This window comes from Eschrichtius robustus, chromosome 2, assembly GCF_028021215.1.
Source record: "Eschrichtius robustus isolate mEscRob2 chromosome 2, mEscRob2.pri, whole genome shotgun sequence".
NCBI lineage: Eukaryota > Metazoa > Chordata > Mammalia > Artiodactyla > Eschrichtiidae > Eschrichtius > Eschrichtius robustus.
In genome coordinates this window covers 5,104,447-5,176,535 of record NC_090825.1, presented here as the reverse complement: position 1 = coordinate 5,176,535, position 72,089 = coordinate 5,104,447, and the positions used below count along the sequence as shown (strand labels likewise).

General features: G+C 47.6%; 1 protein-coding gene across 1 annotated transcript; it reads right to left on the bottom strand.

Annotated features, from left to right (window-relative positions):
* Positions 1–13,392: 13,392 nt before the first annotated feature.
* On the bottom strand, positions 13,393–57,895 carry UBE2QL1 (ubiquitin conjugating enzyme E2 QL1). Its single transcript, XM_068531868.1, has 2 exons — positions 57,078–57,895; positions 13,393–14,602 (listed from the first exon to the last, which is right to left on the bottom strand). Exons 1-2 carry the CDS (start codon positions 57,873–57,875, stop codon positions 14,471–14,473), a joined length of 930 nt encoding a protein of 309 aa, XP_068387969.1. The 5' UTR covers positions 57,876–57,895; the 3' UTR covers positions 13,393–14,470.
* Between the last annotated feature and the right edge of the window lie 14,194 nt (positions 57,896–72,089).

Here is a 72,089-nt window from a genome sequence, read left to right as displayed (position 1 = left end):
TCGGGATTCGGGGTCCAGCCTTATTTGTTTCTTTTTTTTTCTTTTTTTAAAATTATTATTTATTTATTTATTTATTTTATTTATTTATTTTTTTGGCTGTGTTGGGTCTTCGTTTCTGTGCGAGGGCTTTCTCTAGTTGCGGCAAGCGGGGGCCACTCTTCATCGCGGTGCGCGGGCCTCTCACTATCGCGGCCTCTCTTGTTGTGGAGCACAGGCTCCAGACACGCAGGCTCAGTAGTTGTGGCTCACGGGCTTAGTTGCTCCGCGGCATGTGGGATCTTCCCAGACCAGGGCTCGAACCCGTGTCCCCTGCATTAGCAGGCAGATTCTCAACCATTGTGCCACCAGGGAAGCCCTTATTTGTTTCTTCTAAGAACTTTCCTTACTTTCTCATCTGTTCACTATGAATCTAAACATGAACAAAATTTTAAAAATATATATAAAACCCAGGCTTTAAAGGCCCATTGGAAAGGCAGGATTTTCAGATTTCTCACTTCTCCCAGATTTTGTCAAGCAGAGAAGTGTGGAGTCTGGAATTAAAATCATTTCGCTTCTTGTGGTCCCAGCAACGCCCACATGGCGGCCGTCCCCGGACGGCCACGGATCTAAATGAGGCTGCCTGCATTGGCGCTGGTGGCAGCAAGCGTGTCACCGCGTCGAATCCCGGATCCTCTTCTTCCGTGAATTAGAGAGAAAGCCTCTCCGCCTCTATCTGTGTAACCCGGATCCAGGATTCCACAGTGGTGTTTGTCCAATTTCACCTAGCTTGTTTTGGCGAGCACTTCAGCCTGCTGACTTCGCCTGTGGGCCTTCAGTCCATGATGTGTGGAATCACTTTCCCTCCTGACTCTGGCCTTCTGCAAATCTCATAAGCATTCCAGCCATAGCTCACCCCGGCCACCGGCCAAGATGCTGGCCAGGGGAGACAATTGCAGAGGTGATTCTCAGGGCATGGCTCCGTCCACCCCTCTGGTGTCCAGGGCTCATCCTGGCGTTGGGATGGAGAAAGGTTCCGGGGCACGGGCATCTCAGCTGTGGACAGCTCGCGTCGGGTGGACGTCTCACCAGTGATCAACACTCTCGGGGGACGGTCGTCCAGTGGTTTGAATCTACGGCACGATGTTACTGCCCACTCTGGATTCTGTAATTGTGCCCACGGGACACGGTGAGAGGCTTGGGAACGATGCTGCAGAACCAGATGTGCCGCGCTGGCCTCTGCTCTGCCCCGGACGCATGTCCCCTCGAGGAGAGGAGGCCGTGTTGCCCTGACACGTTGCTGGTCGACCGCACGGACCTTTGGGAGATCAGGCTCGACGGTGGCAGGGCTGGTTTCAGAACTGTGCTCTGGACCTGCAGGCAGCCGTTTGCAGAACGTAACTGGGGGACCTGAGGCAGGGTGCCCTCAGCTTCTCCCTTTCCGGGACGGCCTCTCCCGCTGCTCCTGATTCTGGGGAGTTCCCTGAGCAGCACGGAGGCTCTTTGGAGACCCTCGGTCCCAGGGTGCTCCGGCAGTGTGAGGGTCCTGCTGGGAGGCCTAGGGTGGCGGGAGACCACGCTGGGCTAGGGGTGTGGGGGCCGTGGGGGAAATCGCAGCCCCCCTGGGCAAGAAGAGACTCAGCCTCTCCGCTGCTCTGCTCCCCAGACGCTGCCGAGGGCTCGGTTTCCTGTCTCCTGCCGACTTCCAGGGCTGGGGGTCTCCGGCGCTCCACCGAGGGCAGGCACCGCGCTGAGGGAAAGCAGGGCTGGTGCTAACTTCTGCTCCCTCGCCGGCACTCCGCTCCAAGCGTGATGAGTCAGACACTCCCCTGAGTCATCCACAGCCTCGTCTGAGAAGCACTTTCATCAGCCGCATTCATTGGAAACAGAGGCTGGGGACTTGTCACGAGTCCAGTTTCTAGTGGCTCCTGTTTCCCTCTCCTGTGACCGCTTCCAGAGCGATCGGCTTCTGCTGGCGGGCCTCACATCTCCTTCTCTGGCGCTGACCCTCCTGGCTCCCTTTTATAAGGACCTGTGATGACACTGAACCCACCCAGATAGTCCAGGATCATCTCCCGTCTCCAGGTCCTCCACCGGATCACATCGGCAAAGTTGTTTTTGCCGCGGAAGGGAGGTCACACGGTCACAGGTCGAGGGGGTTAGGACGCCCATTCGATGTCTTCGGGAGCCATAGGTCTGCCAGCCACACTAGTTCAGGCCTAGGTTTTCACCACCTGGTGCTGGCTCTCCATCTGCGGGCAGGTCACGCCTGACACGTGGTGCAGGTGTGTCCTCTGCCAAGCCCCACCCCCTCCTGAGTGAGCCCAGCCCTCGCTCGTAAGCCATCTTGTCTGATTCGTCCTCATGGCTGAGTTCTGCTCCTGGGTCACCTGAAGGCAGTGCTCCTGGGTCAACGGGGCACTGAGACCTGTGGGCCCTAGGCCGGCCTGAGCCTTCAGTGTGGGATCTGAGGAGACACCCCCGGGTTGACCGCACGCCCTGAGAAGGGCACACAGAGAGGCGGGTGTGGGCGCCCTGGCTGGAGGCTTCCTGTCCGTATGCCCTGGTCCCACCCCGCCCCCAGCCTCCAGGTAAACCCGGCGTCTGCCCCCTCGATTGGCCTGATGTAGCCACAGCACCTTAAATATTTTCATTTCTGCCCCCCCTTCTTGCTCACAGCAACTCTCTCTGACCATGCATTTCCCTTTTCATCCCTGCTTTCTCCTCTTTTTTCTAAGTAAAGATTATAGGAAATATATGGCTTTCCCTCCCTACCAAGATGGAAAAAAAAAATGATAAAAAAAGAACCCACACAAATAGAAGGAAGCTTAGGAAGCTCGAGTGGGCAGTTTGGACCAATCTGTGTGAATTCTATGCCTTCTGGGCCCAAGCAGGCCACCCCCCAGCCCCCAGCCCGCCGAGGCCTCTTTGTTCTGATGGCCCCGCTGGGCCCACTGAAACGTGGATCCTGGCCAGGCACTGGGGCAGGACAGGAATCTTTTATTGGTGCATCTCCTGGTTCCGTCCAACATTCAGAATTATGGGGAAGGGAAGGAAGTTCTTGCAAGAAAAAAATATGGTTCTCCCCATGACAGAGAAAGTAAATTATAGGGTGAACCCCAGACGGATATTTCTGTGCAGGTCCTGCCTGGGTTGCTGGTTGGTGTCCTATTTGTGGTTGAGAAATGCCAGTCTTCTGTTTCAGGCTTGGAATCGGAAGGGACAAGTCCTCCTGCAGGCTCATCTCACCAGCTGACCCCCGAATCCTTTGCAGCAAACTCGCCCCTACCCCGGGGCTCTGAGGGGGCCTGGTCTCCAGGACCATCGGTTCCAGTGGAAACCGTCAGAATCAGGTCCAACTAATCCCCGTAGAGAATCTCGTCTGAGTGCAGATTGATTATTTCGCACACCGCTTGGTGTCTCACTGAGTCCCAGCCTGGAGGAGCTCTGGAAGGGAGAGGAATTACATCGCGCGGAACCCCCCACCCGTTTGAACATGCCGTTCAGAAGCTGCCAGCCCGGAAAAGGGGGTGACGCTGAGCATCTAGTCTCTGTTCCCCATCTTCCTCTAATTAAAACACTCTCTCTTTCTAGTTAACCCGCCAGTAGACCTTACAGCCTCTGCTCTGCACCAGTCAGACGCAGCAGAATTGGGGCTGAACCGTTGCGGCTCAGGCTACAGGAACAACCAACACGGGGAAATGTAGTGCTGGGGGTAACTCCCATACAGACTCGTTCGGGAGGAGTTTGAACCTCCAGCCAATGGAGAGAGCGGAGGGGGTACCCAAGGTGACCAGGAGAAGCTGAGGGAAGGGCGGGGGGCTTCCTCTGTCGGCTCCAGGCAGAGCTGCTTCCCAGAGGGTGGTGGTGTTTCTTCACAGTTGTTGGTGATGAATTTACAGGGCTGGGGGTTCCCCTTCCTGGAGAAGATTTGCCTTTTTATCCCAAGACCAATCTTCCCTTTCTCTTTCTCATGCTCTGTGGTCCCGGAAGACGTCCGTCTGTTCTCAGCCGGGAGGGCGGAGGGCGATGAGTCAAGACTGCGGGGAGGCGTCTGCAAGACCGAATGGCAGGATGGGTGTGTCAGCTGGTGACTCAGCGCACAGCTCCCCGCAGGTGTTCATTATTCAGCGCTGATTTGAGAGAGGAAAATCCAGTTCAAGGGGAAAGGTGCAGTTTGCAAGTTGTGATTGCCTCTCCCAGAGGAGTCAGCACGGGGTTTCCTAATGAGATGTGCTGACCCAGAGTTGTCCTCTGTGGATCTGCAGACCAAGCGGAACCATGGCGGCCTTCCTCTTGCTTTCTCCCCAAGGTCTCACTTGGAGAAGCAGCGGACCCCCTGTCCCTCCCGCTGCAGGGCCTTGGGTGCCCTGGCCTGCCAGCTCTGCCCCCGTCCCCTCCCCCTCCCCAGGCCCAGGATGCTGAGAAGAGGGACCCGAGAGCTCCGGCTTCCAGTGCCGTGTGGGCTGATGGAGGAGCAGGCAGGACGGTGCTCTCGGGAGAGGGTGATCCGCAGACTCAGAGGAGGGAGGCTGTGCCCCAGAGTCAAGGGCAGACAGAGCTGGGATATGGCGTGCGTGTGAATTTCAACATCATAGGCAGAGATGCCTGGAGCGGGTTGACTGGCAGCTCCCTGAAAGATATGTCCGTGTCCTAACCCCTGGTACCTTATTTGGAAAAAGTGTCTTTGCAGGTGTAATTAAATTAAGGATCTTGAGGTGAGGAGATCATCCTGGATTATCTGGGTGTGCCCCAAATCCAATGACACGTGCCCAGATAAGAAAAGGCAGAGTGGAATCTGGCACAGATAGGGGCAGAGATTGGCAAAATACAGCCACAAGCCAGGGAATGCCAGGAGCCACCAGAAGCTGGAAGAGGCAAGAAGGAGCCTCCCCAGAGCCTTCCGAGGGAGCGTGGTCCTGCCAGCACCATGATCTTGGACTTCTGGCCTCTAGAGCTATTAGAGAATACACTTCTGCTGTTTTAATCCATCTACTTTGTGGTGGTCTGTTATGGCAGCCCCAGGAAACGACGGCGATGCCCAAGGGCCCCAAAGAAAGCATCACTTAACATCTGGGCAAGTGCAGGCCCGCTGTCCTCTACCAGAACCTTCCCTTCACCACGGAGTTCAACGTCTCTCAATCGGGGAAGAGGAGGACAAAAACGTGAGGTTCACCTGGTATATTAACTTTTTATTGCTATTTTTATTGTAGGTGTTCGCCGTTAAAATAACATACGTCTGTCGTCTCAACGTTGTGCGGTGGTGCGGGGTCCAGGCAGAGCTGGGCTTGATCCTGTGCCCGGCGTCTCGCCAGTTTGCAATCAGGGGTCAGCCAGGCCGTGTTCCTTTCTGGAGCTGGGGGTCTTCCCCCAAGCCCAGGCCTTGCAGCTGTAGGACTGGGCCTCTTGTTTCTTGTAGGTGTCAGCTGGGGGCCGCTTCCAGCTCCTAGAGGCCCCTGCAGTCTCCCGCCACGAGGCACCCTCACAACTTGGCAGTGGACTTTTTCAAGGCCAGCAGGAGAATCTCTGCTTTCAGGTAAAGACTAGACTCCACTGCTTCATTCTTGCCAGGGAACGGAACGTAATCAGGGGGTGTACCCCGTCACTTCTGCCATGTTCTGTCGGTCTGCCCCACCTCCACCGTGGGGGGGGGGATTGTACGAGAGTGCGACTCACTGCAGTGTCGCCTTCAGGGGTGGCTGACGCACCTGGAGTGTCTTCCTTCCTGGGTCTGCTCTTCGCAAGCTTTCCGTTTCTTTCCCGCTTGCTTCCTTCCATACCTGCCACCCCGGCACCATCACACCACTGTGATCTTTGCCCCCGAGGGAAGAGAGTGCCGATGTCGTGAACGTCTTGGCACTTACATTTTCGGAGATTTAAAGAGAGAAGCTCAAAGGGACGGCTTTTAGTAGGACGGCATCTAATAATCTGCCAACCCATGAAGTCCAAACGTGGGTTTGGTTCCTTCCGGAGGCTGTGAGGGAGAATCCCTCCTCCGCCTCCCTCCTAGCCTCTGGTGCTGCCGGGCACGCTTGGCATTACTTGGGTGGTAGAGTAATTATTTCAATCGCAGCCTCCGTCTTCACATCACCCCGCCCCCCTCCCCCCCAATGCCCGCCCCCCCCACCCCGGCCTGTGTCTCAGTTTCTCAAATCTCCCTCTGCCTTTCTCTTATAAGGACACCTGCCATTGACTTTAGGGTCCAGCCTAAATCCAAGGTGATCTCATCCTGAGATCCTCAACTTAATTACATCTGCAAAGACTTCAAATAAGGTTGCATTCACAGGTCCTGGGGTTTAAGACTTGGGCATATCTTTTGGGGGACCACTATTCAACTCACCACTACGTATATATTTATATATATATATATTTTATATGTCTATAAGCATATGTATATATTTTTTTATGTTCCAAGACAATGCCTAGTTCTTAGATGCATCACACATACGTGCGAGTGTAGATATATTTTGCACATCTAAGACAATATGACCGGAATAGCAAGGCCCTCGTCTCTGGTCCCAGCTTCACGATGTGTTGGATAAGGACCTTCACGATGCTCTGAATTTAACTTCCTGTGCCTTAAAAACACCCTTCTGAAAAATGAGGTCCCTAGGTTACACTTCTTTTGTTGTAAAGAGTTCTTTCACTAGTCGAAGTCATTGGGACAGGCTAGTTTTAAAACCCCCTATGTGATCGGAGGGAAGTGTTTGAACGGGCTCTGAGCTGAGGACTCAGCCTGGGGCCGACTGAACCAAATTAAATGCCGGAATCATTCCCAGTGACCGCTGAGGTCCTTTCCAGTTCATTTATTAAATAAATGATTGGCATGAAGATTAGAATTCAGAGCCTTTGCTTTTATTTCCAACACTAACTTTCTAGAGTAAATATGAGCAAGCTCCAAGCTATCATTTACTAAAAACAGTTTCTATTCCCACGATTTGAATGTGGGAAAGTTGGACCCTGGATACCACGAAGTCCAGGTCTCTGAGGACAGCCGACAGAGGACACAAGCCCCCCAGCAGGTGAGAACGGAGACCCCCAGAGGCTCCAGATTGTGGAAGAGAGGAGGTGGCGAGGCATGGAATTGTGTACTGTTTCAGAAATTAACATGTTTTACGGAAAAGCAACACCATAAAATGGAGAAACTAGAGTAAAGGAAGAAGAAAACCTGTGAAACAATGAGAATAAGATTACATAAATCAGGTGCGTGCATGTGTGTGTGTGTGTGTGTAGACACACAGAATTTGGTAAAAATAAGAAGTACTGTCTAATGCAAAATGATCTGTATCATTTAAAAGCAGTAAACTTTGGAAAGTTGTAGCTAGAAATATCCTTTGAAATTAGAGATTTAAGAGTTGCTTTAGGATTAACTTAATGCAATGTTTAAGTGACACAGGAAAGTAATTGACCACGTTTAAGTAAAATCAGACTAGAAAAATCAATTAAGCTTTTCACCCCTGCTTCTTATCTGTAAGCCTGGCATAGTACTGCCTATAAATCTACCTCAAAGTGTTGCCTAAGGTGATGATATGAGAAGATAGTTCTAAAAGGTCTTTAAGAAATTAAAAACTTTGCAAATGTAGAAGAAGAGGAAGGAAAAAAAAAAGGAATAGTTCCCCATGGGAAAGTTTATTCATGTTGTTTAGAATTATTTGATTGGATTTAACCTTCAAAATTATTTATTAAAGAAACTTTTCATGACTCAAAAAATATTTTAAAAAATGCTATGGGATAAGTTTAAACAAAAAAGTTTTGCTTTCAAAACTCACCATATTCTGACCCTGTTGCTTCTATAAGGACCAATCCTTGCAAGATTATACACAATCCCTACACCTGAAGGCTGACCAGACTAAACACGATTGATTTAAACTTCATTTTTGCCAACAGATTGTGTACACATCTACCTCAATATCTCTACCTTATCCTTGTGTTTAAGTAAAAGTAACTTGTTTCCATTGACATGTAACAGTTATTCTAGCATGGAAATAGAACTCAAGACAAACACTTAAGTGACAAACATAGCAGAGGTCAAGAGCATGCATTTTATGTAGTTTTGACCAGCCCCTATCCTACGGACACAGACCACACCTTGACGTCTTAGGGTGATGGGTCAGTTGTAATCCTTCTGGGTCTTTAACTTTTGCCTTAAGGAAACCGTGTCCCTGGACACAGGTTACCCAGGCCACCGCAGTCAACTCCCCCACCAGCTGGGGTTGGATACGCTTCAGGGAAGAGTGTGACTGGACACACGTCCATCTCCGTCGTGAAGAGAAAGGCAGAGTCAGTGCCCAATTAATGGAGGACCTTCCATGCCTTTGCCCAAAGGAAAGGGTGCACATTCACTTGGGATGAGGTGAACAACTTAAAGTAGATCCTAACAGCCAACTCAAGCTGTCAGCTCGACCGTACCAGATCAATTTCTTTGTTGTTTCCAAAAGAATGTATTGAGTGTCAGTTACGTGCCAGGCACAGGGCTTCAAGACTTGCTGCTTGTCTCATCACAGCAGCCTCAGCTGTAAATAGTAACTTCATAATTTTAGTTTAGAAAGTGGAAACAGTGTCTGAGTGGCCAAGTTCCTTATCTACATGTGATGAGAGGCAGACGGGATTCAAGGCTGTTTGATTCCAAAGCCCGTGCCTATTCAATACCAAAATAGTCATATTTTCAGATTTTAAAAGAAAAGTATGCTCTTGATTGGAAAACAGTTCCAAATATTGACACAGGGCTGAGAAGTTTCTCTGATAAACAGTATAAAATAAAAACTGAAAGCCAACTAGTGTGAAAAGTTGGCTGAAGTATCTTTTAAATAAATTGAACTTAGGTTTTGTGAAAATTGTTGCTTTCTAGAATTACTACTCTATAAGAGTTTTCCAGAGAAGTATCTCTGTAATTCAGTATTAGTTTAGGCTACAGTATTGTGCTAAGCACACAACTTCAATTATGTTGAGAAACTTCAATGGGAATCATCAGCAAACATGTTTACAAATCTTTTTAATGCATATGGCAGCTGAAGGAGAAATCTTCTAAATCACATGAAAGCTTAATTAGATTTGGTTCAATTACATTTCATTGACTTTTATAGAGAATACCTGTGACATGTTTCAAAGTTTTCATTTGGCAAACCACAAATAAATCAAAGCAAATCAGAGGGGACCACGTGACAGAGAGCTGCCCACAATGGACCACAGAGGATAACACATATGGAAACCCAGAGAAATTCTGACAAATCCTGAACACAGACTATGCAAGAACACAACCAACATTCTGTGGAAAGACATTTATTGGTTTTAAAGTCTTTTCAGCACCATTGTTTTCCCCACGAGGACAATGCCTCTAGATTATGTGACCCGTGCATTCACCTCCTTTCAATAGTCAATATTTCTTTCCTATTTATTTTATGGCACATGCAATTCCACACCCCCTTTTGAGCATCACAGACTAGGACAACTGTGGTGATAGTTTGAAAGTTTCCAGTAGCCTACGGCATGTAGACTAGCATCCTACCATGGTCAAAATGGCGACAACGTTCATGAAAAAAATCACTTCTGTAAAAGAGACAAGCAGGAAGTGAAACCAAGCATATCAGTTTACAACGGTTCTATTTTAGCTCAGTTAGTGTCATCACAAGTGATTGCCCAAGATCTAGAGATACAAAGTGATTGCGTGTCTATAAAGCAGGACAGCCACTTAATTTACCTCCCATAGAAGAAATGGGGACGCACCTCCTTGTTTTAACTCTGCAGGACAAACAGGGTGAATCTGCAGTGAGAAGGAGTACAGGTATTTATTTTCTCACCGCATACTGCCTTCATGACCCAAGAGGATGACCTTGGAACCAGACTCCTCAAGGTCCACTCTACAATTTGTTTAGCACTATTATGACCTTGTGATAAAATCTGGGTTACTTTTGGATCTACACTTTTTTCAAATACTCTGCCTTGATTATGTCTCTTTGGCTAGCACACTTTGCTCCTGTGTTTCTTCTGGAACAGAGCTAACATTGCTTATTTCCTTACCTATGACAACAGTGTTTGGCTCTCCCAGTTCGTTGGTCACATACTGCAGGTCAGATGGGCCCTGGCATTGAGTGATATTCAATACTATGTAAACTGGAGGCTGCAAAAATCAGACAGATAAGATAGAACATAGCATCATAGCATAAAGTTAAGGAATGAAGCTGTATATTATTTTAATGTCTTTGGAGGGAAAAAAAAAAGTATTGATCTTGGCCACATGGACTGAGCTCTAAGCCCCTCGCCATGGCTTCCCAAAACAGTAGGGAGTGAAAACTGCCCTTTGCACCAAGTTGCTTTCAACGCAGAGTGGATGACTTTGGGTGATTCCCAGCCAGATTGGAAGACCTGTGGCTCTTCTGACCCAACAGGGGGCTAAAAGGTGTGCTCTTGGCTGTGGTCCATGTGAATTGCCTAATGGTCCATAGGAAGCATCAAGGAGGACTAGAAAGCACCACCCAGACAGTGGGCTTATCTTCACCTCTCCAGTTGACTTTGGAAAAGCCACTCAACCTCTCTGGGTTTATGGCCTCCACTGTAGGGTGTATGAAGTTAGACTAAATGTCTCCTACATTCAATGGGTCTGCCCTCACTGCAGTTGGGAAGCAGCCCTGCTTCTCTAGAAAGAAAATTCCATGAAAATTCTGCATGCTCTTAGGAGGGTTCAGATAAAACATGGAAAATCCAATTCTTAGGGAAGGAGCCAGCCCCACAAGCCATGTTAGGCTGTGGGGTTGGACTCTGTCCTGCCTCCTGAAATCAGATCTGCAGACAGGGTCCCTGCATGGGAGAAGTGACAAGTGGCTGCCCAGTTCCCCCCTCCAGGGCCAGTGTGGATGGAGACCGTGTCCGACCCCTGTCCTTCCCGCTCCCCCAGCCATAGCTCAAACCTGACTCACTCTGAAATCTTTCCTGGTTATCAGTCAGGGAGCCTCTGGCCTTGCACCACGTCGACAACTGCTGCAACGCAATTTAGCATTTAGCTGTCTGTGTGTTATTCTTGTCTTATGAGTTTCTCCAGGAAGGAGCCATGTCTTTAACGTCTACATTCCCTGTATCTGAGTGGGTAGAGAGATGCTCATTAAGTTTGGTTGATTGACTTAAAGTAAGGGATTGGGGACAGAAAGCCAGTGTAGGGTTACAAGATAATTGTATTTGAACCATTGTAATTGCTCAATCTGAGTCTTTATCCAAGTATGTTCTAGTGAAATGCTGTTGTTATTATAATTTCCCCATACTATAAAAATGACACATAAAGTTCATATGACAATTTTTGGTTCCCAAGCACTTTCCCTCATTGTTTAAGTCAATTCTCACACCAACCTGGTAGGAGTTTACGGCCGAGGAAACTGGGGCTCAAGCAGGTGACGTGACTTGCCAGTATCACACAGACACTGTGGGCATTTGTCCTTCTATACCGGGTCCTTCTCACGAGGCCACGGATTTTCCTCTCATGAGATAAGGCTGAATTGTGAAAAATGGAGTAAATTTGGGGGCTGAAAAATTGAGGCCTAATTTGGTTTTGAGTAATGAATTTTAGATATTGTGAGTCTTCCAGGGACTGTGTGTGTGTGTGTGCATGTGTGTGCGAGTGTGGAACCTTACTGCTCACAGAGAACTTCCTAAGCAGAAGTAATTCTTGATCTTTATGGAGCCGAGGAGCCACGTGCAGTCCCACGCACAGCCCTTGGCCCACTGTGGAGGGCACACCCAGGAGCAAGGGCAGTCAGTCCAGGAAAACCGCTGAATGGAAAGGAGGCACCTGTGAGTTTGTACTTTTCCCTTCCCTTGGTTCTGTGGCCACTGGCTGGATTCAAGTTCCTGTCCATAAGCGGGTGTGTGGAGCTGGTGGGCCGTGGACATCTGCAGGCCCGTCCAATTACTCCCCTGCTGTTGGCCTGGAGAGGGATGGATTTCTTGGCCTGTGTGGGAATGTGAGCCCAGCAAGACCCACATGCGGGGTCATCGGGAAACTTCCATGGCCAGCGGGCTCTGCTGTTTGGCCAACACTGCCATGTTTTTCTCCAGCCCCCAGAAAGGGAGTTGTTCCTGCTTCAGACTAAGAGTCAAAGCAATAGTTGAGTTTTAAATTATTCTCTGCTGCTTTTAAAATAAGAAATTCTTACCAATTTCAGTGAAAAATAATATTTCTTTTACTAAAGAGTATTTTTTTCTATAACTTCCAGTTTCTAAAAAGCCTATTGGAAATGCCATGGAAAAAAAGTCAAGTTTAGGGTGTACAGAGAGGTTGGAATTGAGCCAATGGTCTCCCTCCCCCTTGCTGTTGGCAGTAATCTCTCCCACCTTTAGGTTATAAGTCACCTCCTGGCTACACCTGAACCAACTCTTGGCCAAGCTCTTCAATCAGCTAATAAGCAGCACTGAAGTGACCCAGCTTTGGCTATATAGACATATGTCCAAATATATACATACATTCCTAAAAGAAAGTTGTTTTTATTTTAAAATTTGGAAGAGGAAACTATCTGGAAAGAAAGAAACTCAGGTGCTCTGCCTAGCCGGTGTTTCTGCCCTAGATCTTCAACATCCACCGTGTAATTCCATTACAACCAGGAGCCCAGGGGCCCAAAGACCATGGGTTAAACGTCAGGTTTCCAGGATGGAGAATTCCGCTGTGGAGGATCAGGTGAATGGACAATTTAAGTTCATTGTCATCAAATTTCATGACTATTATTACTCACAGGGAACTTGAGCAGGAGGTCAAGCATTTTGGCTGCATGCACAAAACTGCATGTGTATCTGGGGCACATCAGAACGTTGTAAAAAAAAAAAAAAAAGTAGCAATAAAGGGTAGATTTAGGGGAATGACCAAACCTGCTGGAAGGAGCTGACCCCCGTCCTTTGAGGCGTGATGTCTCAGATCTCTGATCACCTGGGTGAGTGAACAGGTCCCTGAATACCCAAAACTGCCTGAAGAATTTAATATAGTCAGCAAAGAAAATTCCCCTTCCTTCATAGTGGCAAAATACAATTGGCAACATCCGAGTTTGGCCAAATCATTCCCTTAATGCTTCCAGTTAGTTTCTAATTGTCTCTCTGGTTGCTTCTGGGGGAGATTTTAATCCACTGGATTTTTGCAAAGACCATGGGTTCCTAAGACTCTTTTCCTGCACCTTGTTGCAGAATGCTGTTGTGGTGTTTGTAGTATTTGAAATATTAAATTTTGAAAATAGATTAAATATTTTAAATGGAAGGATAGCCCACAGTGACTGGATTCAGGTATGCATGATTTTATTTAAAATGTGTCCAATAAGATTTTTCCACTTGGAATGAACATTTTAACCTCTTTCCGCATATTATTATAAACAGTGTTTCCTCATTTCATGGTGTTTCTTAGAAAGTTCTAAGTAACTTAACAGAAGAGAAAAATGAAATTGTGGGGAGTTAAATAACAGAAGTTTATATCCTAGCAAGGGTGCTCACGCATCCCAGCCTCGGGGACACACAAGTGACTACTGGGCCATGCAAATCATCGTACGGTCACTGGGTCTCCTTTGGCAGTTCTGGCATTCCCTGTCACGAGCACACAGAAGAAAATGAGTAAGGTGACTTCAGTGAATGGGACATTGTCTTTTGCTTTTGGTGGTGGGTTGACCAGCAGAGAGAAGACAGGAACACAAATGTCGTAGGAGCATCTCAGGATATCGGCAGAGACTGTCCGCATCTCACCACCGTTGCTCTGAGCCCCAGGGTGGGCGCCCCTGGCGTCTGCACCGTGTGTGCCCCATCATGGCCACAGCACACCTGGCTTCACCCACGGGCACGGGCTGAGCTGTGGACAACACACACACACACACACACACACACACACACACACTGCAAAATCAGCGTTGGGAGCACGGTTTAACCAAGTGGGCAGTTGTTGTTTTAAATCACTAGAACCTGGCGATGTTAAATTTTTGTTTTCATGAGCCAAAGGTCATAGCACAAATGAGGTCTACATGTCATGACATGGGGCCACAGGAAGACAGGTCTTCAAGTTATGTTGACCTGCCAGGGAGAGAAACAGAGATACAGAGCACAGCAAACAGGTACTGGTGATGCAGGGCGTCCCTGTTACCTACGAACGGCGCCTTTTACATGTAAACGGGTCGAGTGTGGGGGCACTGAGTCTCCTGCCTGCTCTTCGGAGGTGCTGTCATGGAAAGAAGCTAAGGGCCAAAGTGATGGGGCGGGCGGAGGGGCAGGCGGGCTGGGGAATGTCACCATCTTGACGCTTGTTCTAAAGTGACTTAGAGATGATCATTCATTTATAATCGAAACCTAATCCCGAAGAGTGTTGGCTCCCTCTTTCTCTCTGTAAACACATCTGGTCATAAATAACTTAAACGTCTCCTTGGCATTCAGGATTCAGTTCCAGCTGGAGTGAAAAAGGATGAAGGATGCTCAGCGTGGAGGAGGAGATGTCGGGTATCCGTGTGTGTGCAGAGGCGGCTTAAGCGTCTAATGCACGTTGCAAACATCAGCCATCAGAGACGGGCGGGGTGACCCAGCCGTATTTTTCATGAGTCTTCACCAAACTCTTAAAGGTAGCTTCGGCTTCCTTGCGACTGAAGGACTTTTTTGATTTGCCCGCTTTTCTGCAGATCCGCCCCTGAATGAGAGGAAAAGATAAACCGGGTTAGGACCCGTCAGCAATCCCGATTCCCACCCGCGTTAAGAACACACAAAGTGGCGGGGATTTCTGATGTCTGAACCAGTGTGATGAAAGGAGAGATACGGAACATCACAGCTTTGTTACCAAATGGATGGAGGAGTCCAGTGGCGGGCAAGCTTTTTGGGGAGAGAGAGACACGCGGGCTGCTGGCGTGCTCAGAACGAGCTAATCCCAGGATGCTGGAAGGCGGCCACTGCTCCAGGTCCCGCGCCCAAGCTGGGAGGACCAGCTTTATCAAAGGAGCATTGATGCAATACGGAGCCCGTCATCCCGGAGGCAAAATGCTGTTCTAACTTCCCTTCCCTCCCACCACAGAATGCCTTTAATGATAACTTAGAGACACATGTTTATGTATAGATGTGTATATTTATAGATTCACGCACACACTTTAAAACTCCAACTTTTTATGTTCAAGCTCAGCAGCGATGAGTGACTTTCTTGTAATTCATGCCATGAGGGAACCAGTTCCTGAGAAGATGGTAGGGCCATTTACACGGAGGCGGAAGCCTGTCCTCGAGTCCCCAGTGAGGGGTCCAGGGGAGGCCAGTGCTTCCTCACATGATCGCCGGTGGTGGGGGGCTGGTGCCAGGAGAGGTCCACGCCCCTCGCAGTGACCAGGGGTGCTCTGGTCTGAAGGACGGAGCCTTTGGGTCTGCAGTGACCAGAGGGTCTGCTTCAGCTCAGGATGGACGCAGGCTCTAGACCATGAGCGAGAAGGGACCAGCAGACACCGCCGAGGTGGCCGTGTCTCAGGCCATCACCACCCCTCCAGGGAGCCCTGGGGAATGAGGCTCACTTGGCCTCAGGGGGAATGGGCAGACAGAGGACCACGAGGAGGTGGGCGGGGCTGGACCCTCCATCAGATGAGTCGGCACCACTCTCACTGCTCCCGGCTCAGCCGCTCCCCACGACGCCCCCTCGCGGCCCATCAACGGACGCGCTCTCTTAGCCTCTCAGCTACAATTCCTCGCACTTGACTCCCCTTCGCCCGTCCTGGAAGATCTGCTTGTCTTCCCGAGCATCCCACGCACGTGTTTTGTGGGTGGGATGGAAACACCCTGAGTTTCACCCACTAGCAAATGCGTGCACACCGTTCTCAGCAGTCTCCTGTTGCTTATGAACTTTCACTAACAATGCTCTCCGGACAGGCCCTCGGCATGTAATATTTTTGTCACAGCACACTGCGGGCATGTGCCATCTGTGTAAGGGGACCTGAACGGGACCTGGACCTCACCCCCAGGGCCTGGCTGGGCTACACCGCATACCTGTTCCCTTGCACAGGAACTGAGGCAGCAGCCATCCAGGTGTGTGTGGCTTGGGGACCAAGGTCCTCCCATCTTAGGTCTCTCTGATAACCCACCCATAACTCCCCTGGGAAGACGTCTTCATTCACGAGGAAAATGGCACCGGATCCCTACCAACTGGGAATGGGAGGCTGTTTCACATATTTAAATTCAGAGCTTATGGTTCCTTTTTAACATTTGTCTTTTCAACAGTGGAGACTCAGAGCAAAGCCCAGTTGGCGGGGTGGGGGGTGGGGCGACTCAGAAACCCAGAGCTACTGCTTTGCTCTGGCTGCTCTGGACATCCCTCTGGCTGAGCTTTTCCATCTGCCAATCAAGGGCAAGACCACCTCTTCTAATTAGCTGCTTGGTGCACAAGAAATGAGCTGCTAAAGGGTGAAGGAAAACTGGAAAATAAGACAGGAAACCACCATTTATTGACTTACAGAAACTTCCCCCTGTCTCTCCTGCTTTGCTTATGTGGTGTAGTTACACTTATAAAAATGGACTATGAAAAGCTAATACATTTATGATCATCATCATGTGGGTCAAGATCAAAGTCCAACGTTATTTCATTAAACATCGGCAAATGCATCTTTGCAGGAATGTCGGCATCCGTTTTTACATAAGTGGGAGCAAGTATCAAGGGCTATTGTTCTGTATAAAATGCAAATTCTAACCATCTCTATCATTCTTTTCTATAATACTGAAAATTTATGGTATGACTTGAGAATTCTGAACTAAAAGCAGCCAGACAAATACAAGCTCACAATAATCTTGGAATATTCCAACGCTCTTGGCATGAACATATACTTTGCTAATTCTTTGTGAAAGTGTCAATTGTTACAAAAGACAACAGATAAACCCCCAAATGAACAGACCAGTCTTTGTTGCCTCTTCTTCCCGAGAAGAATTATGAACATAAAGCACCAGCACTCGGTCAATTCAGCAGCGGGAAGACAGAGACCGTGTGTGGCACTTGGAGGTCTTAACATCTTCACTGCACTCAGCTGGCCACAAAGCACTCCCCTCTCGCTCCCTGTCTTACGCCCTAGTTTGCAGCTAACAAATATCTTTCCATAGATCACCTGTCCTCCTCTGATGGGCTGTTTAAGCATCACCCAGTGACACACTGGGCTCGAAAACCGGGGCGGCTGAGCTATTCTTGCTGAAATGCCCTTGAGGTGCCCACTGCACCAAGAAGGGGAGGGTCACTCTGTCCACCCCGGGCCTCTGATGGGCCAGGGCCATTCTCACGTTGAACCAACTCCCATTCTTTTTTTTCTTTTTCTTTTTTGTTTTTTTGGCCACGCCATGCAGCTTGCGGGCTCTCAGTTCCCTGACCAGGGATTGAACCCTGGCCTCGGCAGTGAAAGTGCCAAATCCTAACCACTAGGTCACCAGGGAACTTCTTTATTTTTTTAATTGAAGTATAGTTGATTTACAATGTTGTGTTAGTTTCAGGTGTACAGCAAAGTGATTCAGTTATATATATATATATATATATATATTCCCAGAATATGTGTATTATATATATATTCTTTTCCATTATAGGTTATTACAAGATACTGAATATAGTTCCCTGTGCTGTACAGTAGGTCTTTGTTGATTATCTATTTTATGTATAGTAGTGTGTATTTGTTAATCCCATACTCTTTATTTATCCCTCCCCTGCCTTTCCCCTTTGGTAACCATAAGTTTGTTTTCTATGTCTGTGTGTCTGTTTCTGTTTTGGAAGTAAGTTCATTTGTATCATTTTTTTAGATTCCACATATATAAGTGATATCAGATGATATTTGTCTTTCTCTGTCTGACTTACTTCACTTAGAATGATAATCTCTAGGTCCATCCATGTTGCTGCAAATGGCAATATTTCATTCTTTTTATGGCTGAGTAATACTCCATTGCATATATATATCTATATCTATCTATCTATCTATCTATCTATCTATCTATCTATCTATCTATCTATCTCACATCTTCTTTATACATTTGTCTGTTGATGGACACTTAGGTTGCTTCCATGTTTTGGCTTTTGTAAATAGTGCTGCTATGAACTTTGGGGTGCATGTACGTTTTTGAATTGGTGTTTTCTCTGCATATCTGCCCAGGAGTGGGATTGCTGGATTATACAGTAGCTCTATTTTTAGCTTTTTAAGCAACCTCCATACTGTTCTCCATAGTGGCTGTACCAATTTACATTCCCACCAGCAGTGTAGGAGGGTTTCCTTTTCTCCACACCCTCTCCAGCATTTATGATTTGTAGACTTTTTGATGATGGAAATTCTGACTGGTGTGAGGTGATGCCTCATTGTAGTTTTGATTTGCTTTTCTCTAATAATTAGTGATGTTGCAGCTCCCATTCTTCCTTCCAGGGTACAGTCTCCTAGAGTCTGGATTTCGGGGAAACCTTCAGCCTAACTCCTCTGACCCTCTGTATTTTCCTCTATAAATCAGGGACAAAACCCACTTTACAGCATCATTATGAATGTCAGATAAGATATTGAATTTGAAAACATTTTGAGAATTTTAAGGTACGTACAACCAACTAAGAACAGTTTTTCTTATTTTCCTAACATTGATATTTCTCTCATCTATTTCCATGTAACTAATAGAGAGTCTTTTCTGGAGATTTTCCTTCAAATAACTCTTGTTTTCCCTAAAATACCTCTACTTGTATTTAATGCCAAAGGACCTGATGGGACAGTTTACTTAGCCCACTGTGATAGCTCTGTGCAAGCATTAAGAGGTTAGAAAAGTAAACTCTCTCTCCTGATTACAATCAATCTGTCTTGTTCCAGATTGTAAACGTAGGGTTATGTGCAACCATAGGATTCTGACCTAACAAACCTTAAAAATCTCAAAATCTCTCAGTAATAGTGATGCCAAGCAATTCTAATGATAACACAGTTCTCTGGGGCTGCATCTGTCAAACAAAATCATTAGTTGGTGCTTTGGTTTGACTTTTTTTTTTTTTCTTTTTGCTTATAGCTTTTTGGGGGGCCAATCACAATGATCAACATGAAAACATTTCCACACAGCTAACAAGCGACCCCAGACTCAGGTCCTCGGACAGGCCACCTGGTCTTACGTGGCTTTCATTACCCTGATGTGCACATTGAATTTCAGTCTGGCTCTGTCACTTCTTCACCTCTTGTTCATTCATTCATTTATTCATTCACTCACTCAGTATGTTGGGTGCTGGGTTTAGAAAGACAAAGTGATCCTGGCCCCTGCCTGTAGGGCCTTAGAATCATTATGGGGAGAGAATCGGGGGTGTTGTCGCTGCTGAGACAGCAGGGGTACGTCGGGGTTTCTCAGCCCCAGCACTGTTGACAGCGTGGGCTGGATAATTCTTTGTCGTGGGGTGTTCTGTGCACCACAGGATGTTCAGCAGCGCCCGTGGCCTCCGCCCACTAGATGCCAGCAGCACCTCCTGAGCTATGACATCCAAACTGTCTCCAGACATCGCCAAATGTCCCCTCAGAGACAAAATCACTCCTGAATGAGAGCCACTGGTGAATGGAATCAAGACGGCCCAGAGCAAGGAGGAGATAGTCCATCTCTATTCACCGCTACAAGTCCTCCCCGGGTTAGGAACTGTGCTGGTTACTGGGACTGCAGGGCTTTCTAAACTGGAAACGAGTTTGGTCCTCATGGAACTTACGGCTCAGAGGGGAGGATGGAATCTACCTTGTGGGAGAGGAAAAGAGAAGGGGTAGTGTTTGCTGTCTGTGTGGTCAGAAAGATTTCCACATTTGAAGACACTTGAACTGAGCCTTGAAATACGGGTAGTAAATGTTTATCAGGTCATGGTGGGTGAAGATAAGTGGTCCAAAAGTGGTGGCTGAAATATGCAGCTGTATTCAGAGGAGGATGGGCAGACACTTGGTGAAGCTAGGGCACAGTGTGTGTGTGTGTGTGTCTGTGTGTCTGTGTGTTGGGTGAGTGTACAGAATTCAATAGACCTGACTTCAAATCCCTGCTCCAACGCTTCCTGGCTGTGTGGGCCTGGGTGAGTTACTTAACCTCTCTGAATCTCAACTTCCTCATCTGTAAAATAAGCATAGTCACAATATTATATGACATTGAATTTTTATAGGGATTTAATATGTTAAAACGTATAAGATGCTTGGCACAGTGCCAGGCACAGGATGAACACAATAAATGCGGATTTTTATTTTTGAAACTATCACAGAGGATCTCATCCTTATTCTTTGGCAAAGTTAGTTTCATTCTGCCCTCTTGGAAAAAAAAAACACACAAAATTCTCTGTCTCTCGTGCGGATATTATGACTTGGCTTATTTGGTCACAAAAATCTTCAGGCAAATCCAGTACTTTGCATTTGTAGGGCTAATTTCTCAGCCTTTTTGATAATGTCATTTTAACTTGTTGACATAAACATATTCATTATTTGTCACTTGGTTAGATTGTCCTTCTCACTATTTTTTTCCTTTGCAAACATACTTTCATGACATTTTTGTGTTTCACTTGCCCGTGAATTACAGGCTTCTGCTCCTTTAAAACTAGTTAGAATTTCCAGACTCCTCATGTAAAATTTTGATGTTCCTCACTCATTTCCTGGGCTGAATTATAGAGCTGCTGCTACTTGTTTTTAAAGTCTTGGAAAGTGTAATTTTTAGTGTAAAAGCACTCGCGCACCCTTACCCCTCCGACGCCGGTTTCAGGCCCGTGCTGTGCTCAGTGTGGACCCCCTCCAGGACGCTGCCTGTGGAGGGGAAGCTCAGCTGGGTCACACACTCGGCTTGAGGAAAGCACAGGAACAAGCATCTCTGAAAGGAGGTCCGCTTGGAGAGACAGCAGTGATTTCGCCTCTCTTTTAAGGTCTGCTGTTCAAAGTAGATCAACTTACAAGTTCTGAAGGACAGATAAAACTCCACAACGGATGAGACTACTTCACAGAAACGCTTTCCCAAATCAAAACAACGACTCTGAAGCCACTGACCAGTGAGGGAGGGACTCCTGCTGGACCATCAAAGAGAAGCAGTCAGTGGCGGGTGGAAATGCATTGATGTGACTCTGCAGCCCTCACCATGGGTCTGAGAATGTGTGTATGTGTATATATGCTTGCGTGCATGCATGTTCACGTGTGCACATACCAGTGCACATATGCATGCGTGTGTTTGTATGTACATGAGCATTCACATGTGCGTTTGGATGTGCACACGTGTGTGTGTGTGTGTGTGTGCGTGACTGTAGTGTTGGGAGAGACGTGAGGGTCCTTGCGGTGACTGGAACCCAAGAGCAACCTTCCCGAGGGAAGCCCCAGGCCTCCTACGTCGATTAGGAGGACGGTGAGTTTACAGGGGGGAGACCTGCTGCCCGTCAGGGGTCCCACCCAGCACCAGCCAAGGTGGGGAAGGAGAAGCAAAGGGTGTTGAAAGAGCAGGAAGGGGAGGGGGCAGAATGACGCGGTGGGGACAGGCCGTCAGGCCAACTGAGCGGCTAACGAGCTGGTGTCAGGTTCCGACGTGAAACGCCCTGAATCTCCACGTGGCCTCTGTCCACAAGTGCAATGGCATCTGGTCCACGTCCGGTCATGTCTGCTGAAGTGCTGCAGTGGTGTGGCCACTTTCACACGTAGTATCTCATTAAACTCCCACAGACAACGCTCTACTTGGGCTTGATCATCAGGGCTGGTCAGGAAAGTGGGCTTCCACTGATCAGCTTAATCCCCCCCAAGCACAGCTGCCTCCTCCAGACCACCGGGTGATGACTGGAGGCCCCTCGAGGTCGAAGGACCAGGGAGAGATGCGTCATGGCCTGTCTCGCAGGAGGCACAGAACCCGCCAGGGAAAGGGCTTTGCTAGTGGGGGTGGGAGGGGCTTGGCGGGCTCCCCCCAGGCAATCAGTGTGTCCAAAGACACAGAGGCTCAGACCTTCCCTGTGTCCCATCCCTCTGCTGGGCATTTAGGTCCCTGTGCCCTCCTTGGGTTTTAAGCAGAAGCTCATGCTTCTATTTGCTTCCATTATTTCGACATCCTATAGCAAACTTATTTAACGCCATCCCCTCACCCCACTCTAACTATTTGTAATTTAGTTCCAGATCTTGTTTTTTTTTTTTTTTAATTTTTTTTTTTTGATGTGCACAATTTTTAAAGTCTTTATTGCATTTGTTACAATACTGCTTCTGTTTTATGTTTTGGTTTTTTGGCCACGAGGCTTGTGGGATCTAGGCTTCCCGACCAGGGATCGAACCCACACCCCTTGCATTGGAAGGTGAAGTCTTAACCACTGGACTGCCAGGGAAGTCCCCCAGATTTTGTTGATAAGATCTTTCATGAGATACAAAAAACTAAAAATGGAACTACCATACGACCCAGCAAATCCGCTCCTGGGTGTGTATCTGAAAAAAACCCCAAAACTTTAATTCAAAAACATATATGCACCCCAAATGTTCATAGCAGCATTATTTACAATTGCTAAGATATGGAAGCAACCTAAGTGTCCATCAACAGATGAATGGATAAAGAAGATGTGGTATATTTATACAATGGAATACTACTCAGCCATAAAGAAGAATGAAATATTGCCATTTGCAGCAATGTGGATGTACTCGGAGAGCATCATGATAAATGAAATAAGTCAGACTGAGAAAGATAAACACTGTATGATCTAAAAGATAAAACAAACTAGTGAATATAACGAAAAAGGAACAGACACAGATATAGAGAACAAACTAGTGGTTATCACTGTGTGGGGGAAGGGCAAGAGAGGGGTAGGGGTTTAAGAGACACAAATTATTATGCATAAAATAAGCTACAAGGATATATTGTACAATGCAGGGAATATAGCCAGTATTTTATAATAACTATAAATGGAGTATAACCTTTAAAATTGTGAATCACTATAATGACCACCCGTAACATACAATATTGTACCTCAACTACAATTAAAAAAATCAAACTTCTATATCCTCGTTACAAAATGTTGTAAGGATTCTACTATATATTAAAGGCCTTATTTTTATAATATAAATCACAAAAAAAGACTGTAAGGCAGATTCTAGAAATCGTCAACTCAAAATATTCACCTCAGAAACAAAAAGCTAAGTTTATCTTTCTGGAAGTTACACCTTGAGGACACAATGTCTGTTTTATAATTCTGACATTGGGCACTAATTCATAGGCACACACATAAAGGCTATTAGAAAAGCAAGTTTCAAGACAGACCACTAGAGCATTCCATAGGAACAAAGGATGCTGGGGACAGGGCACTTGTGGTGAGGAGCACGAGGGGCCGCACTGCCAGGTAGACAGAATGGAGCCACTCTTGGCTGGTTTTAGGTGGAAAAGGCCAGGATCCTCCATTCAGGGACCAGGATGAAAGCTTTGTGCACATGTACACGTGGATATACCGTCTGCTGGAGAAAGGCACTGCAGTTTCTCCTGAGCAGAAATGTTCTCACAGTGCATCGTGGGCTGCGTGCGTCCACCTGAGGCAGGCAGGGCACCAGCAGGTGATGCTGTGTTTTGGAAAGATGCCTGAGTGAACCCCTGGGGACACCCAGAAGGAAGCTGTGACTCTCTGCCCATCAGGACACAACCTTTCACTGCACACACATCCAGGGGCGTCACCCTTGTGGTTGACCCATCCTTAAAGACATGCTTGGGTCTATCAAAGTCGTCGACATGGAAGGGACTGTACCCAAGAGGTTAAACACTTACTTTCTCCCATGGATACCAACAAGGCTGTCTGATGTTATGACCTGTAGCCCAGTTATGAGAAGGGAGGTGATGCGGCGGGCAGAGCTGGGCCACAGCCGTGGGTGATACGGTGCTCCCCACCAGGACTGGGGTAGACAAGCAGGGAAACATACGATACATCTCCGCAGAAGCGAGTGTTCTCTAGATCAGAGAGTCCCAGCCCGGGCACTGGGGATGGCATCTGGGGATGGATCATTCTTGGTGGTCGGGCTGTCCTGTGCATTGCAGGAGGTCTGGCAGCATCTCTGGCCTCTAACCGCCGCATGCAATAGCAGCCCTGTGCCCGATGTAATAACCACAAATGCCTCCACATACCGCCAAGTGTCCCCGGGGATCGGGGCAGAATCGCCCCCTGTTGAGATAGCCTGCTCTAGTCTGTGCAAGGAGCGTGCTGTGCGGGGTGCAGATGGAGCGCCAAACCCGGCCTGGGGGGCCAGGCAGGGGAGACTTCCTGAAGGAGGTGGTTCGGGAGCTGGACTCAAGGACAAGTGGAATGATCCATCCAGAACACAGGGAGGGAGACCAGGGGGAGCACGGGGAGTACGTGTCCAGGTGCTCCCGGGAGGATAGAGAGGGAGCAGGCAGGGACGGGAGGTGGGTTAGTTCCTGGGGCTGCCGTAACAGAGTGCCGTACTGGCTGCCTTGAAAGGACAGAAATTAATTTTCTCTCAGTTCTAGAGGGCAGAAGTCCAATACCAAGGTGTGGGCAGGGCTGATCCGGGAGGCTCTAGGGGAGAATCTGTCCCATGCCTCCCCCTGGCTTCTGGTGGTCTGTTGTCAATTACAGGCGTCCGTGGGTTTGTGGACACATCACCCCGATCTCTGCCTTCAGGTCATGTGACCTTCTCCTTATGCGTCTGTCTCTGTGTCACACTTCCTCTTCTTACCAGGACACTCACTGGTCATGGCATTAGGGCCCATCCTGACCCAGGATGATCTCTTCTTTACTTCTGCAAAGACCTTGTGTCCAAATAAGGACACGTTCACAGGTGGGGGGGGGGGAGGCAGGGGAGGGAGGGGACGGGCTTCAATATACCTTTGGGGCACAACTGTCCCCACTGTAGGAGGTAACGCTGACAGAAAGGTCAGCACCTGCATCTCTCCTGGAGGGGACAGAGCACAGGGTCTGGGTTTCCTCTGGGATGGGTCACTTGGGAGGTGGGTGGCCGTCAAGTACGGGGTGGGGGCCAGCTGCGTTACTGCCACCGCCCCGAGAAGATGGGCAAGGGCCTGGCCCAGGACAGAGGCAACTCGGGGGGAGGGAAAGGGGCTGAGAGCAGCCGGGTGGGCGACGCCTGCGGGACTGGGAGGGATCTGTCGTTGAGGGAAGGAAGCCAGGTTCTGACCCTGGAGGAAACAAGTTTCCAGGGTAAGATATGAGCCCTTGGGAGCGGGTGGGAGGTGAGGCAAGAGGAGAAGCAGGAAGCGGAGGGCTTAGCAGCTGGACTCGGCAAGTGGACCTCGGGGAGGGGGGCACAGACGGCGGCCCACGAAGGGTGCCTGCGAGCGTGAGAAGAGCATCCGTGGTCCAGCCCTCAGGAAGCAAGAGTCATCTCAGAAGTGTGATCCTTGCTTGATTCGTAATAAAATCAGAACTTTAAAACTCTTCTCGACCTTATATTTTAGCAATCACTGCGTGTTAAAAAAAAAATCTGGTTCTTTGGAAAAGTGCAGCTTAGTTATGAGAAAGTCCCAAAAGAGCAACCTGTTATTTCCCAGATTAATAAGTGCTTGCCACGGAACAGACCTCGTGCGGGTTGCTGGAGACACCAGGTGAGGCCAGGTGAGGGAGATGTCCGGGGCTTGGCCCGGGCCTCGTGGGCGGCAGCCGTGGGAATGCATGAAGGAGTAAACACATGAGTGCCACGGGCCAGACTTGCGCTCCCTCCCCGGCAGGACCACAGGCCAGCTTTCCACGGCATTGACGCTCGTCTGGGCGAAGGATGAGACTAATGCCCAGGATGCAAAGCCATGGCAGTCAGGAAGGAATGTTTCCTTGGTGGAACATTCTAGAATTGTCCATTGAGAAACCTAATGTTTCCTTGGTGGAACATTCTAGAATTGTCCATTGAGAAACCTTATGGAAGGACAGACTCTCTGTGACAGTCTCTAAAATAGCTTCCCAATTATTAGGTGATAAATGTCCTCAGATATTTCCTTTTGATTTTTGTGAACCTCTCAGGATGACAAAGTCAGCATCAGTTTTATATAACCTGGATAATATTAATATTTAATAGAAATTCAAGTGAAACCACATTATTTAACCCAGTAGTCCCCCTTAGACACCGTTTCACCTTGTGTGATTTCAGTTACCCTCGGTTGACCATGGTCCAAAAATATTAAATGGAAAATTCCAGAAATAAACAATTCATGAGATTTAAATTGCACACTGTTCTGAAGAGCGAGACGGAATCTCATGCTCAGGCTGATCTTGGAGATATTTCAGGTTTGGTTCCAGACCATCGCAATAAAGCGAATATCGCAGTAAAGTGAATCACACAGATGTTCTGGTTTCCCAGTGCGTATAAAACTTATGTTTACACCACACTATATAATTAAGTGCGCAATAGCATTATGTCTAAAAAACAATTTAAACATTTAAAAACAGCATTAATTAAAAAATAATGTTGTTGAAAAAAAATGGCACTGATAGACTTGCTTGATGCAGGGTTGCCACAAACCTTGAATTTGTAAAAGACACATCTATGAAGTGCAATAAAATGAAGTGTGCCTGTCCCACTCCATCTCACCTGGGATGTAAGTCATCCCTTTGTCCAGCATCTCCACGTAGTATATGGGAAAAAACATAGTACATGGGTTCGGTACTACCCGCGGTTTCAGGCATCCAATGGGTGCCTTGGAATGTAATCCCCTGCAGCTACGAAGGGACAACTTCATTATCACTAAAAAATCCTCAAGCCACCGGCAGCATCAAAGACATACCTCATGGATATTTTTGATTCTTGCAAAACGTAAGCATCTCTTTCTTCTACACTTTAAAGAAAGTTCTAGCAATTATGGAATCTGTTTTAAGACAGATTATATTTTCTTGGAAGAAGCAAGCAGGGGAAAAGGAACTTTTTGCTAAAACTTTAAACTGTATCAGATAATCATTTCAAAATTATATTTTCTGGAGATTCCGCTAATACTTCTGCTTAAGTGGCTGGGTCCCAGTGGGTTCCACTAGCTGTGTGGGGACACAGGCAGTGGCAGCTGGACGTACTCTTTAAAGGCAGTCCTGGTGGTGGTGGCTTGTCCTTGCTGTGTGCTGGGCAGTGTTCTCAGGATTGGGCTTGAACAGACCCCTTAAACCCTCTCTGGAACCCCGCCAGCTGGGCTCCGCTACCGTCCACCCTGATTTACAGATGAGGAGACAGACACAGACAAGCCAATCACGTGCTCGAAGCCACACAGGAGCCCCACGCAGGACCAGAGGCCACGCTCTGAACCCCAAGGCCAGGTCGCCTCTCAGAACACGGAGAAGGTTCGCAGGTGTCAGCGAGAGAACAAGATACCGACCCTCCGCTGCACGGAACGCTGCCCGGCCTGGCCCTCCCTCACTGGATGTGGGCCCCGGGGTCACTGAACCCCTCTACCCCTCTGCACCGCAGACTCCTTTCAACGTGGAGCTCCGGGCCTCCATCCCCCATGGAAACCCCGAGCCGTTCAGCACCGAATCTGCCTTCACCACCAAGAGCCTGGCCCTCCGGCCACAGGCGTGTGGACCTCGGGCCCCTGCCCAACCCCGGGGGCCTCGCTCAGCGAGGCCTCCTTCAGCCACGCGCCCTGTTCCCTGGGACGCCGGCCATCTGTGGTTTCCGTTTGCAGGACGCAGGGGGAGCTGCTGGCCACAGGCTGAGCCAAGGACGGCGTGTTCCATTCTCAAGGCTGAAGTGCCTGTTTACCACAACAGAGCCGCCGCTTCCAGATTTTCTACTTGCGAGCTGAGTCCAGCCGCCGGCATGTGGTGTTCTAGAAAAGCTCCTGAGTGCACCCTCTGGGCCTTGCCAGACGATCCCCGCGGTGGCGGCCCTTCAGCATGGACACGCCTCCCCACCTGGCTCCACTGACAAGCACGCGGTCACTTAGCAGCCTTCTTACTGGGACAGCTCCATGTCTGCCCTGCACCTGGCGAGTGAACAGGGATCGGTGGTGCTTTCCTACCCAACTGGATTTCTCAGGTCCGAATCCAACCCTCCGTCCTACACAGGCAACCTTCCAAGGGCACCATGTTTTCCCTTCTGGGAACACATTTTGAGAAGGACGAGAATTGTGGTTCATCCCCCCAGCACCCCACTGGTTTTGGAGTCCGCCTGTCCATTCCCTGCAGCCCCCTGTTCTGGGGGTGGGACCCCACCGACTCCGACCTACGGCCACCCACCCACTGGGGCCCCATGACACGCGAGGCTGCCCCTGTCCGGCCACGTAGCCTTGATTTAAGGACCAGGCACTGGGGACGCGGATCCTTCCTGCTGCTGCCTGGGGGAGATGCAAGAAGGGGTGCACGGGCTGGGGTGGTGGGGGGGCTTTGTGGGAGAGGCCGGGTCTTCCTTTATCCCGCGGTGGCCAGAGCTCGCGGCTGCCAGCGGGAGGAGACACCCGCTGCCCACACCTCGTGCCCCCGTGCCCTCCCGAGAGGAAGCGGCCGTGCTGACAAGGGCCGCTCACCCCTGCAGCTTCAGCCCACGTGCGCAGGGCTCAGGGGAGAGAATCTGCTTCCAGCCGATGCCCTTCTGGGGGGTCTGCTGTTGATTTTATGACGCTCAGTAAGCAGGTGACCTGGACACTCTCGTTACCCACTCCCGTCGACAGAAGCAATTCTGTGTGAGCACAGACAGTAGTTACGGCCATGCCAGCAGTGGGAAGTCCCGAGAAATAAAGGAGGCTGAGACTGTCACTAGGAAAGGTGACAGGAATCGGCTCAGGGAATTAACCTGTCAAAACAGAGGGCAGCTGCCTTCTGCCCTCGGCCCTGCCAGCAGAAGCTTCAAGAGTTCGATGAAAGAATCCCAAACTGTGTTGTTCTAGAAAAATTACATCAAGAAGTAACCCAACACTTTCACAGGAAACCAAGGTAACATATGCTTTCACTCTCGGGATGGCTTGATGGTTTCTAGTTTCAGGAGGCATGTCTGTCTTTGCGATTTACGGTGACATCTCCCAGCATCAATGTTTCCCACGAGCAATGTGACATAGTTTCAGAGAAAGTTCCCACCGCACGACACAGTTGGTGCAGGAACGTCAAAATGCTAAAGGAAATTCTGCAACATTAAAAAAATAAATGAGATCTGGAATCACTGGAAGTCGCAAGAGGTATTTTCCGGAAAAATTCAAAGGTGAAAATGTTATGATTTGAGCACAAATTGAGCACAAATTCTCTAATATATATTACTTTTGAGAAAAGTCTGTTTTTGCTGAAAAAGCACAGCAAGACAAAGACTCTGTGTGGATTACTTTATTCTTTGCTACTTTACTGATTTTCAGTAAAGCAGTGGTGTTCAGAAAGATGTGAAATTTCGGCTCTGCCCACTGCAGAGGCCTCATTCCTGCCCTTCACCTGGTTCTAGTAGGACGGGTACAAGAGGGCAGGGTCTGTGGGCAGCTTGGTTTTCTTTCTTGAAGCACTGGGTAAAGATGGAAACCACTGTGATGGGACGTGGATGAAGCCTCGGACAATAGCCCTGAATGCGCAGTTTGTCTCTAAAGAGCCACACAGACTGGTCTCCTGTCCACAGGTCATGGTTCACACATGCCCTGTGCGGGGTCTCTGGAGTCCACAGCTCAGCCTCCCCTTCCCTCCAGATGCCGGTCACTTCCTGCTGGACACGTGCCGCAGGCCAGCCACTGCTGCCTCTGCGTGGACACTGCTAGGATCCAACTCATTACCTTCCTGATTAAAGAATTTCTCTCTAACGTCCCTAGTTTTACTTTGACCTTTTATTTCTACATAAATTAAAAAAAAATTTTATTGTTCATACCATTTTAAAGGTTATTTTCCATTTATAGTTATTACAAAATATTGGCTATATGCCCCGTGTTCTACAATACATCCCCTGAGTGTATCTTACACTGCATAGCTTGTACCTCACACTTCCCCAATTTGCACAAAACCCGCCAACTTTCTAGTCAACCGTTCCTCAAAGTCTGGAATGTCACCCAGAGCCCCTCCATCAGCCTAGGAGGATGTGACCTGAAACATTATTCCAAGCAACGAAAAGAGCCAGAAAAGTGTCACCAGGAACGTGTCACTCACGGGGCTCCTTTCCTTTCTCAGCATGTCCGCACACACTGATGTAGGTTTGGGGTGGGTTTTGCACACTTGTGAGATGCACCTGTGCCTCTTCAGGGGGCCCCCAAGTTTCCGTCCCATCCCATAATGAGTCAAAGCAGGGGCCTGCACCCCATCCTTCCTCAGGTTCCGCCTACACAGCCGCTCCCTGACCCCCGAGCACCCCCCATGGTCTTAAAATGGGGTTTTTCAAAATAGACCCACAGACAAAGGAAACAAACTTACGGTTACCAAAGGGGAAGCGGGGGAGGGATACATTAGGAGGATGGGATGAACACACACACAAATACTATATATAAAAGAGATAACCAACACGGACCTACTGTATAGCACAGGGAAGCCTACTCAGTATTTTGTAATAACCCATAAGGGAAAAGAATCTGAACAATAATATGTGTAACTGAATCACTTTGCGGTACACCTGAAACTAACACGACATTGTAAATCAACTATACTCCAATTAAAAAAATGGCGTGCCTTCCCCCCGTGGGAAAAGTGGTCAGCTACATGCTGGAAAGCATTTAATAAGCAAGCACTTTGTAGCAAACTTGAGCCACGCCTGGTGTGTTTGCCCCAGAACTGACTCTGACCGTCTTGTGCACTGGCTGTCAATGCCGTGCTAATGAGGGACAGGGCTGGGGGCAGAGCCAGTGCTCAGGGAGGCTGGACGGAGGGAAGCGTGAGCGCCACCAACACTCCCCCACCCCCTGCCTCCGAGGTTGCAGACACTCCCCAGATAGCCGAGCAGGCAGTTCCCCACCAGCCACGTCAATGGGTGTGAAGACCTTATACTAACACAGGAATCCTAGTGCACTTGATCTGAACAGCTACATGTGTTTCATCAGGCGTACTTTCTGGAGGGTCTTGGGGTGAAATGCAGCACCCATAACTGGGGCGGGTGCTGGAAGCCTGTGCATTTCTGCCCCGCGAGCATCCATCACAAGCCAGCATTTCACGTCCAAGGCTGGAGTCTACTGCTCCCTGCATCGTGCCCCTGCCTCCCCTGGCTTCCCCCACCCCACCTCCCTACACTGCCTTCCTTACATCATTTTCTTGTTAAATTAAGAAAGCACTAGGAGTAGGAAGAGCCCATTCAGCCATGTGCTATGAAGACCTGGATAGAAGTCAGGCATGCACACCATTTCAGGGCTACATACTGTCATCCGTATTTGCTGGTGTCATACAGGTGTTGGTCCCGGTGCAGAGGAAACCCAACACATGCTTTTTCTGTTTGCGAGAACAGGCAGGCCAACAATATGGCATGAAGTAGCTTGCTCTGTGTTGAGAAGCAAGGGGGTGGAGATCTTTCTGGAAAACGTGGTATTCTGTTCCCAGAAAATAGTCTCACGATTGTAATCAAGAAAGGAAGTGGGTTCTAAATTCAAATTTCTGGTCTCTGTCGGAAAAGCTTAGAAAACTGAGGGGCTGATTTTGGTTGACCTAATAAAAATTAAAAAGTGATTTTCTACAAGCACCTGGGATGGCTATTATTACTTTTAGGTCATTACTTTAGGGATGTTCTGATTTCAGTTCTTGTATTTGTGTAAGGGTGTTGTTACAGAATCTTTTCCTTTTGATGAAGTCAGAATCATAATATGAGTAGAGAAAAGAATTCAGTCAGTGATTTTTATAAACATCACTGGGAATCTTCAAACAACACATACTTTGTAATACAATATAGGTAAAACTTGTTCCGGTCACAGCTCTGAGGGATTTACATGTATGAACTCGCTCAATCCACACCACAAAGAGATCACTATACCCGCCATCATGATGAGGAAACTGAGGCTCGGAGGTAAACTGTCCAAGGTCACACAGCAGGTAGGTGGTGGAGCTGGAATTTGAACTCGCACAGTTGGATTCCAGAGTCCCTGCCCCTCAGTGCTCTGCTGTACTAGAGAAAGCAGCCATCAGTGATGGAAACATAAATACTGGGTGGTATACTGCAGTGGCTCACCTCCACATATGCCTAGATTATCAGCAGGTTTGCACGATATTGGTCCAATTTTTAATTGAGCATTTCACAACCGTATTTAAATGCTAAATAGAATTTTTAGGCAATATACCCAATTGTGCCAGTCCCTTTAAAAAAAAGATCATTTTATTTATTTATATCAGACTATTTATTTATAGCAGACCCTTAGGTCCTTTCCTAGCCCCACCACTTCCTCTCATCTCAATCAGGATTATATTTGTGTCATTTCATTGTTTCCCCAAATTAATTTTCCTCTTTTGTACGAAGGCACTGAGCTTTGGAGCCAGAGGAAGAAGTCTTTCCCTCCCTCCAGTCCTTTTCCATGGCATACGAACCTGCTGTTGCCCGTGACGGGTCGGGGGGGCTTGTCTTTTATCAAAACCTGTGTGAGTGCTGAGAACTGCAGCCACAGACCCGCAGGGATGCATGTGCGACACATCCTGCTGAAGGAGCACGCCAAAGCACAAAGGGCGGGTGTTGTAATGGAGACAGAATTGCCAGGTTGACTTATGATCGACCTGCGGGTTACTTCTGCTTTACAATGCTGTGTAAACGAAACCCGTTTTACAAATTGAGGACAATCCCTACAAAGCTTGCTATGGTTTCTACATCATTTTCAACTGACCTTTCTCATTTGCATCTTTGCTCCTTGGTGTGGCAGAGAGAGCAACTATTACCTTCCGTGATAAAAAGGGTGGAAGTGGGTGCTGGCAGGTGGGGAATGGGGTCACCCCATCCAGAAATGCTGGAATCAGGCCTGGAGCTGGGACCCCCATCGGATTCCTAAACATTCCTCCCACATTATCTAAGGCAGTAAGCAGCAGCTTCCTAGGTGCTACCAAACCCCACAGATTGGGGGAATTTTAGAAGTGAGACCAAAAGGAACCTCGGATTCATACATCATTAGCAACATAATCTCAAGGTCAAGACTACACCATGGCAAATCCAGTTACTTTAGTTTTCTTTATTAAGATCAAGTTGGGTAACTATTTGGTCAATATAATTGTACACAATAACAATTAATGTAGCCAAGAAAACTGATTTAGCCACAGAGAGCCCAATGGTGCCTCTATAAAGACACAGCATTTGAGAAAAAAATCCTAGAGATATGTTTGCACACACGATGCATACAAACTGTGTTTTGCAGATACATGAACTCTTTTTAAATGACAGACTTTATATTAAGCCTAATAAAAACTATATAAATTGAGTACCAATATATTCTCAAGACATCTAAAATGTAATAAAATTAAATAATGCAGTTTTTATAAATTAGATTTCTAATTAAACAACAGCATACATCAAATATTTTGAAGATTCTTACTTTTAAGTTTTTGAAACCGAGCTGGACACTGCAGGGCCCTCTGGGGGACAGACTTCTCTCCCCCAGCCCCACCTCTTGTTTATAGAAAAGCTTTATTAGCCTTCTAGGCCCTCCCCGAGTCCCAAAGAACAAATCTAATCAGAGAAGTGAAAAATGCAGAAACAAAGGAAAACAGTCAAGCAAGACAAAATACTAATAGTTTAGCCATAAAACAAAGTCAAGGACCTTTAGTTCCTTCTCAAGAGCTATAGATAACATCCTGAGCCATATCCTTGAGCTGTTTTGCAGATACTGAAGTCCCCACCAGGTAGAAGAAATTAACTGAATGTTGCCCACAAGCACCTAGACCCCAGACTGGTTGGAACCAGAAGGTTGATGATGTTGACTCCCGAAATACCAGCTGGTTACCTCACCTCCAACCAATAAAAAAATGTCCATGAGCTGATCAGGCACCCTTCGACCCTCACTCTTAACACTGTCTTTAAAAACCCTTCCCTGAAAGCCGATGGGGACTTCGGGTCTTTTGAGCATGAGCTGCCCGTTCTCCTTGCTCGGCCCCATGTTGGATGCCTTGGAAAAAACACGGTGCTTTCCTTCACCACAACCCGGTGTCAGTGGATTGGCTTTACTGCGTGTGGGTGAGCAGACCCAAGTTTGGTTCGGTAACATTTGTGGGAAGAATGAGAAAGCCATGCTGGCTGTCAGCTGCTCGCCTACTGTAAGTTAAGGGAATTATATTTCAATTTTGGATACTTAATTTTAACCATGGATATAATGTATGGATTTAGTCTCTAAGGCAAATTCAGGTCAGCTATGATTATGTATTTTATTCCCACAGTCACCTGTTTTCATATGCCTGTGAACATAGGGCACAGGCTGGAGGTGAACAAAACCACTTCTCATTATGTGTCAGGATGAACATGTGAGGCTATGGCATCTCTACTCACTGTTTTGGGTACCCAACGCCTCAATGAAAGCATCACACAACTACATAACCGGCACCCAGCGTGTGCACCGGCACACTCCCTGAGGAGGGAATGAGGAATCTTATAGGATTATCAGCACTGATCTGAAGGCTCCTTTATGTCCCAGCCAGAATTCCAAAGAAAAGGTAGTACACGGGTTGCCATTTCCCAAAACCTGTCCCATGCGGTATTTCACACACTGGCTCATCTAATCCTCACCTGGGAGGTGGAAACACTCGTCCTCTGGCAAATGATCCAGTGGAGAATGAAGGGGCAAATCACTTCTTTGTGGCAGCAGAGGTAGTAAACGGCAGTGTGCCTCAGCAACTATTGCTGGAATTAGACTTGAAACCCACGATGCCAAATTTTGCATCGTAGAACCGCGTCTGAACTTTCACAAGAAATATCACCATGTTATTGGCTCTAAGAAGTTTTAATGGCTCTGAGTAAGCCGGGATATCCCAACCTTATCTGACCACAGTATACCCCGTTCCCACCATACTGCCCCCTGCTTGCACTAGTCGTTAGTAAGAGCCTAAGAACTAGCGTTCCATGCTGGATGGGTGATCTCCATGGAGTCACAGATTGCGGTGGTGGATGGTACCAGCCAGATACTGTGAGCACAGACCAACATCCATATTAGCCCTGCAGACTCAAAACCAACCAGCGCGCCAGTTCTGATCAGAGCTTTCCAATAGGAATCTTTAACAAAGTCGACATTTTCAGAAGACAAATTTCAAAGTAAAATCTTTCACTTTTACTGAAAGTACCTCATAAAATGGGTTGACATGTTTACAGTCAATCATTTGGGGGAGGGTTTATTTTGGAGGCACTAATCACATGTCAAAGGGAGTGAAGGAGTAAATCAGCAAAACTGCCCTTTTCCCAGTAATGGGAAAGTTAATCCCAGGTATATTTTGCAGTGATATTTTAAATGGTACAAGGGCAATTTTTCAAAACTTCCTGGCTTTGTTATGTAATATTTACGTTGGCTTGTGTTGAGATTCAAATATACAAAAATCAAGCTTATTCAATCTTTTTTTTTTTTTTTTTTGATTGCATTGGGTCTTGGTTGCTGCGTGTGCGCTTCTCTTCTTTGTGGTGCACGGGCTTCTCATTGCGGTGGCTTCTCTTGTTGCGGAGCACAGGCTCTAGGCGTGCAGGCTTCAGTAGTTGTGGCTCTCAGTCTCAGTAGTTGTGGGTCGCGGGCTCTAGAGCGCAGGCTCAGTAGTTGTGGCTCACGGGCTTCGTTGCTCCATGGCATGTGGGATCTTCCCGGGCCAGGGCTCGAACCCGTGTCCCCTGCATTGGCAGGCAGATTCTCAACCACTGCACCACCAGGGAAGCCCAAGCTTATTCAATCTTGATATTTGAAGCGGCAAAAACAGTCGCTTCGCTCTGGCTTTGTTTGCTGCCTCTCATGGTATTAAGAGGTTTTCTGTGCCATGGGATGCAATATTCTGTTGACCTCATTATTTGTAGATGATAGAATTGCCTACGCAGAAAATCCTAACGGCTTAGCAATATTTTTCAACCACTTTGAGGCATGATTGACATGCAAAGAGCTGTACGTATTTAAACGTGTACAACTTGGTGAGTCTGAGACATGGCTATTTTTGAGGAACTTGATGTGGTAGAGAGCACTGGTTCTCCAGAAACAGCCACATGCTTCTCCTACATTCCCATCTCCTTGGCATCAGATTGTGGCCGTGTGGCTAGTTCTGGTCAGTGGGCGGTGAGAAGTGGGCATATCCGTTCTGAGTGTGGGCAGTAAGAGCTGCTGGGCTCACCCATCCTCAGCCTCCATTGCTGGGCATCTGTGAATCTGCTTCACGTGCTCCAGATGGAGATGCTACAAGATGGAGAGGGGCGCCAGCCCACATCAGACTGTGTGCAGGAAATACACGTTCATTGTGTGATACTGATGTGTGATGTGCGACGCTCTCTTGCAGAAATGAGAGCTCACTACTATGATAAAATTCTTGACAAACAATTGAAAACAATTCACAGAGAGCATGAATGATCCACAAAGAGCTGAGAAGAGCAAAGAGGAGGTCTTGCCCTACCCGATGTTAGACAGACTAGGAGGCCGTATTCCTAAGACAGAATAATATTCGTGCAGGAGCAGGGAGATAGATGAGTGGAACGGAAGAGAATCCCATCTGTATGGGACTTGTACACGATAAAAATGGCAAAAAAGTAAGACAGTGGAAGACGGCCAGGTGGTTCTTCAGTACATGAAGAAGCTGGGCTCCTACCTGATGGCACACAAAGCAAACGGATTACACTTAAAATGCAAAAGGTAAAGTTATAAAGCCAATGGAAGATCATATAGGGGTGTATCTTGTGATACAGGGTGAGGAAATGGGTCTTAACTGTTCTTGCCGTGAAAAGATGGATGAATGAAACCACTTCAAAATTAGCGATCATTTCTTCAGTAAATGATAAGAGAGAAAGACTGGTGGGCCATGATTAACCTAATTCTCTCTGCACCTGAGGCAAAAAGAAAAAGTCACAGTAAAAATGAGGTGTAAATTGATACATATCTATGTAAATACATTATGTGTATATGAAAATTGGATCGTTTTCCTATATATTAATAATAAATGTTTAGAAAATGTAATCAAAAAAGGCCATATTGACAAAACCAGCAAGTACTGCCCATCCTGTGATGGGCAGCTTCTAAGTTGGGCCCAATGATCCCCTTCCTGGTGTTCATGCCCCTGTGATTTGAGTGTGGGTAGGACCCGTCACTTGCTTCTAATGAACAGACTATGGTAGAACAGATGGGATGCCCCTTCTGAGATGACGCCTCTGTGTTTTGCGCTCTCTCTTGTTCTCTCACCAGTTCCCTCTGAGGGAAGCCAGCTGCCCCAGAGAGAAGCCCAGGTGCAGGGAACAGGGGAGGCCCCAGTCAGCAGACACCAGGCCCCTGGACGCTGCCAACACCATGTGAGTGATCTTGGAAGCAGGTCCTCGTCCCGTCAGGCCCTCAGATTCCTCAGCTGATCTAGGCCCTAATCTCTAAGTGACTCTACTTGGAGATAAGGCTTGCAGTGGTAATTAAGGTTAATGAGGTCACTAGACCGAGCCCTAATCCTATAGATCTGGTGTGCTTATAAGAAGAGGAGATTAGGACACAGACACACACAGAGGGACGACCATGTGAGGACACGAAGGAAACACATCTACAAACCCAGGAGAGAGGCCTCAGAAGAAGCCAACCCTGCCCACACCTTGATCTTGGACTTCCAGCCTCCAGAACTGTGGGAAAATAAATGTCTGTTGTCTAAGTCACCCAGTCTGTGGTATTTTGTTATTGTGGCCCTAGCAAACGAATACAGATGCCATACCTCAATAAAATAAGAAATACATAAGTTTAAAAATAAGATCTGTTTTTGCAGAAACATGGATGGACGTAGAGATTATCATACTAAGTGAAGTAAGCCAGACAGAGAAATATCATATGACATCACTTACATGTGGAATCTAAAAAAAAAAATACAAATGAACTTATTTACAAAACAGAAATAGACCCACAGACATAGAAAACAAACTTATGGTTACCAAAGGGGAAAGGCAGGGAGGGCTAAATTAGGGGTTTGGGATTAACATATACACTTCTATATACCTACTGTATAGCACAGGGAACCATACTCAGTATTTTGTAAGAACCCAGAAGGGAAAAGAATCTGAAAAAGAATATATATATATATATATATATATATATATATATATATATATATATATATATAACTGAACCACTGTGTTGTACACCTGAAACTAACACAACATCGTAAATCAACTATATTCCAATTAAAAAAACACAAATACACAGATTAAATAAATAAATAGATAGGGAGGCAGTTAAGTGTAGAGTTTAAGAAAATAAAAGATCTGTTTTGTCAATGAGATTAGGAAGCACGATTGGAATAATAGTTACTGGGGTGTGGGGAGGCTTCTAGTTCATGCCGTTGATGGGATGTAACCTGGCATAACCTTGATGACAGGCAATTTGACAGCATTCTCCCATCAGTATGTGAGGGTCCACACCCTGTGATCCAGTGACCCACTTCTGGGAGTGTCTTTCATGGTAACAGAAGCGCAAGTGAGTGACTGTGATATACAGGAAAGATAAGAGGGAAGGCTGCCCAGAGGACGGATCAGGAATGCACGACTCCACACCCAGGGTGCTCGGTGGCCTTTTATTTATTTATTTATTTATTATAAAGTTATTTATTTTGGGTTGCATTGGGTCTTTGTTGCTGCGCGTGGGCTTTCTCTAGTTGCAGCGAGCGGGGGCTACTCTTTGTTGCGGTGCATGGGCTTCTCACTGCGGTGGCGTCTCTTGTTGTGGAGCACGGGGTCTAGGCACTCGGGCTTCAGTAGTTGTGGCACGTTGGCTCAGTAGTCGTGGCTCACGGGCTCTAGAGTGCAGGCTCAGTAGTTGTGGCGCACGGGCTTAGTTGCTCCGTGGCATGTTGGATCTTCCCGGACCAGGTATCGAACCCGTGTCCCCTGCATTGGCAGGTGGATTCTTAACCACTGCGCCACCAGGGAAGTCCTCCGTGGCCTTTTAGAGTGACCTCGATCTAGATCAGCTGACCTAATATTCAGACATCCACAGTGCACTGGCGAGAAAAGATGTGCAAACTTCAGACCATCACGCAGAGCATAATTCCATTACTGTTTAAGTTGTTACACTGGTGTAATTGTGTGTGTGGGGTGTGTGTGTGAAAAATTATTATTTCTGGCAGGTGGAATTCCGGATCCCTTCATTCTCTATTTTGTACTTTCTGGTACTGCATGAATTTTGTACAATAAGCATGTACTACTTTCTATAATCAGAAAAAACTTAAGAGTTTTACACATTAAACAGAGTAACATACAACATTAACATTTTGTACATTATCACAAAATCTATGCATTTCGTGGCCCCTTCAGGAAATCCTGCGCCTGTGACAGTCATGGTAGGAATTGAAAAAAATTAATGACGATGATGATGATAAAGCTGTAATAGCATCTGATAACCATCTCATCACAATCCCTGCCTCGAGTGGACACAGGCCATTCCCGGACTGCCCTCTGGGAAGGACAGTCTTCTGAGGGACCATCTTGCATTTAGGGGACAAAGGCATTACACCACGTGCTTCCTTCTAAGGACCTTCGAGTCTCTGGACTCAGCGCTGGTGCACAGAAACACACCTGCACCTCGGCTCCCCTTGGCGTTGCTGGCCTGTGATGGCCATGGACCAATGCGGGCTCTTACCTGAGTCTCTATCATAAAATGTCTCCTGGAGAAAGGAACCCTCCTACACTGTTGGTGGGAATGCAAATTGGTGCAGCCACTGTGGAGAACAGTATGGAGCTTCCTGAAAAAAACTAGAAATAGAGCTACCATATGACCTGGCAATCCCACTCCTGGGCATATATCTGGAAAAGATGAAAATTCTAATTTGAAAAGACACATGCACCCCTATGTTTACGGAAGCACTATTTATAACAGCCAAGATATGGAAGCAACCTAAGTGTTCATTGACAAATGAATGGATAAAGAAGATGTGGTATATACACAATGGAATATTACTCAGCCATTGAAAATAATGCAATAATGCCATTTGCAGCAACATGGATGAACCTAGAGATGATCATACTAAGTGAAGTAAGTCAGACAGAGAAAGACAAAGAGCATATGATATCATTCATATGTGGGATCTAAAATACGACACAAATAAACTTATGTACAAAACAGAAACAGACTCTCAGACACAGAGAACAGACTTGTGGTTGCCAAGGGGGAGGGGCGTGGGGAAGGGACAGAGTGGGAGTTTGGGATTAGCAGATGCAAACTATTATATATAGGATGGATAAACAACAGGGTCTTACTGTAGAGCACAGGGAACTGTATTCAATATCCTATGATAAACCATAATGGAAAAGAATATAAAAAAGAATATATATATATATATATACACATATATATGTATATATATACATATATAGAACTGAATCACTTTGCTGTACAGCAGAAACTAACACAGCACTGTAAATCAACTATACTGCAATAAATTCAATTAAAAATAAAATAAAATAAAGGTAAAAAAATAAAACATCTCCTGGTCTCACTTTCATCGCAGAAGGGCATTTGATTCCAACTCAATAACTGTTGTTAAGTTGAACCGAATTAGAGCCATCTACTTCTCTAATAAATCATTATCATCATGGGGGAAGATCAAAGTCAGCAGCAACAGAGAAAACCCATTTGTTATTTCTCATTTAATTGGCTTTTTTGTGGTTAAATGCATTTAGTGGAAGAAAAAAAACCCCACAGATCATTTTAATTATGATCCTGTGAAAGTCAGCGATATCATCCTGAAATTAAAATGTAAACCTCTAAGTGTATGCTGTTTGAATAAGAAAATTACCTTAATACTTTAAACATGCATTTTTATTTTATAAGAAACCTTGGATTATATGTATTAAGGGCTCAGTCTTATGATATTTTGTTAGACTCTGATATTTGTGAAGTTTATGGAAAAATCCCTCCACTCAAGTAACATCTGGGGTCAGTTGGCCTTGGCAATCAATCGTGGCAAAGATGCTGAGTGTCATCTGCAAAGCATTTCTTCTGGACCCACAGAAATAACATAATTGTGACTGAAGAGATGCAGGAAGGGCTCAAACAGTGTTACTGTCCTCTGTCAAGGCTTGTGATAAAACCAAGCATGTCTTGCTCTACAGAATTCCAGGTTCCAAGAGGACCAGAGAGATAGGAGGGATCGTTTAGGTGGACCGGAGCTGAACAAGAGGAGTTCAAGGACGCTGGAAGGAGACGAGGATGGCTGTGTGTATAAATCACGTTCGCCTCTGCCGGGAATCATCATGAAGGGCTGTCCTAGCCTGTTCTCAGGCTGGTGGAGATACTGTGGGATATTTTAATGAATTCCTCTACTTTTCAATAAAACAAGAATGCATGCACAGTGCAAATGGCAGAATAAAACTGTTCTCCCTGATAAACCTTGCGATCTGATGTATCCCTCAAACTCTTAAGTGCTTGTTTCAGACATAATCAATAAATTTACCCGTGAAGAGTTGTTTTCTTACATAACTAAATTGAATGAATAAAATTACCTTAAGAATGGAAATGAGGGCTTTCAGAAAGCCTCCTACATCTAAAGACATCTAAAATGACAAAAATCACTTTTGATTAGAAAAATGCATCAGCTTGGGTGTATCAGCATAAAAATCAATTGGATTAAAGCACATTCACTATAATTTTGACCTCAACTGGTCCATTAGTGCAGCCTTCCAGGATCACTGAATCCCAAGCCATTGTTTGAAATAATCGTCAACCAAACAGCGTCTCTCCCTTTTGGTCCACCCGGCATGTCTACACTGCCTGCCTGACACCATCCGCTCTGCAGCGTGGCTTTGCCCAGAGTCCTCTTTTTGTCTGCAGGCCCCCAGGAAAATGCACGGAGCAGAGCATCCCTTTTCTCAGCCACCTGCCCCCAGGGCTGCGATGACTGGGAGGAGGAGAAGGCACAGAACCCCAGTGAAGCAGAGGAGAGGAAACACTGAACCAGAGAGAGGCGAAAGGATGCGCGGCTGGTCCAGTGTGCACGGGGATACTGGAGACAGTGACGGCTGCAAAGAACGGAGAGAAAAGAACACTCCAGTCAACTGTGGACAAACGGGAGGAGCAGCGTGGGGGCAGGAGTGGGGAGATTTATAGGAGCTGTGACATGGAAAAGTGGAGCAAAAATCACAAGGCATGCAGGAAAAGAGGGGGAGCTGGGGGAGAGCGCCGGAGAAGACGGGGAGCCCCTGATCACTAGCTTTAATAAAAGTAGGGGGAGAAGCCCACAGCAAACAAAGCCAGAAGAAATCCTTCAGGTGGAGAAGAAAAGGAAAGCGTGAAAAAGCAAAGGCAATTGCCGTCTTTGAGGAAAAGTAGAAAAGAAAGATTCTGAAAATGCCAGGAAAAACAAAGAAACGTGGGAAACCTAACATTGATGAGGAGGAACGTGTGGATGTGGCAGGAGGGAAAGGGGCTGCTTAGATGAGAAACGTCTGGTCACTCAGTCAAGGGGCCTGGAGGTAGCCAGATCCCGGGACAAGGACGGGAAGATGGGAAATCGGAGATCAATGTCAGGAGAGGAAAACAAATGGCTAAAACTCACACGCTTTTAAAGGAAGAATCTGTTATGGGTTTCATTGTGCCCCCCAATATTTGTATGTTGAAGCCCTAACCCCTCAGAATGTGACTGTTTGGAGACAGGGTCTATACAGAGGTAATTAAGGTAAAATGAGGTCAGTAGAGGGGGCCCTGATCCAGTCTGACTGGTGTCCTTGTAAGAAGAGGAGATTAGGACACAGACACACACAGAGGGATGACCACGTGAGGACACAGGGAAGAAACGGCCATCCACACACCAAGGAGAGGCCTCAGAGGAAACCCACCCTGCCGACACCTTGATCTTAGACTTCCAGCCTCCAGGCCTGTGAGAAATAAATGTCTGTTGTTGAGCCACCCTGACTAGGTGTGAGCCCTCCAATAATAATATAGGCCATTGCAGACTCCGGTAAGCTGAAGGGAAGGAGGGAGAGAGGAAGGGAGAGAGGAGAGAATGAATTTATATGGCAACAAGGAAGCCTCCAATCAGGATAAGACCACAGAGAAACAAAAGAAATGGTTACAGGGAAGCTCTTTCATATTAAAATTACTTGACAAAATAATCACGGAACCCTACGTGTGGACTGATCATCTGAGGGCAGCGGGCAGGATCCCTCATCCACTATCTCTTGGACCCTAAATACCAGCCTCCATCCAGTGTCCACCTGTTGTGTTTTCTGGTAAATAGAATGATGACATTTCAAGGGCACATGATCAAAAACAACACCCCATAAAATGAATTCTCACTTACTAAGACACCAGGATCAATCAGTTCAGTGTTCAGAGAAAAACAAAAAAATTAAATCACTTGGGATGGACACAGTGCAGAGGGTAAAATTATTTTGGTACTTAGCATCAACCAGAAAACACCATCTTGACTGAGTGTCTGTTGCTAAAAATGTCCATTTTCCCGACACTGCAATTACAGCGCACTCATCACTCTTAATCTTTCTTTGATGATTCATGGCCTTGCGGTACCTGAAGGTCATCAACTCAACTTCATTCTACAACAGCTGTGGACTGCCTACTAGGGTCCAGGGCTGGGCTAGTCCCCTTGGATCCCACACGCCCCACCAAATTGCTCTCCCCCCCACCCGCCCCCGGAGAGGTGCACCATCTACAGGGAACTGCTGCCCCCATGGGGAGTTGCTCCCCCTGTGGGGAGATGCTCCTCCCGGGGAGGTGCTAGCATCCCACCGGCTGTGACCGGAGGCTTGTGTGTGCACTCGGGGCAGGGCTGTGCAGCCCAGCAGTGAGGCCTGCAAAGGCGGCCTTCCCAGACCCCAGACCCTCTGAGCCCCAGGGAGGGCTGGTAGGAGTTTGTTTTCTCTCTGACCTCCACATAACCAGTCCAGTCCAGCTGTAGCTGAGAAAAGCAGCCAGAAGTGGACAAGGGCCCTCACACACGAGAGAGTGAAATCAGCTACTTCTGATAAAGGACTTCAGAACCTTACAAACGAACAAACAAACGGGGAATCTGTGTGCTAAACGGTTCTCCTGGAACTGACCGGGGCTATTTCCCACTTCATTTTCATTGATGAGGCAACTCATCCCCTTGACTTTGGAATTTTGTGTGGTGCAGGATTTCAAATCTCTTGTAGCTTCGGTGTTCCTAGCACAGGATTTTAAACCATGCTATACTGGGGACAGAATTTGCTTTGCATGGCAAGGAAATGCCAATGTTATCACAGCTCAGTAAGCATCACTGATAATCTGGGTTTATGTGTTTCCCTAGCTCTGCTTAATCCCAAGATTCCACAAATTCGTTTAAAAAAAAAAAAAAAAAAAACCTTAGCATATTCCGGAACAAAAATTCAGTATAAAATCATAGCACAAATGCTAAGCCTAACTGGGTTTGGGGAGATCTTTGGATCAAGGCCTGGCACCTGGTCTCTATGGCCTGACCACGGCTTAAGGCCCGGGCAGTGTGGGAGCAGGTAATGGCCACACTGCAGGCCTACAATTTTGCAGTGTACACCAGTGCAGAGAAATGGAGGGGCACCCCACCCAAGGCTCAGCACGGAGGAAACACTACCTTCCTCTTCACTGATGGCTTTCTTTTCCCTTCCAGTCACTACTAAACCCGTATTCTTTCCCCAGACTCTCTGCTGCACATGGCTCTGGTTTGTGCAATAGTAGAAGTCTTATTGTTTAAGTAAAAAAAATACTGGAATCACTGTATTATAAATTTAACACATGGTACATGCTCAAGGTTTGCAAGAAATACATTTTAAAGGATTCACTCACTCAACCTCAGAGTAAAACCTTCTAGAACATTCTGAAAAATTTTCTAAAATGCTAACGATCTGTTAATATTGTGACTTACTGACTTAGAAGAGTAGCAGAAAGTAGTGGGATAAATGAGACTGGCAAGAAATGAAGAAAATGAAGATTGGATACAATGCACCAATATTCACTGTAATTATGTAAAGAAAATAACATGAAAAGGAAAGGAAAATACTAAGTAGCAAATAAATGGATGATTTAGACATTCATATGTCTGAAAGGTAAGATTACTTATGAAAAACTCTCCCTTCTTTTTATCACTCACTCAAACTATGCTTGACTTATAAGACATGTTAGTATCACTGCATTGTTCTAAAGACCAAACAAATTACAAAATTCACTGTAGGTTTCAAAGGCAGACATGTCAGAAGCATTTCCTCGCAGCAGAAATCTTAACATTTCCCTCAGACTTTTGGGGCAACTTAATTTAATGGCACAGTATGTAAGTTTTCATTGACTCTATGGGGACTGTCCCCAGGAATTTTGGACGAGGCTCGTTCTGTCCTGAATGCACACTAGCAAGGGCATTCTTTTACCTCCCCGAGTTCTGTAACAAGCTCATTCTGTCCAGTCCTTCAGGGTGGACTGTCTTCTTTCTAGTTAGTGGTCCTTCAGACTTGAATATTTGACAACTTCTACTTAATGATGCTACAAAATGAGACAATAGGGAGAGAAGATGCCCCTTGGAAATTCTCACTAAGCCCCTAGTTCCTACTTGAGGAATAATGGTCTGGTTCAATCACGTTGCCCTTGGGAGCTCAAGAAAACAGGCACTTGCTGTACCCTCCGGGCTGCCAGCCTGCCCTGCTCCCCAGCTGGACTGCCCCCCGTCTCAGACCTCCAGGAAACCACACAAGTAAAGTGCTTTGTAAGCAGCAACAGTGGATGCAAGTATTGCTCCAGGATGGGGGTCTGTTTTGCCCACCTCAATCACAGACCCCCATTCAGCACCTGCTGGCAGCACCCTCACTCCTTCCTCCATACAGACCCATGCCTCTTACGTCCTGCCACTGGCTGCATCCTTCATACATCTCCTCCCACACCTGGGTTTAGAGTTCTGGGCCATGGGTGTCTTTCTGGGTTGGGCACTGACCAAGACCCAGTTCTGAAGTCTCCGGGGGTCTTCTGGCCACAGAGATGGCGTGAGACCATCTAACCTTTCTTCAAATGGCCTGAAAGGGTTAAACAAGGGTCACCTGTTCTTGTGCAGCATCCTGGCCCCAGAGGCAATCAAATCAGGTGTGGACAAACAGCTGCTGGGTGCATCCTTATCTGAATGGGGCAACCAGCCAGCCTCTGAGACTCTTAAGTGGTACATGGTCAGGGCCAAGCTGCAGGTTGAGGGCCTTGGATGTTTCTCTTAGGGTAGGGCGACTGAAATGATCTCAATCAAAAGATTTGATGACAGCCAAATAATTAGTTTACAGGTGGGAAAAAGAGACATACATAAATGTGAAGAAAACAATCTGAGCAGTGCTGGGTAGAACGTTTCTATTTGCTGACTATGACGCTGAAAACTTTACCAAGCTAACGTGGTAGTTATGGCAACACCACCCAGGCCCACGCACTGATTTAGATATTGTTACAGACTCCACTTCCACGAGGAAGATAACACCGCTTCTCAGAATGATACACACTGCAGGCTGAGAACCCCGGGGGACAGGAGGATGCCTCATGTCTCTAGTGATCTCAGAGGTCAAATTTCAGACTTCAATATTGCTAAACTATGGGGAAATCAGTGAGCGTACAACAAAAACAGCATAAAAATCCTGGAGGACCAATGAACTGTATACTGTTCCTGCTCCTTGTGAGAATGCTGGCTCCATTCATCCAAGTCTTAAGAGTTGGAAAGAACCCTGAAGACATCTAGTCACTTTCTTACCAAATGCGGGAAGCCTTACCCTAGATGCTCAGGGCCTTAACTGCTAAGCAGTAAGAGAAGACTGGTGTTCTTTGCTGATTAGCCTCCAACTGTCATAATATCATATATACGTACGTAGGTCGAACATCTCAACTAGATTTCACTTGAATTTCATTACAGAAAAAGCCTTTCCTAAAGGTATCAGTCAGGCAAAGGATCACTGACTCAGTGAAATTCTCTTTCAGTTGTACTGAGGCAATTTGTGTTCATTCTGTGTGACCTGTGATAACTGATGGAATCCACAGCATTTGAAAAAAATTTTACGTTTGATTTCTGAACCGGCTTTTCATCTTGAAACAGAATGGTAGCTCAAAAGTTTTCAAGTGGACATCGTGTTCTGTAAAACAGAAAGAATCTCAACAATATGGAACAGTGTGCGTTGAGAGGTGATAAAGGTAAATGTTTGAAATAATTATATTCTTCTGTGTAATTTTCTAACTCAGCAGCAGCAAAAAATTAAGCTAATTTAATTAAGATACTGCTAACAAATAGGATTCTTAGAGAGCAAGGCTGTAGAGGTGAAAAAACAGCTCTCAAATCTGTGCTTGGCCAATAACATGATCATGGTTATTATCTGAAATTGACACCTGATGGTGCAAAATGACTTGATGATGGAGAGTCAACAGAGGTGATGACAAGAGTCCACAAGGAGAGGTGGCAGTTCTGAGAGGATGAAGAGGAGACTACCCTGTGATTTTTGTGAATATTTATAAAATTCTGGTCAAGTATAAAAAAATTTTGAGCCAACTGGATGTCAGTATTGCTCTGAAATACTAATAGTTATGAAAGCAGAACGCTTCATGTAATGAATGTTGAATGTAAACCCAATTCTGGGTCTTCGGTCATACTTTTCTTATGTATTTATTTCAATAAAATTCTACTTTTATAAAAAGAAGGAACATCTATTGATCACCTCCTCTATGCAATGCACCTGCACACATCATTTCCTTTGAGCATCACGACACATCCGTGAAGTGGGTTTATGCTCCTCATCTTCAGATGAGGCACCTGAGGCTCAGGGAGGCGGCTACCTGCCCAGCAAGGAAGCAGGCTTGGGAGGAGGGGTGGTACTGGAGCCCTGCCCCTGCTCGAGGTCCATGGCTTTATCCTAACCCCACCCAACAAGATCACGGTAGGACTGAGCTATATGTTGGGCTCCTAAACCTCGTTCCCAGAGGTTCTGGCCATGAGCTGCATGATAAACTTTAAGTTCTTTCCCAAGACAGCTGTCAACACTTAGAGCTACGTACCACCTTGGGGTTCTTGGGGCCATGCGTCCCCAGGGAACACAAACTTGGATGGAAAAAAATGTCTTTATTTTCGTTAACTCTAACTGTAGTCCAGCACTTCATTTAACTGTGATTGGAAGTAACAAAGCAGAGATTTAGCATTGCCTTGATTTTGTCACCAACAGAAACCCCAGACATTTAAAGAATCATATGACAGTTGTTGTAGACAACTTGAAATGTCATCAGTTCTCCTTCCTATGTCCAGTTAGGGCAGTAACTAGACCTTGATATTAAATGTGTTAATAAAGACATGCTTTTTAATTTCATATTTTAGTTCATCACTTTTTAAAAATAACAATAACTATTTCTAAGTATGATTGTTTTCCTTTGAAAGCCTATGAATTTTATTTTGTGCGTTTAAAAGCATTATTCTGAGGGGGGGGTCTTCAGATGTCCCCAGATGCTGAGGGTGGCCTTTGGGGTCAGAGGTGGCAGAAAGGGGCCTCTGGTTCTTCTCGGATCTGCGAGAATAACCAAGAGGCATCCATCTCTCTTGTCTATGAAAAGGCAGATGCCGGGATCCCCTTTTAAATAAAATTACTAAAACAAAAATCACTGTAATTCAATCCAGCAGAATTCAAAGTCACTTTTTATTAGATTAGTTTTAGTTATGAATTAAACCAACCTCCTTTAAGCTTTATGTAATTGTACTGGTCGATCCTACAGTCAGGGAAACTTTGTCTTTCATGAGCTCTCTAAGATGATGATCCTTCATCGGATACATTATAAAGGTGATCAAAGGGAAAACAAGCAGTTCTGTGAGGGGAGGGATCACAGTGGCCCCTGTGGGCACCTAGCTCATCTGTGTCAGTTTCAGGCATTCACTGGAGGAAGGGGCTTCCTGAAGACCCTAACCCGCAGATTGGCAGGGCTCTGCCTTCCCCAGGCTAAGCGAGCCTTGGTTTCCTCCTCTGTAAAATGGGAATAACAACAGCACTCACCCCATAGGCTGCTGAAAGCATTTAATCACATGACCCACTAAAGTGTTTTGCACAGCAGCTGGCCCAAGGTAAGCACCTGGTAAGTTCACAATCTTACTGTATTCCAAATAGGGACAAGAGGAGGGGATGGGGTGTGTGTGCAGTTGAGCAAGTTGCACAGTGGACACATTTATTCAGCACATACAATGTATTGGGCATTGGGTGAGGGGAAGGGGAACCAGAGCTGTAAATAGGTAAATGCAGTCTAGCAGGATGAGCGTGAGATGAACACCTTCCAGACAACGCAGAGGTGTTTAGAGGAGGGAGCCACTGCCCCTACTGGAGGAGTGATTGCAGGGCCTTCTGCAGGAGGTAAGACGGCTCGGCAGGGTTCTGAGGGATGGCAGGGCTCGACTGATGCATGAGGGGGTGCTTTCCCGATGGGGGTGGACCTGTGAGCTCAGCAAACGTGGAGACCTGCTGGTGTGCCCTGGCTGGAGGGGCTGGTGGGAGAAGGGCTTCCTGGGGGCTGTGGAAGGTGGAAGAGCCGCAGCCAGGCTGGGCAGCAATTGGGCGCTTGGATGTATTCCGTCACCGTCATAACCAAGGGTGTGAGAAAGCCAGGTGTGCATCTAGAGGACCCAGGAAGGTGGCAGCAGGGAGGATGGAAAGGGACAGAGAGGTTGGACGGGGGCATCACAGGGATCCAAGCAGGGGATGACAAGCCTCTAAGGAGGCAGGAGGGCAGGGAGGAGAGGAAAAGCCAGGCTTGGGAACGTGAACGAGGAGGCCCGGTTAGTCCTGCTCCGTGACCACACCTAGGCCTGCCGGGTGGGGAAGGGCACCTTCTGGCCACTCCCCCCGGCGCCCTGCTCCTGCCCCGCCCTCCTCTCCCGAGCCTTTGCCACCTGGTTGGTCCCAATTCTGCTTCCTCCCTAGAGGTTCACTATCTGGGGGCCTTGGTCCTCCCGCTCGGCTTGCTTCCTCCTGCCCTTAGCGGAGAGGACAAGGAGGAGGACCATGGGTGACACAGAATGGGGAAAGGTCGCCACGGGAATGCTGAAGACCATGTGTCTTCAGTGCCCAAGTCATGGTAGACCCTCAGCAAACGGGTCCTGAATGAAGGAGGGAAAGAAGAAATGAAGTGTGTGATGATGGGGAATTAAACAATTAAACCTGGGCTTCCCTGGCGGCGCAGTGGTTGAGAATCTGCCTGCCAATGCAGGGGACACGGGTTCGAGCCCTGGTCTGGGAAGATCCCACATGCCGCGGAGCAACTGGGCCCGTGAGCCACAACTACTGAGCCTGCGCGTCTGGAGCCTGTGCTCCGCGACAAGAGAGGCCGCGATAGTGAGAGGCCCGCGCACCGCGATGAAGAGTGGCCCCCGCTCGCCACAACTAGAGAGAAAGCCCTCGCACAGAAACGAAGATCCAACACAGCCAAAAATAAATAAATAAATAAATAAATTAATTAAAAAAAAAACAATTAAACCTTATCTTAGGTTGCTGACTCCTTGGGTAGGAAAGCGTAGATGTTATTGGAACTATTTCTGCCATTACAATGACTTCTTTGTCTGTTTTGGGAAATGCCAGATCCTCCCATTTATTAGCAGTGAAACTATGTTCAGAAAAACAGGCTAACCCTCAGTGTTACAATCACGCAACAATGAGCATTCCTGCAATGAGCATTCCTTCTGGGAACGTCACCCAGAAGTTTTGAAGACCCTGCTGACCCCAGGACCCCACCTCTCTCAAGTCCCTGGCGCACAGGCAGGCCACTGCCTGGTGTCCAGTCCGCTCGCACCAGTGAACGGGCACTCACCCAAATACTAAGCAAGCGACAACTGCGGAGCTGCCTGCCACATCACAGACAAATGTGAGTGGGTTTCACTTTATCCCCACTAGACAGTCAGTTCTCTGTGGCTGGCACCTTCCGTGAATCTGATTCACCAACGTGTGCCCAGTGTGTGCCCGATACAGAGTGGACACTCAGTACCTGTGCTGTGTGAACTAGCTAATTATCCACAGTTCTGGGTGGTCCGTGCCCCTAAGCCCTCACCAGTGTGTCCGATCTGGGGGTGAGGAACTCTCTTGAGCACATTTCCTTTTTCAGGGTTTATACTCCCTCTTGGTCCAGGGAGGACGGACCGGGTTGTATGATGACCTCCTCTACAAAAGTAGGGCTTCCAGAGGGCTAGTCGGGGTGGACACAGGACAGTGAGTGCAACCAAGGTGGGAGGGGGGAAGGTAAGGGGTTCATTACACCCACCATCACCTGAAGCTCCCTCTTCTGGCTGTTGGTGGGAGGATGTACCGAAAATGGTAGACGTGATGAGTAATTCTGGTCCAGGGTGGTTTTTCCAACCCTGGTTTGTCTGCTAGAATCAACGTAGGAGATTTTCCAACAGGCCTCTACCAGGGCCTCATCTTAGCCTCAAGAAGTACGAATCTTCGAGGATAAGGGCCTGGCACTGGAATAATTTAAAGGTTCCCCGAAGCATCTAATTAACCTGGGGCTGAGGACCACCGGCAGAGAGGAAAGGAGTTACCCCCTCCCCACCCTCCACCCCATCTCCCCACGACCCTATCAACACAGCAAAAATCTAGGATTCAGGAGATTTGAAATGTGGCTCAAAGAACCCACTGTTAGTGGCTGCTTAAAACAAAAACCATGAAAGCCATTTGGCTGGTTCCTTAGCTGTCCCCAGAGTGGTACCACTGAGGCTGCCTTCCTTCTAAACCTGGACTCATACACACCTGTTCGTGAGGATGAGAAAGGGCAGGATTCTGGGTTAAAACAAACTTCCACTTAGTGTTCATATTGGCACTTTCCATTAAACAAACAAACAACCTCCCCAAACTCTCCTGACCCTTAAAAAGGAAAACAATCCTCTCACACCCTTTACTATAAATCAGAAAAGTAAACAGAAATGCATTTGCATCCTCTTTTTGCAAGTTTACATTCTCAAAGGTTTACAACTCTGGGTAAAGTGAGCCACTACTATTATTAACTGCACCGTCAGCCATGGGATGAGCAGAGTCGCCAGGGAGCGGGCGTGTGGGAGCTTTTGCCAAGTTGGCGTGGGACTATTTTTAGGATGCAGAGTCCTGTCTGCGTCCTCCTGCCTGTCCTACTTGATACCAGAACAAGCTATTTTTTTCTCCGAACAGTCAAGCACATGGAGACCTCAAGCTGCAGAGTCATCCTGGGTGGTAATGACCTCCGTCACCTACACATGGGCACAGGACACAACGAGTCACCTACACACGGGCACAGGACACAACGACACGGTGACTCATAAGACTCCTCCACAAATCCACTCTCCTCGGTGAGTCACATGGCAGGACCCACCCCCTGGCTGTCACTGTTCACACGCTAGGTTCTCCCAGCTTCCCTTTAAAGCGGCCACCATCTCTCTATTCCAAGTAGGCCCTCCTGGGGTCTCGTCAGTGTGGTCCTGTGTTCACACGGATGGACATCATTTATGTTACTCTGCAAACCAGCAATAGCCTCGAGAGAAATGAGAGGTTGAACTGGTTAAGAAATTCCTGTTTGGGCTTGTTATAGGCTACACTGTGATCCCTCAAAATTGATACGTTGGAGTCCTACTCCCAAGCACCTCAGAAGGTGACTGTATTTGGAGACAGGGTCTTTACAGAGGTGATCATGTTAAACTGAGGTCATTAGGATGGAGCCCTGATCCAATACGACTGGTGTCCTCACCAGCAGGGGAGATTAGGACACAGACAGGCACAGAGGGAAGACCAGGTGAGGACACAGGGAGAAGACGGCCGTCTGCAAGCCAAGGACAGAGGCCTGGAGCTCATCCTTCTGCACACCCTCGGAAGGACCCAACCCTGCTCTCACCTTGAGCTCAGACTTCTGGCCTCCGGACCTGTGAGAGGTAAATGTCTGTTGTTGAAGCCCCCCAGTCTGTGGGACTCTGTGACAGCAGCCCTAGCACACTCACACAGGGCTTTCAAAAATGTTGTGTGAATTATAATAGTTCAGAAGCCAATAAACTTTAGGAACCCACAGGGCTGTTTATCTTCATTACTTTTTTCTGATAAGACCTGGAGATTGTGTAGCCATAAGGAAAAAGCTATTTCCAGGCCTAGTACTTTGGAAGAGGTTCTGAAGACAGGCTCTGTGTGTGTGTGTGTGTGTGTGTGTGTGTGTGTGCACCCGTGTGCAAGATTCTCAGTGACACCCATGGCGCAGAACACTTTAAGCCCTAAAGTCGACCTCAGAGATGCACTTTATCATCAAACAGAGCTGATCTGCAGAGCCTGTTACTTCTTCATCACACACTGACACGTGGCAACATCCGCCAGTGTTCTGTGCTCAAAAATTCCAGAAACTAGTGCTGTCAGGAAACATAACTGTTCCGGAATCGCTTAGCAATTTTTAATTCAAACACTAAGACCTGAAGGTGTTTTAGTCCTGTTGTTTTCATTCTTCTGCTGACAGCTGACTGTGTACCTGTGCTCTGTGGACACAAATGATGATCACACCGGTCACCGCCAACCACTGGCTGGAGACGGCCAGGGGCTCAGGTGGCCCGGGCGTGACTCTGCCGTCGCTGACTTTTACTAATGTGCACTGGTATTCAAAGCCTTGCACTCATTGCTAGTGTTAGAACACGAGGCTGCATTAATCTCACCTGACCGTGTGGAGCTGAGGTTTCCTCACCTGTACGGTGACCACTGAAACAGTAGAACCAGGTAAGGTTCACACCCTAAGTGCCTCGCTGGCCCAGAGCTTGGCATGGAGCAAACAGTAAATGCCGCTGCTGTTATTGCCACATTGTCCTCATGCCGGGTTGAGGTGCATGGCTGGCACTGAGGGGACAGAGGAGGAGTAAGGAACCGTCTTCCAAGTGTCATCTGGTTCCCTGTCCCTGGCGATGTCTAACTAATTAAAAAGGGGACACTCAGGAGGCGAACTGATGTGAAAGTAGAACCCTGGGTTAGTGCGCCCTCAAGCCACTTTTGGGCATCTTCTGCTCACACAGCTGCAAGGAGAGGGTCTCTGTCGCATCATCTATCATCCCAGGTGCGAGACCTGGTACACACGCCAGTGAACACCGAGGCCCGGCCTGGGCAGGACCCTCCCAGGTACGGGGATTTTTCATTTAATTGCAGGAACCAAGAGTTACCTAAAATGTCTCTTTGTAGCCAAAAGAGGATTCGGTAATAAACAAATAGGCAAGGTATGTATGTCATTATCTCTACAAAGAATATATCATACAAGAAATTTTTAAGTTAATTTAAAACCACCACAATCCATAAGGTAGCACACGAGAGATTCTGATAACATGGGCCCCAAGAGTCAGGTATAGGTCTCGTGAAATGACTGAATCTGTCACACCGTGAGATAAACGCCAACATTAGTACTATCCACAAAATGGTTAAGCAGATCTTTTCTTAATATTACCAATGAAACCCTTAAAAGTATTTTATGATTTCTCTAAAGGTAGAGAAACAAAATCAACTTAGGATATCCCCAATTCAGAAAGTTAAGCTTAGTAGTTGATGAAAGAGGAAAACGAGCCTTTTCTAATCTCATTGCTTAAGAAAAACGAAAGCGTCAACAGATGGAGGAATGCAACTAGAATGGAACGGTTCTGCCTTTTAAAGTAATTATTGGTTTGGTAGCACTCTTGGTTCTCTCTGAATACATAATCAGGTATTTTGATTGCTTTCCCAAAGTCCTTTAACTACCTTTAACTACGGAAATAATTCGGTAACTACAGTAAGTGCAATGAACAACCTGTAGGTAGGAAATTTACAAAAGCAGGAAAGGCACCATAACGCTGAGGGCCCTGAGACACTATTAGGACCCTTTCCTGCATAGAATCGTGAAACACTGATGAACATTCATTTCTCCTGTTCTTACACTGCATTTCGAGTTGTTTGTGTATATCCTACACGACTCTCTTTTGGATGTTGAAGTCAGCATGAAAAGTGCAAAGAAATTGAATTGGTATTTTTATAAATTGCTGAGTGCTCACCTTCCTTTCAGATATTTCATAACTAGACTTTAGAATAGGTGATATAACACAATATGCTAGGTGGAGGGCCCTGAGTTCATCTAAGTAAGATTTTGAAATTAATAAAAAAAATATTGATAATTACTTTCAACAATAAGGTCTCTGACTTGCTGACTGTATGAAGACTCTCAATTTGGATTACAAAGAAAAGAAATGTATACACAAGGACCTGTCTAATTTAATAGAAATGCAGGGGCACCAAGAGAATTATCATTCACAGCATTAATGTGAACGTGGAAAACATTTAACTTACTAAGATATATCTCTTCTAAAAAAAAAAAAGTCCTTATTTCTCATTTGAAATCTTTACTTTCCTACATCTTTCAAAATGCAGGCTGTGGTTGAGGTGACCTCTAGGATCTCTTCCAAATCTAAATGCTATGATTCTGTGATTATAAGGCAAAATGATATTCCTCTGCCCCTCATCCCCAAAGTCATCTCTGTGAAGAATGAAAGAAGGTGAGAGAGTGTTCCAGAGAGTTCTGATTAGCAGTGCTTTCAGAAAAAATAACAGAAGCTTTTCTGCAAAATATTTTTCCCCATCACTTGTATAAATCCTGATAATAACATAAACCGGGACCCTCTCCCACCCCCGTGGCTTGTATCGAATCACAGCCTCTTCACATCAAAGCCAGCGCTGAACCACAGGCTTCAGAGTGAATTTCTGATGTTAAAGCATTAAACCTCACCTTTCTAGAGCCGCCAGGTCCCTCCTATTTCGAACGCGAGAAATAAGCGGAAGCTAAACCCCAGAAAAGATGGACTAGCAAGATAGTCCTTGGTAACAACAGACCTCAGTCAAGAATTAAGTGCCTTTCTCCACTGGAGTCACAATGCGATTTGCTTGGAATCCCAGGGGCTCCACCTCTAGTGAAATTGGCAGAACAAGCATTATTTGATTAGTGTGAAAGATCCTGCCGTGAAAGGGACAGAGGCAGGTGACAGGGGACTGATGGCTTCTGAAATGCTAGCTGTAGAAAGATCAAATCGAGGTCATTCCGGGTCTCCTAAACAAAACAGGGATTCTTCATAAATCTAAAAGACACCCATATAAAATTATAATTGTATTAAGTAATGTTCAATAGCGATTTGGGAAAACATCAACCAACTTGAACGTGATCAGGAGCATATAACGTGGGAAGATAACACCATCATGCCTCTGCCTGCAGCTGGCAGGGGAACAAATTTCAGAAGATTCATTCATTCTTTGCTCTCAAGTTCTCTGGGGTTTCTTTTGGTAAAGCTGCCGTCTGGTGCAATAGGTGAGAAGATTCAGGCACCAAGCCTGCCCCTGATTTCAGTATTTAGTTAAAAATCTTTAGTTCTGATAATGGATTTAACCCCCCGGGGCAGGGGGAACCCGAAGGAAGAAACAGGTCTGAGAGAGACCAAGACCTTGAACAACTACCCAGGAGGTGATGGTCCTGGAAAGAGTCAGGTACCATGCATTTCCTTGAGGGCATCTGGCCTTGTCACACTCAAACCACACCTCTGCCTCTCCAGTGAAATTTCTCAAGAGCAAAATTCTCACCTTTGCGCTAGATGCTGGTCAGGAGGGAGCAGAGCAGGGGGGCAGGCTCACCAGCAGGCAGCAGGCCCTCTGCAGAGCCCCCCACCTGCAGAGTACCCCTGAGTTGTTGTTGGGGGGGAACTTTGTGTGTGTGGCGGGGAAGGGGGCAATAAACTGGGCTGGATACTCAGATTCCTAAGTCCACGTGAAGTTCCACCCTCAGGGAGATTATGGGGTCAGGAGATGGGGAGAAGCCAAGGAAAAGGAGAAGGGGGGAAACGGGAGGCGGGGGGCAGGAGAGAGCGGAAGCCTGGGGCGGGGGCGGAGAAGGAGGAAAGGGAGAGAGGGAGATGGGGGAAAGGGAGGAGCGCACGGGGACAGCGGGTTAGGAGACAAGGGCAGAGGGTAGAGGGGCAGAGCCAGAGGGGAGAAGGAACAGAGGAGAAAAGAGTGGGTGTGCGGAGAGGGAGAGAGCGAATTCTAGAGAGATGGGGACCGACCGGGAACAAGCGGGAGACCCGCAGAGACGGGATGGAAAAGTACGGAAAGAAGAGAACGCTCAGGAAAGAGGAGCGGAGGCGCCCGGGAACGTCTCCCCTCGGCAGGCAGGGGCAGAGACACAGCCCCGCGCGCACCGGGAGCGAGAGGGCCGAGGGGCCAGCCCCGCGCGCCCCCGGCCTCCTCCCCGCTTACCTGGCCCTTGACCAGGCTGGCGGCGAACTGGCGCATGACGGCCTCCACGGTGTAGGCGCTGGACCAGCCGCGCGGCGTGAGCAGCTCCATGCAGATGGCGCCGCCGTCCAGCACGTAGCCGTTCTCCAGGCGCGGGCTGAGCACCCGCATGAAGGGCGGCGAGAAGGGGAAGTTGTCGGGGAAGGTGAGGTTGAGCAGGATGAACTCGGTGTTGGTCTCCTTCATGTCCTGCCACAGCACCGAGTCCTTGTCCACCTGGTGCAGCTTCACGTTCCAGTCGAAGAGGCTCTCGTCCACCAGCTCCACGGAGATGAAGCGGTCGCTGAGGCGCGCGATGTCCTGCAGCTCCTTCATGAGCCGCCGGCTGCGCACCTGCGTGCAGTGCTGCTGGCGCGCCGCGGGCACCAGGCTGCCGCCCGCCGCCGCCGCCGCCGCCGCCGCCGCCGCCGCCGCCGGGCCCGGCCCCGCCCTGGCGCCCGCCGCGCGCTCCCGGGGGCCCCCGCCGCTCGCCGCCCCCGCCGCCCCCGCCGCCAGCAGCGGCGGCTTGTCGCGCTGGGCCAGCTCCGCCGCGCGCTTGCCCTTGCCCTTGCCGGGCCCGGGGCTGGCGTCGCCCGCGCCCCCGGCGGGATGCTGCTGCTGCTGCGGCTTGTGGCCGCCGCTCTTGGCGCCGCCCTTGCCGCGCAGCGACGCGCTCTGCTGGCCGCCGCCGCCGCCGCGGTGGTTGTGGTGATGCTTGGGGTCCTCGGTGTCCCGGTTGTGCAGGCGGATGAGCCCGATTTTGCGGAGCAGCGTGGCCATTTTAGGCTCGGCGCCGGCGCGGGGCTCCCCTCGGCTCCTGCCCCCGGAGCCCGAGAGCCGGGGCGCGGGGGTCGCGGGGCGGCGGCGACCGGCGACCACTCAGCGGGGCGCGGCGCGGGCCACCCCTGGCGCCGGCGGCCGTGGCGCAGCCGAGCGGGCAGCACGCGCGCTCGCCGGCCGCTGGGTCGCCGCCGTCATATGACGGGGCCCGCTCTGGCTCGGGCTCCAGCCGCCCGGGGAGGGGAAGCGTGGAGGGGACGCGCCGCGGCGGGCCGTCCCCCGGCCGGTCCCTGCGCGCAGCCCCCCGGAGCCTGGTGTCCGCGGTCCTTTGTGAGCGGCCGCAGCCGGGCTGGCTTCGAGTCCGAGCGCCGCCTCGGGGCGCGCCGAGCCGTCCGCAGCGCCCCGAAGGCAGCGAGGCGGCCGCGGGCTCGCGCCGTGCGCGCCCGCCGGGCCGTGCTGCGCTGGCCGCTACCGCGGGGCCCAGACCGCCGCCGCCGCCGCCGCGGCTGCTGACATTGCAAAGGCGGCTGCTCGGTCTGAGCCGAGCGCGGCGCGGAGGGGGCGGTCCTGCCGGCCGGGGAGGGGGGCGCGGGGCGGAGCCGCGGGACTGCCTGCGCCGCGCCGCTCCCCCGCCGCCCGCCAGCCGCCCGGCTCCCGCGGCGACACGCGCACGGCCGCTGGGGGGAGACATCGGCGCGCGCCGGGCTGCGGGGTAGCGGCGCGCGGAGCCGACCGGCCGGCCGGAGCGGAGCGAGGGTGGAGAGCAGGGCGAGAAGGGGCATGTGTGTGCGCGCGCTAATGAGGGTCTCAGAGGCTTCGGGTCCTTCTGCCCGGGATCCAGGCTCGGCGGCCCCCGGCCCGAGCCTCCGACCTCACTTAACCTAGTTGGAGCAATCCGGAGGGGAAGGGGCGTCGGAGAAGGATGGAAAGCAAGCTGTTTATTGATTCCCGTGTGTACCAGGTGGAGCCTGGTGTCCACACCAAAATCCTGGAGCGGGGTCTGCGGAGCCAGTGCTCTCCTAAGGACTGATCAACGAATCAGGGCCTGGGGAGGAGGATGCGGGAAACGTGCTCTCCGCAACCCCCTAAAGAACCCCTCGAGTCCCGACTTTAAAGGATGACCGTTCCGCGAATTCACCCCTGCGACCGGGCCCGGCTCCTCTCCTCCCCGCCACGACAGGGGGTCCCTGCGTTCCGAAAGGGGACGGAAGGGACCACGGAGCACTGGCTTTCGAGTCGTTTCCAAGAGGTTACGGGGAAACGCATCCGACTCTGGCGCCAGCCGGTGCTCAGGGCGCGGGGCGGGCCCTCTGCGGCCCCGGAGTCCCCGGCACCCGCGGGTGACCTCGGGACTGGCCGCGGAAGGGGTGGGGATCCTCCTTCAACTTGGACGCTTTCATCCCTCCCCTCCCTTTCTGCCTTTAACTCATTGAAACTTATTTTTATCTGGTGAAATTTCAAGCAAAAAGCGCTTTCAGAGCCCCAGAAGCTGGAACAACCAGGGAAGCCGTGAAGAGTCAACGTTGGCAGGAATCGCGCTGCCGCGCATGGTCTAGTGTGTGAGGCCCAGCTGCGCAACGGGGAGGGGCGGTGATGATCCCCGCAATATAGGAGGAATCACCCCGAAAACCCAAATGGCCAAGGACTGACTCCAAACTTCACCGCTGTTCCTGGTTTGGCTTTCATCTTGAGGAACCTCTAAATTCATCAGCAGAGCGCGTTCATTCTGATGTCACCGTGACGATCGTTTTTAAACGTCTTTACCATTTTCACTTTTTATAAATTATTAAAAATTTTCCCTGTGAAAAGTAACTCTTCAGATCACTGCGGAAGTAAGTTCAGACGTAATGGGCCTGTGGTTCGGTTTTCTAGAGTTGCTTCCCGGTAGAGTGAGGTGCCCGCCAATCCACACCGGTTTGTGGCAAGTGCGTGCAACCCTGGGACGTGGTCCCCTGGATCGGTGACTATATATAAAGGTGCCTTTCCCTGGAGGCTGTTTTCCAGTGGGTGGGAGTGGGCAGCGCAGCAGCCCAGGCAAGACCAGTGGCTGGTGACCAAATCTCGGCTGCAACTGACTGAGATCTAGTTGTCCTGGTCTCATGGGCTTTTTTGTGACCCGTTCTGTCCAGCTCTGATTTTTAAAGAGAGGCTGAGCAGGAAGATGACAAAGTCTGTCTGTAAAGTACCCTGAGTTCATTTAACCTATGGGAAGAGGGGATGTGAGAAGATCGGGGGGTGACACTGGTGGGGACAGGCAGGCATTACATGTTTTATCATTTCACGGCCACAGAAGCCATCTCGGGTTTTATCTGACCAATTTTACTGGTGAAGAAACTGTGTTTCAAAGAAGCTCAGCAGCTAGCCCAGCTCAGCCGTGTGCTGGGACCTACATCCCGGTCCCTGTGCCCCCAAGCCCTGTGATGAGGTTGACCAGCTGCCCCAGACAGTACACGGCAATGCAGGGTTTCTGCCGGGGTTGCCTTTCAGTCTCAGTCCCGGAGGTGGAGGTGAGAAAGTGTCCGCAGGTATGATTGTCATCCCCACAGGCCAGCTGACCTAGGGGGAGGCCTTGGAGAAACGTTTCCTACCTGAAGCAGGGGTGTCATCCAGTGTGGTTTGGGAATGGTTTAACTGAAATCCCAGGCAGCCATCTGTAAGGGCTTTAATTCTGATTGGAAGTATTATTAGGGTGATCATATAATTTATTCTTGGAGTGCAGGGCTTTTGTGTTTTTTTTTTGAAAGTGAAAGGATCACAGTTAATACTGATGCTGGGACAAGAGGCCAAAGCAGGACAGACTGACAGGTGAGATAAAGATTATCTTAATTATTATCTACCTGTCGCACTTTCAGCATCTCTGATCCACTCTTTAAAGGGCTAAAGGCAAATGTTAGTTAAAAATTGGAAACAACCTAAATTTACAACAATAGGGTAAGTGGAAGGTAAATTATACCTAATCCACTTGAGAGAATATTATGCAGCAATAACATTACAGTTATGAAGATTATATAGAAAAATGAAAATATTTATGATGTACATAATAGTGTTAAGTAAGAAAGCAGAGTGCAAAATTGTATACACACTATAGCTACAACTGCATAAAACTATGTGTAGGAAAAAACACTAGAAGGAGGAAAACTGAAATGGTAACAATTATTACGTTGGTACAGGTAGGTATTCTCAACATACCCCCTCCTCAACTCTCCAGTCCATGGACTCAAACATTTGCTTCAGTGACGGTATGCTAGCAGCAGCAGTGGGAAGAAGGGCCCCCTCCTTCTCCTGCCCCAGGAGATTCTAGAAATTTCCACGTCACCAGAGGAATGAACGGGCACCTACCCAGCTTAGCAATGTGTAGAGGTTGCATTTTGTTTTAAAAATTATTCTCTTTTATTTGATTTTCAAACACTCTGAAAAAGAATATATTGCAGTTAACAATGAAAAACATTGTTAGCAAGTTTTTAAAAATTAGCTTATTGGCGATTAAGTTTACAACATTAAGACAGTTGAATTGAGAGCGTTTAGCAAAATAAAATAATCTCTAAGGACAGCTGTGGGTCTCTGTCTCCTCCTCCCCTCGCAAGTAGTGATGGGGTGGGGAGGGGAACGGCTAGGGGACCTCTGCAGAGAGAGCGGAGGCCAATCTGCCATGAAGGGGAGAAAGGCAGGGAGAGAGGGAAGGAGGGAGGGCAGCTGGTTATCACAGCCGTCTGTCTGTCTGTCGTCTGGGAATTGTGTTGTACCTGCCAGTGATGCTCCCATGAGCTTTTGAATCAATGGTGCCAGGGGCCAGCTGTCTCCAGCGGCAGTTTTTATAAAGAGATGCAGAACAGGGTTTGCCCATTTATTCTTTGTCTCAAAGGACTGTATCCCACTTTTTTCCAGTTGGTCCTATTTCTTTAGGAGCCCCAGTCTCATAAAGGCATCAACCAGACTAGCTTAAAATATCAGCCCCCAATTCATACACATTGTTTATTCCCTTGAACGAAGGTGTTAAGATCACTTTCAAAATTCAAAAACATTTTCTGCTAGAATTCACTGCAAGGCAGCATACTGCTGATCTCTGATGTCACCAGGTCACCTGACCTATTACGGCATTCGTTCATCGATCATCAAAGCCACTGCTTAGATGGCATTTCATATCTCAAGTGTCATCCCAAGCACTATATATATATTATATAAATATAGATATTCACTTACTCTTCATAACAACTTCTAAGTAGGTACCACCATGTTTAGCCTTACTTTATAGAGAAATTAAGTAACTAGTCCAAAATAATACAGTGAATGTTCAGTGAAACCAGGATTCAAGCCCAGGCAGTTTCATATGGTGCTGCACTATTGCTCTGTGGGCACTTACTGCATGCAGTCATCACTGCAGAGACAGCAGGGGAGAAACCCTGCCCTCCTGGAGCTGGGGTTCTGGGGAGGATGTCTTTATCACCCTCTGAGCACTCTATAGAAAACTGCTCTAGCAGGCTCTAAAAAAAAGTAATCTAGGGGCTTGAATAAGAAGTTTATTTCTCTTGTATGTAATAGGACAAGACAGTTGCCACACGGCCTCCCTGGTGGCTTCACCTGCTGCCTTTTGCTCATTCTGGATGTAGCTGTAATTAAATGTCCTGGTAATTCCATATACCACTCATAGCCAATTCCACACCCATCTCCAAGGCGGCACAGGCGATGTCGTTTTTCACTGGATAGCATGTGCCAGGTTAAACTCACTAGAAAGAAACAGGGAGGTATGGATTCTGGGGGTCAGGTAGAAGTCTTCATCACCTGTACTTAATAGCTAAGTTAGGAGAGTAAACCAAAGTGAAGAAGTTCAGATCATGTGTGCACATGATCTTTATCGGGCATTTTCTCTAGCCTGCACCTGAGCAGTTCTTCACTCTGCCTTTCGGATTGGGTGTAAGCTCACACTGTGTTGCAATTCCTTTGGAGTACAAGCTCTCTCCTCTTGGGTCAGACATGGCCTTTGTCCCCTTGGGGTGAGCTGGGCTCTGCTCTGGTGGCAGTGAGGGGTGGTGTCTGAGTGTTGGGGAGAACAGGTCTTCCCTTGCAAGGCAACTCCCTTGGGCAAGATTAGTATGGGGTCTTCAGGCAAAGGAGCTAGTATTTTCACTCAGGTGTGGAGAGACTACTTTCACAGGCAAGGAGTGTCAGGGTTGCAGGTTCTCAAAGCTTTCTGAGTCACCCAAATGGGCCCGTTTCAGTTCTCAGGGTGCTATTTCTTCCCAATCGATGCTCAGAGTCTCACATCAGAGTGTTGGCAAGGCTGTGAGTTCAATGCACTTCCTAATTCTGCATCCTCAAGAATCAAATTTGGGGACTGGTCTTGCGCTGTACCAGTCCTGCTGCTCTAAGGGTTATGACAGTCTCATGGGGCCATCGTGGAGTGTCCTGCCTGCTCTGACTCTTCTTGGACCGAGTGTTCTGATCTCTGAGCTTGTTGTTTTCCTTCTGCCAGCTCTCTCTCCACTGCTCAGAGGAGCTCATCTTCCGCCTTTCCGCTGTCATCAGCGTTTCTACCGTCATGGTCAAGTGCAGCAGCTACTTGCTCTCCCCAAACCTTCCTTTCAAGTATGTCCCACATCTCAGGCAACCACAGGTGGTGATCATTATGGAACTGTGATGCTGCTTTACACTAACTACCAATTTTCCATTTTCCACCGGCATCGATTCCATCATGGTGCTCGAGGTCAAAGCCATTAGCTGGTCATCTCAATCTTTGGACCCACTCGTGGTCCTAAGCCCTGTATTAGTTAGGGTCTAATCAGGAGCACAGAGCTATGCTAAGTGTTTTCAACAGGAGATATTTAATCCAGAGAATTGGTTACAAAGCCACTGAAGTGTTTGAGAAACAAAAGAAGAAACAGGGGTGCTGAGGAGGCCAAAAGAAAGAAGGGTATTGCCTTTAGGTTTTAGCTGCTCACCTCCCAGAACTGCCATCAGTGGCAGAAATGGCTGTAGAGGTGCTGTGTGCTGTCCCCATGTGCTGCCTCGGCCCGCTGCTGCTTCCCCTCTGCAGCGACTTTCAGGAGCTATCAGAACATCCTGACCCCTTTGTTCATTCATGACTTCCAAAAGTCAGGTGGTCCAGTCCAAACGCGGGTCAGCGTGCGGACTGCCTGGAGGACCCATGTGAACTGTCGTCATGACGATCTCTGAAGGCTTCCTCCTGGGCTCTACTTAGCTTTTTGAGTGGAGAAGATGGCTTTTGTAATAACGGAATTTAGATTTTCTCTGGCAGTTGAAGGCATGCTTGACCGAGTCATGCATTCTTTTCTGAAGAAGAAACTGCTTGGTCCTGGAGAGATTTCCAGAGATAATCATCTCTGTCTTCCTGTCCTTTTTATCTTTGCTTGAGGCAAAGACAGTTACTTTCTGGTTGTGTGGAAGTGTGAAATGACAGCTGATATTGTGTGTCAAGGTGGTGTCTCTACTCACTGTTACCTTAAATATTAGGTCTAAATATAGGTCCAAATATAGTATTCTGAGAAAGAAAAGTCAGTTCTGCTTCCTGGCAAGTTGAGAGGTGGTGAGTGAAATATTGTAATTAGCTGAAACTGAGAACATGTATTATATTTATCTCATGCATTTTCAAAGCGTTAGAGTATAATGGAATCTTCTGAACCTCTTTTGCTATTTGTCTTAACAGCAGTGTATGACAAGAAATGTCTTATTGCTTTCATGTCAGCTTTGAAAAATATAATTAAAAATGAACTCTGCAAATTTGGTACTCAAATATTATCTTATTTTCAAAAATTTTAAAATAGAGGATTCATTTACATACAGTGTAGTGCACAGATCTTAATTGCACAACTCAGTGGGTTTTGAAAAATGTATGCACTTGTGTAGCTTACACCTCAATCAAGATATGGAGTATTTCCATCACTCCAGAAAGTTCCCCTATGTTCTTTGAGGTCAAGCCTACCCTAACCCTCCACCAAAGGCACCCTTTGTTCTGATTTCTATCACCATAAAGTAGTTTTGCTTTTTTTTTGAACTTTATATTAATAGAGTTATACAATATGTACTCTTTTATATCTGGCTTCTGTCAATGATATATAATCAGTATATGATTTCATGGTGAGATTCGTCCATGTCGTGTATGTGTCAGTAGTTGTTTTTATTGATCAGTAGTATTCATTGCATGAATATACCACAATATGTTTATCCATTTTCCTGTCGAAGGACATTTGGGTTGTTACCAGTTTTGAATATTGTGTATATAACTTCTGTGCTCACCGAGGTGCAAGTCTTTTTGGATATATGTTTTCACTTCTCTCAGGTTATAACAAGGAGTGGAATGGCTGTGTCAAAGGCTAGGCATATGTTTAACTCCGCAAGAAACTTCTAAACTCTTTCCCATGTTGATTGAACTGTTTTACACTCCCACCAGCATTACTGCTAGAAAACAAGAAAGAGGATCATTAGTGGACATGAAACTTGGAGGCATCCTTGAAAGACAATAGCAGATTGAAGCAGATTGTCAGAGAAAAGTAGTTCAGTGAACACACACGTGAAACTTCTGCCACAGAGGCTGGAACTATTTCAGACTGAACGAAGACAAAGGGGACTCCAGACAGTCACTGAGGTGACCCAGGCTGTGCCACAACAGGCAACATTGGAAGATGCACCCAAAGTTAGGAGAAAGCATGGGTGCAGCTGGAGATCCCAGGATGAATTGGAAGCTGCTTCCCTGGATGACCAGTACCAATTCACTCCTTCTGGAAGCGTGCCCCTCACCCTCAATCATGGAAAAAAAATTCAGAATCAGCCTTCTCCAGGGGGTGAGCAGGGATTCCTGAGCAATCCCACATGCACAGAGAATAAAACACCACCAAATGTTTGAGGAAAAGCAACCCTAACCAAAGAACTAGCATCCAAGGAAACAAAGCTCAAAGAACAACAGAAGAGATTTTAAGATATATAACGAATATCTTCAAAAGCAATGTGAGATCAAATTTATTCTATCTTTCAGTGGATGGCATTTTTTTTTAATTTTAAATTTTATTTATTTTATTTTATTTATTTTTGTTTATTTTTGGCCGTGTTGGGTCTTCGTTTCTGTGTGAGTGCTTTCTCTATTTGAGGCGAGCGGGGGCCACTCTTCATCACGGTGCGCGGGCCTCTCACTGTCGCGGCCTCTCTTGTTGCGGAGCACAGACTCCAGACGCGCAGGCTCAGTAGTTGTGGCTCACGGGCCTAGTTGCTCCGCGGCATGTGGGATCTTCCCAGACCAGGGCTCGAACCTGTGTCCCCTGCATTGGCAGGCAGATTCTCAACCACTGCGCCACCAGGGAAGCCCAGGATGGCATTTTTGAACGTATGTTTACTGAATGATCGAATACATGCATAAATGAATTAATCTAGTAATGAATATTTAAATAGAAAAGCCTGTGTTTTGATCAAAGCAATCCCACCGGTGAGACTGCCTGGCTGGAAATGTGTTTGTGCAGTGGTCCTTGTGTAGAAATCCAGGCACTGCCGCATTTCTACTGTCATGGTCCTCTGTGACCCTGGGGGTAATCAACACTGGATTACTCCTAAAATGCCTGGAACTCCCCCACCCCCTTCCTGGGGTCTGGATGAGCCTGGAGGCCACCCCCATCCCAAGCTGCCCAATGTGTCTGAGCCCGAGCTGCTGAAGAGCCTAAACCTTCATGGCTGTTCTTTGCATTCACAAGTAGCTGGGGAGCAAACACTCATAAGACCCCCCCTCTGAATCTATCACTCTGCAACCTCATCTTTCCTGAGAAAATATTCTATATTTTCAGTGCTGCTTTTTCATCTAGGCAGCAATATTTTTAAAAGAGATTTTATTCTGAGTGAGACTCTGCAGAATAAAAAATTAGGCAGTTTAAGAAGATTAGATATTACTTCCCCCAAACAGATAGCTTAAGCAGATAAGCCACGAGTTGTGCACATATATATATATTTTTAAAGCAATTACCATCTACCTGATAGAGAAGAATAACTCTGTAGGAATTGGGGTTTATTGTGTAGCTTCCTAATTAGGATGCCTCCAAAAAGAATAACATCCTTATCAGAATTCATGAAGAACGTCTTCTAACATTTCTCTTTTATTTTCAGACTCATTATATAAACAATGTTTGGGGTTTGGGATAGAGGAATTTGAATGTAGAATCTTGTCTTGCAGGGCAGAACATTTTTGTGAATATATCTTTCAAGAGGTAGAGGAACCACTCAAGTTGAGGTGTGGATCCTTTTTGGTGGCTATCGGTCATTTCACTCATGTCAGATGTGTATGTTGAACTACCAGCTTCATCCAAGCAGCAGGGCCAGTTCTGAGCTAACGAGAAGCAGGTGGGATCCAGCCCTTATTTCCACCCTGCAGCCCCGTTGTCCCCTCCCTCCTGCAGAGTTCCTCCCTGCACTGGGTTTGGCCTGTCCCTCACCCCACCTCGATTATGTTCTCTGTGCCTGAAAATGATCCCCCCAGCCCCAGAGGCTCACAGCTCCCGGAGACCCCTCAGCTCACCTTCCCCGGTTACCTGTGACCCCCTGGGGTGCCAGTTATTTGAATTAGTCAATTTGAGCATGGGTTGGGGGTGAGGAGAGGTCTATGAATGCCTCAAGACAACCATTCACAATTTTCCCCTGTTATGGACTGAATTGGGTCCCTCACCCCCGCTTCACATGTCAAAGTTCTAACCCCTAATACATCAGAATGTGACTATATTTGGAGATAGGGCCTTTATAGAGGTAATAAAAGTAAAATGAGGTTATTAAGGTGGACCCCTATCCAATATGACTGGTGTCCTCGTAAGAAGAGGCGATTAAGATACAGATCCCAGGCACAGAGGGACGACCACGTGAAGACACTGGGAGAACGTGGCCATCTATAAGCCAAGGAGAGAGCCTCAGAAGAAATCAACTCTGCCAACACCTTGATCTTGGACTTCTAGCCACCAGGACTGTGAAAACATGGTACTTTGTTATGGCCGCCCTAGGAAAGGAATACACCCACGCCCGCACCCTTGAAGAAGCCTGTTGGCCCAATGAGTCCCCATCGTGCCCTGCACGGAGGGGGTGGGATTCTTCAGCACAGAGTCCTGGCCTGCTCTGCATGGCCGTGGCTTCTCATTCCAAACTTCTTCTCCAGCTAGTCTGGGAAGCACTGTGTCACCAAGGCTCACTTTTAAGTCTGCTAGAGCACACATTTTATTTGTCCCTAAAACACTATCATGTGCAGTGAGCATGTGCCCAGACTGCCGTAAGGCTCACTTTTAAGTCTGCTAGAGCACACATTTTATTTGTCCCTAAAACACTATCATGTGCAGTGAGCATGTGCCCAGACTGCCGTACAGTGGTCCTCGAAACCTTAAATGTGGAATCCTTCCCTGGCCATTCATTCTGCGCCTTTCCTCACAACCCTCAGGCAGACACACACACTTAACCCCCAGCCCTGGAGAGCTCACCCTTTGTGTTTTGCTGGGACCCCTGTAGCTTCCCCTGGGCTCATCCCAGGAGGTGGTGCTGGGGCTCTGGGTGCGACCCAGGTGGGACCTGGGACAGAGGGGCAGAGCGGGGGGGAGCTGAGTACTGCAGCACTGCCTTCACCCTGCTGTTTAGAAGCACATCACTTTAACTGATGGCTCTGCTTGTTCTTTTCCCCAAGCGGGTTATGAACTGACTGCCTGTGAGTCGCGACCTCACCTTCTCCTCCGCAGCCCTCAATGCCCAGCAGGGCGCCCAGTGCCCATAGGTGGGCAACCGGCACCCAGGGACTGTGCTGACGGAGGCTGTGACCTCAGTGGGGGGTGTGGAAGCGGAGGGGACCTTCCGGCCTCTTCTCCCCTAACGTGGGCAACTGCACCCAGAGAGAGAAAATTTCTTCTCTCCCCTGTCCCCCTGCACTGTTGTTGAAGAGAGGAAGGGTCAGGCCTTAAGGGCTCTGAAGGGAAGGAAGGCAGGGAGAGGGGTCACCCTGCTAAGCTAAGGCTGGCCCCTGTGGCGGAGGAGAGGCTGGCACCTGTGGCGGAGGGGAGTCAGCTTCTTGGGCCACGAGCTGCCTGCTCCCCCATCTCCCAATGGATGAGCCCTGAAAACATATCTAGTCCAACCCCAGGTTTCAGAGATAAACTCCTACTAGTTGGCAGTTCCTCGTGGAAAGGCTTCAGAGGTGGAAGTCAAAGCAGTGCCCTGGACCTCTGGCTGATGGCAGGGTCCCTGAGCCCTGGGTCGCAAAGGGCCAGGCTGGGTTGGGCTGTGCTCCAGAGTCTCCCACACAGCCCTGCCGCCCCTCCAGCCTGGGAAGCTCTGCAGAGGAATGCAGACGCGAAGGACGAGCCAGCCCAGGCGAAGGACGAGCCAGCCCAGGAAACAGAGTGAGCTATTTTTAAAAGTAATATGCAAAAGCTGTGTCTGTGACATAGAACAGTCTGCATGCAAAGTGGAAAATGTGATTCATCTCATGACTATTTGCAAACATCACCAAGTCTGAGGTCATGAAGACACCTGAGAACTCCCTTGTTAAAGGTCTAGGATTTGTTGGATTTTGTAAAATAGGAACATTTTATAATATTTAGATTTGGGACTAATATTCAAATATCCAGGTATGAAAATAGTGTTAAACTAGGAAAAAATATGTAAATAGAGAAAGTCTTGATATGCTTGCAGACATTACCCTGTCTTCAAAGGGAGTTCCCTGAACTGGTAGTTGAGACATGTTTACGTGTTCCTCAACTTAGCTACCCCATGTCTGCTCACTATGCAAGTTGAATTCATCCACTCTCAGTTTAATTTTCTTTCTTTCTTTCTCTCCCATCCTTCCTTCCTCCCTCTTTCTTTCTTCCTTTCTTCCTTTCTTCTTTCCTTCTTTCCTTCCTTCCTTTCTTTCATTCTTTCTCCCTTCCTTCCTTCCTCCCTCCCTCTCTCTCTTTCCCTTCCTTCCTTCCTCCCTTCCTCCCTTCCTTTCTCTTTCTTTCTCCCTTCCCCCTCCCGTGCCTCCTTCCTCTCTTTTTCTTTCTTTCTCTTTCTCCCTTCCCCCTCCCTCCCTCCCTTCCTTCCTTCCCTCCTTCCTTCTCTCCCCACTCCCTGCCTTTCTCTCTCTTCCTTCCAGCTAAGAACATATAAACAGATATTATCAAGTAAAAATCTGTGACCCATTCCACTGAATCTTGTCTTTGACCAGAACATCAAGAATTTCAGACTAATTTGACACACAATTGTTGATTGACTATTGAGTATGAGATGCCGGATGTGGTCTCATCTCAAGGTAGCTTCCGGAAAGAGGTGATTGTCCTTTCTGACGTCAATTTCAGAAATGTGCCCCAAACAGCCTATCTTCCCATGAGAATGCCATTAGTAATGTTATTAATGAATTTATATAGTGTCTGTGGGGCTGTGTTTATGCTTAGCTGGTACTGACTTTTGTGAGTATTGAGTTCCATAAACTTACTCACAACCATGTGAGGCCATCCTTCTTTCAGTCTTAGATTTTCATCTTTCATGCTTTGTTGAAGCTTTTTGATTTGATAAGTAGAGGCATTTTGGTGAAATGGTTGGGTTGATTTTGGAGCATCATGATAAGAGTTACATAATTTGGGGCAAGTTATTTAAATTCCGTGAAACTTAAATTTCCTCATCAATAAAGTAAGGATAATACCTACCTCCGAAGGATTGCGATAAAATTAGATACAATAAATTTTCCAAGTTTCCCAGCACATATTAGCCACTCAGTAAATATCTGTGGACCCTCCCTTAGTGATCTAAAAGACATCATTAATGCTCCTTTTTAGCTTTATTTTCATTTCAGATGCCTAAAACTTCATTGATTCAATCCAGGGTTTTTCTCCTTTGATATTATTAACATTTTTGGCCAATCAATTCTTTGTTATGGGAGCTGCCCTGTGTATCCTGGGATGTTTGGCAGTATCCTGGTCTCCACCCACCAGATCCTGGTAGCAACCCCTACTCCAGTTGTGATGACTAAAAATGTCTCCAGACCTCACAAAATGTCCCCTGGGGGCAAGATCGCTCCTGGTTGAGAACACTGCTTTAACCTAAAAGGACAGAGTTTCTCATTATGGAACTTCAGGAATAGAGCAAATCTGGAGGATTCCCCAGATGCCACATCTGTAGCTCCTTCCCTTGTCTCCTTGGTAGCCCGTCTTTGCCAAGAGAAGAATGGGTACTTAGCACAGAAAAGAGACTCCATGGAGAACTACTGTGTGACTGAATTGTATTGTTAGAAATTTGGGTAAAATCATGTGATTTTGAGGCTATGACCACCCCTAAAGAAAATACCTGGTACAGGGAATTTGCTGCATCTTTAATTCCTCTGGGCTCAAACATTTACACAGTAGGAAAACATCCTTCAGAAAATCAAGGCATTGAGAAATAATTCTGAAAATGTGTAAGTAATGAAGGAAAGTAGGAATAAGTTATGTGATATCAACCAATGTAGGAGCCCCAAATTCTTCATGGAATGGTCAGAGGAATTAAAGATCCAGAGCTGAATTTAATGAGATGTTGTTTGTTTGAAGCTTGATAAGTAAGATGTCGTTTAACCAGGTTTTTCCTGTACAAAGAATGAGAAAGTTTAATAAGTTCCAGCATGGCCCTGGCAGCTCACTGCCACGGTCACACTTACAAATGGTTTATTAGAAACTCCGTTTTACTCACCAATTTCCATTTGCTTCCATTTCCCTGGTTGTGGCTTATGTCTGCAACTCTCCATATTTAATCTTATTCCAAAGTCAAATTACTCTTGGTTTATTTGGGTCAAATGAGGTCTGCTGTTAGGTAATTTTGCAGGCGTGAAAAATGTGTCATTCACTTTTCATAGAGCATTGCCCTTTTCCTGTCAAATAACAAATTCTAGCGAATCACAGTTTAGCAGGAAAGTAACCTTCGTCTTTACATCTCAGAATTGGCAAATCACATACAAACTCTTCCTCTTAACCTGAGGAAGGCACATAAGGCTTCATTCGTTTGTTCGTTCGTTTGTTCATTCGTTCGTTCATTCATTCATTCATTCGTTCATTCAAGGAACATTTGTTAAATGTGATAGACTAGGCTAGGCTTTTATATCAGTAATTAAAAGAAATGTGTAGACTGCAACACCATAACTTCAGGGGTTAATATTCTAATTCAGCCGTCTCAACCTGGCTACACACAGACTCACCTGGGTGGGCATGTGGGGCTGTCTTGGGAAAATCTGATGCCCACTCCTCCAGGGCC

Coding starts and splice junctions, on each gene's coding strand:
- UBE2QL1 (XM_068531868.1), bottom strand. CDS start 57,875: ATGGCCACGCTGCTCCGCAAAATCGGGCTCATCCGCCTGCACAACCGG. Junction 14,603..57,077: donor CCAGCCTGGTCAAGGGCCAG/GTAAGCGGGGAG, acceptor CCTCTCATTCAG/GGGCGGATCTGCAGAAAAGC.